The sequence below is a fragment of the Teleopsis dalmanni genome, chromosome 2 (genome assembly GCF_002237135.1).
Source record: "Teleopsis dalmanni isolate 2A chromosome 2, ASM223713v2, whole genome shotgun sequence".
Taxonomy (NCBI): Eukaryota; Metazoa; Arthropoda; class Insecta; order Diptera; family Diopsidae; genus Teleopsis; species Teleopsis dalmanni.
The window spans coordinates 142343886-142408124 of NC_051847.1; the positions used below are offsets into that span (position 1 = coordinate 142343886).

The 64239-nt window shown below is 26.0% G+C and overlaps 4 protein-coding genes across 6 annotated transcripts; 2 read left to right on the forward strand and 2 right to left on the reverse strand.

Annotated features, from left to right (window-relative positions):
• Window positions 1-13890: 13890 nt before the first annotated feature.
• On the reverse strand, window positions 13891-51295 carry LOC119677354 (cyclin G). 3 transcript variants are annotated; one of them, XM_038088659.1, is made up of 6 exons: window positions 51161-51295; window positions 18736-19520; window positions 18433-18672; window positions 17275-17649; window positions 16864-17078; window positions 13891-14793 (listed from the first exon to the last, which is right to left on the reverse strand). In XM_038088659.1, exons 2-6 carry the CDS (start codon window positions 19498-19500, stop codon window positions 14718-14720), a joined length of 1671 nt encoding a protein of 556 aa, XP_037944587.1. In that variant the 5' UTR covers window positions 19501-19520; window positions 51161-51295; the 3' UTR covers window positions 13891-14717. The 3 variants fall into 3 exon arrangements, with proteins under 3 accessions (XP_037944587.1, XP_037944586.1, XP_037944588.1); XM_038088658.1 differs by lacking the exon at window positions 51161-51295 and adding an exon at window positions 46865-47345; XM_038088660.1 differs by lacking the exon at window positions 51161-51295 and adding an exon at window positions 35757-35826.
• A 3202-nt stretch (window positions 51296-54497) lies between these two features.
• On the reverse strand, window positions 54498-56091 carry LOC119677357 (transcription factor Ouib-like). The gene is made up of 5 exons (XM_038088664.1): window positions 55844-56091; window positions 55212-55786; window positions 55015-55149; window positions 54841-54951; window positions 54498-54770 (listed from the first exon to the last, which is right to left on the reverse strand). The coding sequence occupies exons 1-5, from the start codon at window positions 55991-55993 to the stop codon at window positions 54566-54568; spliced, it is 1176 nt and encodes a 391-aa protein (XP_037944592.1). The 5' UTR covers window positions 55994-56091; the 3' UTR covers window positions 54498-54565.
• Window positions 56092-57500: 1409 nt separating this feature from the next.
• LOC119677356 (zinc finger protein 91-like) lies at window positions 57501-60010 on the forward strand. Its single transcript, XM_038088663.1, has 6 exons — window positions 57501-57690; window positions 57758-58078; window positions 58130-58536; window positions 58592-58726; window positions 58807-58917; window positions 58974-60010. Exons 1-6 carry the CDS (start codon window positions 57568-57570, stop codon window positions 59077-59079), a joined length of 1203 nt encoding a protein of 400 aa, XP_037944591.1. The 5' UTR covers window positions 57501-57567; the 3' UTR covers window positions 59080-60010.
• A 2453-nt stretch (window positions 60011-62463) lies between these two features.
• On the forward strand, window positions 62464-63639 carry LOC119677360. The gene is made up of 3 exons (XM_038088668.1): window positions 62464-62760; window positions 62830-63186; window positions 63259-63639. Exons 1-3 carry the CDS (start codon window positions 62623-62625, stop codon window positions 63637-63639), a joined length of 876 nt encoding a protein of 291 aa, XP_037944596.1. The 5' UTR covers window positions 62464-62622.
• Window positions 63640-64239: the final 600 nt, after the last annotated feature.

Sequence of the window (64239 nt, forward strand, 5' to 3'; positions counted from 1 at the left end):
GAGAAAATACAAATTCATTGAAAACGAAACAACAGTTTCATTAACAAATTATTTATTTGATTTGTATTTGTAAGTCTTTGATCTGTTATAATTGAATACATAATAATTTAAATAATTTTCATTGATTATATATTATAAAAAACTTGAAAATTTTTTAACAACTATTTTAGCAATCCTATATAAAAACTAGGTCAGTCATTCGCCTCGGTGTGCCACTGACACGAAAAAAAAGTGTTAATTAAATTAAATATTACACAATATTTTGTTAGTAAAAATTTATGACTTTTTGTAAGAAAAAGTAAACTAAACTTACCAAAAATCGTAAAGTGCATAGTTAAACGCATTTTTTGATTGTTACTACTACTTTTAGTGGCGGCAATTAAATTTTGCAGATTTTAAAATTCCAAATAAATCAATTTCTTAATAAATACATCGGCGCTGTGCGTCACAAATTTACATGCAAAGTTAATTCATAAATTTGCAGTTGCTTTTTAATAAATATTTTTATTTCTATGTATATAAGAGTATGTAGACGTACACATACACATATGTTTGTGTTTTCTTTTTTAAATATATGCAATAAAAAAATTTTTTTATCCTATGTTTTGCATACAAATTAACACTTCAAACCGCACAAAACTTAATTTTAGTCATTAAATGGATTATTTAACAAAACACAGCATTACCACAGCACAGCACAGCACGGCAGTGTACGAAACGAAGAAGAAGAAGCGTAGACGTAGCAGAAAAAGTCATGCCAAACTTAGCAACAACACAACACAATGAAAAACTGCAAACTGACGTTGACGGCGACGCAGCAGTTAGTGAAAATGAAAGTGTTAAAATACGCTATTGCTACGTTAAAGTTGCGCTGTTTTTGTTGTTGTTAAGCTATGTTACTGCTGCTCAACTCTGCTCCTGTTGTTGTACAATTATTAGCCAATACTTTGCTGACTGGTTGTTATTATGTTTTCTATGTTTTTTTTTGTTTTTTGAACTTATTTTCACTGTTGTTGCTGCCGCTGTCGTTGCTGCTGCGACTGCGCGTAATTAATTTTTGTTTTATTTAAAATATTTATAATTTTTTTTTTATTTTTAACAAAATTCAATTTTCCAAAATTAAAAGCCTTAAATATTTATTGTCTTTTTTTATATAAATAGTAAATTATTATCACAAAATATAAGAAGAAAAAAAATTTAAGCAAAAGAAAAATTGTTGAATTTATGTTGCGAAATCAATTAATTTAAATTTCACTTTTCTTGTTAAAATACTTTATTTATTTAAAGAAATACAAATTTATTTCAATTTTTCTTAATAAATTTGATTTTATCTTTAATTCGAATTTTGTGTGTTCAATTTCACTAGTGATTTAATTTCGCAAACATTTTTTTTATTTTGTCAATAATTTAATATTGCAAGAAATATCGATACATTTTTATAAGTATTTTTTTAAACTTTTTGATTTTTTATAACGAATTTTTTCGTTCAAATTTCTTTAACAAGTCACACTTGATAGAAATAAATAAATTTCATTTGTTCAACTTTTACTTATAAGCGCTGCTCCTGCCGTTGCCGTGCACTGTCTGTCGCGAACTGAAACTGCAATGCTGTGGCGGGCTTAGCATCAGCTGCGTTTATTATATTTAAATTTTCGTGTCTCTTTTTAAGTAAATGAAACCACAAAAAAAAATGTAACAGAGACAAACCATGAACCAAAAATTTAACAGTCAAGCACAGGCACAGACAATGTTATTACCAGTGTGCAAACTTGCTTTCAATAGCTCGGAGTCTTCGAATAATGTAGGGTAAATTGTAAACTGGCACGACTTTTTGTTAACAAATAGAAGCAGCGTGTAATGTTAAGTGCTAATATATTGGAGTTTTAGTCCGCCACTGTTAATTTTTGAATGTAAAAGGTTTCGTTATTATTTGTTACGTAGTTGCAACATCACAAAATTTTGATAAACTATCCAAAGAAAGCATTGTCACAATTAGTAGTTCAGAGTATCTCAATTAATACATATTTGCAATTAAGGCCGTGTGCGAGTTCGAGTAAATTGAGGTAAAGTAAATTGAAATTTCCTAGGGATTTTTTGCGCTGCACTTTTGTAAATATTTATTTATTTATTTGTAAAGTTTTCAAATTTATTTATTAAACATCTTTTAAAATTTTCAAAATGGTAATACCTAATTTACCTAATATTTATCTAATTGCCCTACTCGAAATTCTGGTAAATATAAACATTCGCTGCCATACCGAGATATTTCTCTCAATTTACCATTAATTTACTCGCACAACAGTTTTTGAGGTAATAGAATCAGAATTATTCAATAATTAACTTCAACAAAGAAAATATACTTAAGTAAAAATAATAAATAAATTGCATGAAAAAAGAAATTTGAATAAAAGCAAATTTATTAAATTTATACCAATTTTAATTAAAAATAAAACTAATATTTTACTAGATTTGATTTTTTAAATAGGTTTTTCGAGCAATAGTGAACTACAACAACAAAAAATCCTTTTATATTAATTGAATTTTTGGCTGAGCATACAGCTGTCATCAGTGGTTTTGGAAGTAATTCTTGTATTTAATTATTCGTAAATAATTTTTTGAAACTGCAAGTACTAGGAATCCAACTCGTGTTCTGCCAAATTTGAAGCTCAGAGTCAGCGCACCTTAACTAACTGACCAATATTTTTTGTAATATTTAACTTCTAACACTTTTTTAAAAACTTTTTTTAATTGAATTTGATACTTTCTTTTAAATTTAATTTGTTTTTTTGCTAATCGTTTTCTCTTTTGTTGTGGATTCTGACGGAGTTGCCACTTGTGCTATTGTCGCTCATTCAGTTACGTTAATTATGAAGTTAGATAGATCGGGAACTTACTGCTTAAGATGGTTATATCAAATATGAAATAATAATACAATTTTTACCGTGCAAAAATATGAATTCACTGAAAATAAAACAAATTATAATATCTTAATTTGAACAATTTATTAATTAAAGTTCTAAAAAAGTATAAAACGCGATTAGTCATCGTCTCCAATTTGTCTATAATGAGTTCTAAACCTGGCACTTGTAGTCAAACAAATTACCTATATATTCAGTTACGTTAATTATGAAGTGTAAACACGTGCAAACTATATTCAGAAGTAATAGTCATGATATACTGATTAAAAACTACGAAAAGTTTTCGTTTACTGTAAAATTTTCGTTTTTTTACTTTACTGTAAATTTAATGTTATGTATATTTATATATACTATATATTATATATATATATAGATATATATATATATATATATCAAGACTTTGATCTATAATATTTTAGTTTGAATAAAGTTTAGTTATATACATATTTTGTGTGGATTAATAGTTGTCAGTAATACCTCCTTAAGATTATTAATTTTTCTTTTCTAACAATATAGTTACTATCTATATTTGTTGTTAGAGTTAAAAAAATAGTATATAGTCTACATATTTTGTTTTTCCCATAGAAATCAGACTCTGCGGATTGTAATACATGGACAGTTGTAAGATAAAAGATTTTGCTATAGTCAAAGTGTAGATGATAATGTTGGCGACACAGTTAAAATTTATATCATTAACTCTTATTGCAATAGTAATAAAATTACAATACATATAATAATGATTTTACAAATTGATAGTTTACTGATCTTTAAGTCTAAAATGTTTATATCTTTAAACAAATCTATACAATCTCATCAAGTTGCATCAAGTCAGAATCGATAAGAGCTGCAAATATTTACTGAAAAATTATTAATAAACTATACATACCTTAACCTATATTTCTTCAAATTGACCTTTCAATTAAATTTATATCCAAAACCACTTATAGAAAAACCTAGTACATAATAATATACGTTGTGTATTTAAAAATAATATTTTACTTTATTTGAAAAGATTCCTCTTCCACTGCATTTTTCTACAGGTCTTAATAACACTCGTAGCTATGTCAGACCACGAAAAACTTGATTATAAAAAATTGAAAAGCTTGCAAAGGAAAGTACGCTAACTCACCTAATAAGACCTGCAAATTTATTAGATTGCATCAGTACTTATATAGATGTATAAGCTCTTTGAAAAGGCTTGAACTAATGCAATATGCTTCAGGCAATCCGACCACCTAATTCGGTCAAAAACAAAAATATTAAGAAATTTCTCCGTGTACATGGTCGTGAACTCTATTTGATTACACGTTTCGGATAATGTAAGATATGCTAAAAACTATCACATTTTAAAGAATGGATCAAGGATGCTAACATTTCCAAATTTTGTAAAATACTTAGATATGGTGAAACATCTGCGTCTATTATCCGCTCGTGCCCTAAAATTTATCAAATGAAAAGTTGTCTAGTATCCGCATAGAACCAAATGAGGTTCAATAACCTGAAATTATACAATTTTCAGTGAAATGATTTCTTTTTGAATAATAAATTCTCTGGTGTGATTTTTTCAAACTTATTTATCTGCGAGTAAAGAAATATTTTTTCATACAATGTATTTAAGCTAAATTGTTATTTAGTAAACTAAATAGTTATTATTTTTTTCGAATCGCCATTGGTTTCATTTCTATAATTATTTTCTTTTTAATATAGCTACTTTTTATATTACGATTGCTTCTATTTGTGTGCCATTATTTTTTATAGATATTTTTACTGAAAATTTTTTTTCAATTGACGCTTCAAGTAATTATACAAATTATTGTCAACATTTACAATATACATTATTTATTTTTTTTTTAATAATTTTCAAGTAATTAAATATGTTGGTCACATGCTACACGTTTAATATCTCATGGTCGGCAATGACGTTTAGTTCAAATTAGAAAATTAAAACAAATAGAAATTTTATGGAACCAGAGTAGGAAACCAGTATTTAACCTTTTTGAAAAGTACAAGTACTTAAACCTTTTAAGCGAAATAAAGTAGCTGATTTATGTATTCTTATGTTGGGAATAATTTATGTTAAATTTTTCACAAGTAGAAAGTTTGTTGCTTAAGTCTTTTGTTTTGCGACTGCATACATAATAACAATTCTACAGACGAGACATGTGTACATGTTGGAGTTTCCCATGGCAAGGACAGGACAGTTTTTTTCGGAATCATTGCATAACTATACATATAGGTATACGCATTGGTGTTGTGGTTTTGGTTTTTCAGCATAAAAATATAAATATTTTGTATGTTAACAACAAATAACAATTTATCTTGAACAAACCCAAAAATTGTATGTTTTATTTTCTACTTATTCATTTATCTTCCATTTTAGTGAAACATAAAATATTTAATTAACATTTCAAGTAGGCCATGAAAGTCAATTTGTAGTCACATAATGGGAAACCACGACGATGATTCACATACAAAATTTTACGACGTCTGCGCTGAAGTTGTTTCGGTTACCCAAATTTAGTTTAAATAAATAATAAAAAGATTAAAAAATAAATAAATAAATAAAAAAAATTGTTGTTGCGTAAAGGCTTTAGGTACTTCAAAAAAAACATAGTAAACATATCGTTGTTCCTATACAGACATGTATTATACATCTATAGTTCAATGCAGTTTAAATTTGTTGAAGGCGTTATGTTAATTATAAGGTCGAAACAAATAAATAATGAATATTTATTTATTATTATTGATTGTATACAAAAATATGCGACAATTTCTGGAAAAAGTTAATATAGTAAAACTATTGTTATAGAAAAATTATACGATAAAATTGTAATACTCAATTCAAATTAATCTTATTTTCTTCTCCTTATAAACAGACTAAATTTTTAATATTACTAGGACTATTGTTACTAGAAGTATGCATTGGAGACAAATTTTAGTCACTAACAAGTGAGATGCAAGTCTAATATCAATGTAAGAACCATTGCAGATATTATCAAATGCCTACCGTGATATTTTTATAAACCTTAGGATACATTTTATTTTTAACTACGAATTTTATTATATATGACTACAACTTTACACATCATCATTCACGTTTAATAATTTTTCCCATTTATGAATATACAGTATTCCAGTTATAAATCAATTATTATATACGTTTCAGTTGCTCTTAAACTAGTGGGGTAACCGTAACTTCGCGAATGTTCATTATTGTAAGCAAGATTCCTACTACTACTATGACTAAAGTATTGGGTATCGTACCAGATGAAGTCCTTACTTTTTCCGTACTTGCCACTGCAGTGTGCAGAAAGTTTGACCTTTAATAACGTGCTTGCCAGTTGCTCTTAGGTTAACACAAAAGAAAACTACCGAACAAACAAAAAAGCAATGAAGCGAACCTATTATAACCTGTACAATTTAAGGAAGAACCTACAAAATCTGCGAGAGGTACTAAAATAAAGCAATATATGCATTCAAACGTGTTTCTTATAAAAAAATCCAAATCAGCGGGTATCCAAAAAATTTCTTCTTTTGTACCAGTCATGGTCATCTAAATGACGCCAAAGTTAGCAGAACCCTGCGTCCTTGTTGCATGCATCGATCCCTCATATGAGTAATATATCGATCACTCGCACAAAAAAAAATAATATCAATCCGTTGCTATATAAGAAAATTCCCAACAAAATTTCGTCTCAAATTTTTGCAAATGAAATACATCTGCTACATTTAATAAGAACTGTTCTGCCAAAAATGATCACTGAATAATTCAACGTAATAAACAGTTGTATTCAATATATCGCCCATCTGTTCGTCTAACCCAATACACACACATACACACACACACACACACACAATTTCAAGCCCTATTGATTTCTTGTGAGTAGATCAAACATCTGAAATGTGCTATGGAGACTATGGTTGAAACCCAAATATACGTGGGTAGAGTGACTTTATTGTTTTACATTGTGATGTGTTAGGTAAAACTTCGGAGGTGTTAGTTATACCTCGCTAGCCAGCAAAGAGGATGTTATATTTAAACATATTTTTGAGGTCTTCATTTTTGATACCGAATGCAATTACGCGGATTTACAAATAAGAAATAAATAATATAGAAAATGCGAAAAATGTTCAAATTTGTGTTTAGACACAAATTTAGCTGGTTGATTAGTTGGCAACAGTAGCTAATCAGCAGTAGATAATTCCAGATTCTCATAACTAGCGACTATTCGGCGTTTTCATACCATGTTCGGCGCAAAGAAGTGGTGCAAACAAATTAGATCCATCCTTTGAGTTGATCTAATTTAACCGATTTAGCCTTTACTGTTGAGCAGTCCAATAAAGTGTCAATAAAGTACCTTCCCGTTTCTTCTTTTAGCTTAAACTCACCAATGACAGAGAAAATGCGTAATTATTTCTTTCTGGTCTAAGTTGCCATAATATCTAAAATAAATTTAGAATGGAATATACAGTATCTTCCATACATCACTGGACCGACAGAACTGCTCATTCCACTGTATTTCCACAACCTGATCTATTAAGACTATTAAGACCAAGACTAGATCGATCGGTATATTAAACATCTTGTGGAATACTTCCATCTAATATTAACTAGTTGAAGTAAATGGAAATACTCCTCGTAGTGGTATCATTTGTAACATAATCTGATACCTCAAGAGAGGCAAAATAAATATTGTTTTTGACCACAATTGTTTTTTACATAATTTTTTAAAACAAAAATATAGTTTTTCGATTATTTAATCATCTTGATAATCTTTGGAACATTATTATTCAAATTAACGAGAATATGAAGTATAGAACTATTTATTCGCATTTTTCCCAAGTTTAATATAAATGATGTTTGTATATCTTTTTAAATATTGATCTACAAAGATAAAGAATGAAATGAGAATAACCAGTAATTGATTGTTTTTAACAAGTATGTTTAATATGGTTCTTTAAAATAAAACTATTCAAGATAAAAAAAATTTTTTTTTGTTTTTTCATCGATTTATTTATTGAATATTTCTAAATAAAAATGGAAAATGATTGTGCTAATCTAAAAACCTAGCATATATGCTATTGAGCTAGGGTGTTCATGTTTATCTATGATTTTCTTTTAAGATGGTTTAGTGTAGTTGCAGAATATAAATATCGAGCATGGGGAGCTGACAGCGACTTAAATCTCTATCTAAGAATTTAAGTATATATTAACAAATAACTTCTTCAACAGTTGGTAGATTTAGGTCTTTGTGTAGGTTTTTGTTTTTGACATACCTCAGAGCGCACGTAGCTTGACGGAGAATTTTGTTTTGTACTCTCTGAATTTTTTTTATATTTTTATTACACGCTAAACACCATAGTTCTATACCATAGGTCCAAATTGACTTTAATATTGATTTGTAAATTAACAATTTATTATCGAGACTGAGTTTAGAGTTGCAATTTAGTAGCCAATACAATTCTTTATATTTAGGATATAATTTGCATTATTTGGCTTCACTATGACTTGTGTACGTGAGCCTTCTATCTAGATGTATTCCCAGATATTACACGGAATTATTCATTTTAACTATAGACCATATTTCTCTCCTTAAAAGATAAAAAAGTGACAATAAAATTATTTATATCTAGAGGAAAGTACATGTACCTTATTTGATTATGTTGTAAATAATTTGGTGTTTTTGGTATGTAGGTATATGAAGAGCGTCCATTTTTTGCAAACCCAGAATAATAAAAGCAATTTTTCCTAAAGTATAAGTAGTTGGCATACCCTAGATCGTAATAAAATCAATATAAATTAAAATTATATATAATAAAAGTAGTGAAACACATTGAGTTTGTCTTCAATAATACTCTTGTTTATTAGTTGTTTTCATCAGTAGAATTTAAAAAATTCTTCGTCAATTACAATAACCTTTTTGTTCTCTTTTGTATGTAAAATAAATATTATGTTCAAATTATATTTGTAATTAATTCAAATAATAATATATAAGATATTAATTTAAAATCTCAATAATAAACTCTCGCACGCTCATACATTTTTTGCTCTTATAATAAAAACATTATAGTTTAATATATCTTTTTAATATATAATTTATAATTTAATTAAAAATAATTATCCACAATTGACACACGACACTTTCAGAATTTTCATTAAAGTCAATTTGACAGATATTTTCATAATAAAATATGATTTTATTCTATAAAATTTTTTTTCATATATGCTATGAAATGAAATTTTATTGTTTATCTTAGATACATTTTGTTTAACGTACAAATTCATTTCAAATATTCATTTTTCAAAAACTAAAACTAATGAGATTTTTTTTTTTAATTTTAACTTAATTAAATTTGTTAAAACATAAAAAATTCCTTAAATACATAAAAACTTAAATGTATATTTTTTAAATTAATACTTTTTAATGGTAATTTAATTATTAATAATTATATAGATTTATAATTGTTTCTCATTAAATAACAAATTGTTAAATATTAAATATTTTAGCAAAAATTTCCAATTGGTAAAAAGTTTATTAAAATTTTTTAGAATATATTTAAATTTTGATAATTTGATCACAGCATTTAAAAACAAAAACATGACGGGTTAATTGAAAAACATTAATATGTAAAAGTTTATACATTAATATGTAGAAGAAACCACTTATACTTTATATATTAAGCTTAAAGCTCATTTATACTTCATTGCCAATAGAATTACATGGGCTATTGTTCAATGTTTGTGGGTATGAATTCGCAAGTATGAATGTGTATATGTAATTAAATTAATGAAGCCTTATATTTTTCAATATAAAGAAATTTATTATTTTTTCTTGCATTATAATTCGTTAAGTAATTCAAACACAAACGAAGAATAAGTCCACTTTATATAACGCGCATATTTTCTATATCTATTTTTAATAAAATTAATAATTTAATTTAAGTGAAGATATGTTTTAACGAAATATTTTGAAAAATATGTTTAATGATTCGATGTATGAATCTAACGAAACGAAAGCTTTTTTATGTAACACTTATTTTTAAGCTTTTAAATTAAGTTTAGAAGCTTAGTTTCGCATATGAGCTTTCGTAAATGCTTTCAAAAATATCTAATAAATTGTTAAGTTAAAAACATATAGTAGTGGGAAAAGTTCGTTGGCAAATAGGAATCTTGCCAAAATTAATAATTCGAATTTAGTTAAATAAGTATCTATTTGAATATAATTGATTCAATCATAAGTTCCTATGGTACATTGATTTGAATAAATAACAAATTTTATATTACGACAATAGCATTCTTTATCATTTAATTAGGATATATTTATGTGTACAGGGTTATCAAAATGTCGTTTCAGAAATGTTTTGTTAAATTTCTTAAATGTTTAAATACTGTGTAAACTTAAATGCTTATACTGTGTTTTTTTAATATTGAAACTGGATTGTGTTCTAGAAATGTTTAAGCACAAAGGCGTTTTATTCACCTATTGTTGCTGCTGGCCTCTTCATTGCTACACTGTTAACTGTATTTCTATTATATTATTGTTCTTTTATGTACTTCGTAATAATTTTAAGAAGAGTTAGGGCTAGTGTTTTTTTGGAACAAAAGAAGCAACAATGCAAATGCAAAAACTATGTGTAAAATAGTGTTATATATTATATGTTATATATAATTTTGTATTAGGAGATGGCGATCAGTATTTGCTCGTACGAAAAAATGAATATTCTGGAATATTCCGTACTTGAATATATCAATATTTACACATTTTTTCATGATTATATCAGCCGACAGTTAACAGTTGGTAATGTAGCGTAATTGAAAAAAATTCGCTACTTTATCGCCTTAAGAAAAGACTGACATAATCCCGGCTGCTACTGATATATTTAGTATCTAAATTATAATGGCATTCACACAACATTTCTACTGTTTATAATCGCAATGAGCAGTTTAAGAGAGTGACAATAATAAATCGCATAATTTTATTAGAATAATGTGGTAAAAAATTTTGAAATTGCTACCTAATCGCGAAGTAACATGAAGTTAAAAAAATAATGAAAATCAGTTTCTAACATCTAAATTTAAAAATTAATTGGTTCACCAAATAGACACCAGCTAAAATCAATTCGTACCAGGTTTTGAAGAAAAAATAACACATCTACAAAAAACATGAAATAAAATTTGAAATATATGATTTAGAAATAATAGTGATTTAAAATTCTAGACATTTAAATAACCCTATACATGTTATATTAAGAAATACTTTATAAGGCAAACTTGAAGATATATAACATAACTTTAGTTTATGCATAAAATGTATTCGAAATTTATTTACGTGTGTAAGTGTTGTTACTTTCATATAAAACAATTTGGTGCGTATTAAGTATGTGTGTTTATATTAAATAATATAAAATAAAATTGCAATAAAACAATAATGGGATCGGAAATCATAATTAAAAAAAGCACAAAAAAATTTTTTTAATTTTATTTTGTATTTCTTGAAAAATAATTTTTATTTAATAAAAATTTAGTACTCACTTGAAGGTTGAGTATTTTAAACTGGCACACATACAAACACAATTGACATCTGTAAATTTGGTGCAGCCTAGCCGCTGCAGTTAAGTTTTTTTTAAATTTGGTGAATTTGCCGATTTAAGCTAAAATCTCAAAATAATTTAAGCCAAAAAAAAGCCAACGCTTACACCCGTAAATAAAAAGACATACATTTTAAGTTTAATTCCATTCTTAGAGAACTTTTATCATTGATGCATTTGGAACACACAAAAGAGACATGCTCCAAAGCAAACTTTATTTATTTAAACCTTTTTGTTGTTGTTTTTGTTTTAAATAATAGTTTAAAGAGAATTTACAGTTTTGTTTTTGTTGTTGTTACAATTGGAATTATTAAAATTATATGAAAGATTTTATAGTATAGAATTTTTACAATTATAACAAAAATTAATTGAAAGATTTGATTGCCAGAAAAAAACTTAAAAATAAAATAAAATTTAAATGTAATTATTTCAATTTGTTTTTTTTTTGTTTGTTGTTTTTTTTTGAATTAATATTTTTTAAATTAAAATTATTGGTTTTCAAGTATGTATCATTATATATATTTTTTTGAAAAGTTTTTTATTTCATTTTATAGGCTTATTATTTTAAAAACGTATATGTTCAAAAAAAAAATTAAATTTATTTCTATTTTTTTAATTAAACAAATATAATGATGAGCGCCTATACTTATTACTTTCTTCTTATAACATTGGGTGTATATTTTCTCAATTTATGCATCATAATTATTAATTAATATTTAGTATTAAGCTGCACAATTTGTGTAATTTCATAACAAATTTAAAATTTTTTTTTGTAAATTAATTTTTTAAATTTTTACCAAGTTAAACTTAAATTTTATTGCTATAATTATTTAGTTTTAAACTTGTAAATTATATATTTATTGTATAAAAGAAATTAGTAGTTTTAATAACTTTAAACTTAAATGAATTTTTGAAATATTCTTTGTAAATGTTTTATTTAAAACAGAAAAACAATAAAATTTAAATAAATAATATAAAAATAATACAACTAAAATTGTAAAAAAATGTGTATAAACGTTGAAGATCACCAAGTAGCACTAAATGTGCTCTTTAACTTTTCAGTTGAAGTATTTGTATTTGAAATAAAAATCTAAAAAAAGTAGCTAAAAAGTTAAATTTTTGTTTGTTGTTAGAAATCAAATTAATATAAACATTAAATTTGAATTTAGTTATAAATATGTTAAGCATTTACAAAGAAAGCACAAAATGCTAATTACAACTAAAGAAAATTACATTTAAAATTTTGTATCACAACAATAAATTTAACTTTAGCTAAAACGGCAAGCACTATTAAATACTTGCAAATTATTTCGATATAAATATATATCAAAATATATCAAAAAAGCCGAAAATAAATTTATTTTATTTAAAAAAAAAAAATTTTAATTCGGCTGGTTTTATTTTTAATTATTTCATTTAACAATGATATAATAAGTAAAGAAGTTTTTGAAGTGCATATAAGGAATTTAAATTTACTTGAAAAATACACTGATCACTAAAACAAAAATTTAATCTATGATTTTTTTTCCATTTCCTTAAATACACGCACTGTACTTGTTTACAATTGAGTCTTTTAACAAATATAATTTTAAAAAATAAAAACAATATATTGAAAGGTTTCTCTTGCTTTAATTTTTTAATCGAATTTTTTATAATTTTGAAAGAAATATATAAACATATTTTAATACAAAGAAATCATTAATAAATATTATAATAATTTTACAATTTCTTACAGAAAGTATAAAGCAACATAGATGTATTGAGTTTTGTGTTTAATGTTTGTTTTATATAAGATATGAATAGTAATATGCATATTTTTAAACTCAGACAAAAGTAAATGAATTTGAAAACATTGAATATTTTTAGTTATTGTAATTTAATATTTTGTTAAATATTATTGTTACAAGTTTATTTTTTGAACATTTAAAATCATAAACTACACAAATACTACACGAAATTACGAATTTGAAAGATTTTTAATATATATAAATTTTTTAAGTTTGCTATAGTAAAGTTGAAGTTACAAATTTATATATTTATGGATTTTTTTTAATTATATAATTTTTTTTTTTACTATTTTCATATAAAATTTTTTGTACTTTTTTTTAAAGAATCTTTTATATTTTTAATTTTATTTCTAATACTTTTTCAATTCAAAATTAATCAAAATTTTTACTACAGTTTAGTTTATTTATTTTGGAATAGAGATGTATTAATTTTTAAACTGTATTTTGAAACTTTGTATTAAATTAATTTTTTTTTTTTAATTAATAATTAAGCTTTGTTTATTGTAACAAAAAATAAAAAAAACAAACATTGAAACACGAAACTATTATTTAAGATAAATTTTGTATACAAATTTTAATTTTTGGTTTTTTTTTTGTTTTTAATTAAATTATTTAATTTTTTTACTGAGCGAACCTTAAACTGCACTCTTTGCAGCACACGCTCTCCTGGTAAACATGCCAAAATTTATATTTTGGTATATGGTTGTTCTAGTTATTAAGAAGATTTTTAAGACTTAAAATGGTCCAGAACAACATCAATCCTTTTTATGATGGTCCGCAGCATTTTTTTTCTTAAAAATTTTTTTAATTTTTTTGTTTTTTTTTTTCTTTTTTTGGTTTTTAGTAATTTTTGTTTTTCTTAAAGCATAAGTTCTCATTTTGATATGAAAACTTAACGCACTTTTCGAACTTATTTTTAACACAATTATTTTTTTCTTTTTTCTGTTATTTAAAGTAATTTATAATTGTTTCTGTTTAATTATGATGCATAACAAAATATACACACTTCGCGCGCGCAGAGTATATTAAAATAAAAAATTTTCTATTTTTCTTCTTTTAAAATTTGCTCTTTCTGAAGGATATGTTTTTCATAATTGTTGTTTGTTTATTTGTTTGTTGTTGTTGGTCATGATTAATCTGCTGCTTTTTTAGTACTGAATTTTCTTTCTTTTGATCAGTTTAAAGCTACTACTTTTTCTGATTGCACTTTTTCTTTATTGTACTCACATCACATTACGAGATATAATCTTACTTTTCGATGTCCGATTTATAGAAAATCAGCTTATTGTACAATCCTCTCTCCTTGTTGTTGACTTACAATTGAATTCAGCAGTACATATCACATTGATGGTTAATAGTTTATATTTTAAACTATTTTAAAAGTATATCCTGTTGTATATATTGTATATAAATATTGGCGCTACTAACACTGTTCAAAAATTGGAATTATTGGTGAAGTTGGCCAGTCCTCCTCTTCTTCCGAACTAATGCTCTCAGTTCTGAAACATTAAAAAATACATTAATTTATATATTTGAAGAGAAAAAAATAAACAAAGTAGTATGGAAAAGATTGGTAGGTAGGTATACAGATCTGTGCTAATTATAAATATTTTGGGAGAGATTTTGATTTCCCGAAAATGCCGATTTTCCTTTGTTTATTACATCTGCCTTTATTCTAGTCAGTTAAAGCTTTTTCATATTCTTAGTTTGTTTGTGTTCGAACATTGCGATCTCTGAGCAGATCAATTATACTCGATTTGAAAGAATTTAAACTTTAAAAAATAACTTTTTTGCACAAGTCGAAGAGCAGATTTACTTTAGCTTTCATTCTTCTTTAATTTTGTTTCATCTAAATGCACGAGATCATGTCAAATCGGATTGACAACGAGACATCAATTTATTAACATTAGCTATTTTGAGAAACTTTTTCCAATACGCTATATGTCTATATAGCTTAATTTTTCAGATGTTAAATTTTAATATCGAATTTTCTACTTTAAGTTGAATTTTCAACTTTAAAATCGAATATCACGTTGACTATACTTTAACATATAATGTAGGTTCATAAATTATTCAAAATAACTGTCTTTACTGAAATCCGTTGCCAAAGGAAAATCCCGGGAAATCAAAATCTTGCTATTTTCTAAATAATCGTGTGTGTTTTATATTTAAGATTACAACAAATATAAAAAATTATTTAAATATATACGATTTTTATATATATCATACATGTAAAATATATAATAAAATAGATTTTAAAGATTATATATAATACATATTTTGCATATGTCATATTAGGAGTAAAAATAATATATATATATAAAGTAAACAAAAAAAGGTAATAAATATTTTAAATTTAGGCAATAAATATATAGTAAATTTTAATTTTAGTGTGGTTGTAGCCTTAGCAATTTGGAATGACTGGTGTAATTGCCAATAAGTTGAGCGTATACTCACACAAATGCTACTCACACCTGCCATAAAAAAGGTCACCTATCTAGACATGACAGTTGACCTGATAACATATAATTTGCACCGACCTAACTAATTGAAAGTATAGTTGCAATGAATCTCTTATGGTAATATAGTTCAAGATATAAACTATACGTGAGTCTAATGAATACATTCAGTGCAAATTTATGAATGAAAAAATCTTATCTCTATTCCTCTAAATGCATTATAAAATGAAAACAAATTATTCTGCATTACACTGAAATGATGAATGTATTTCAACTTAATTAAAAAGAATTAAAATCTTAGTGAATCGTATTTCAAAGAAAAGGGGGCGCGTGATAATTTTGTTATTTAAGATCAATGAACTTTATATATTTCGACAAAAAAATTCTAATCATATTTGTTTTTCTAGAAAGTGTCAGCAACGTCAAAACACAATCGCGCCTCATACATTGAAGAAATTGCTGTATATATTGTAAGCGAATATAATTAGAAATTTAATTTCTTATTTCGATAAGATAGTGAAAGTGAAATTAAGAAATTGTTTTATTTTACTAAAGAAAAGAAAAAGTTTTTCATTGACATTGAAATAACAAAGCAATATAAAAACCATGTCTTTGCAAATTATTTTTTCAGGCATAAAACAAAGTTAAAAATAAAAATATTTTTTTAAACAAATTTTATATTCTAAAAGAATGAAAAACAATTTTTATACAAACATCATATATTTCAATAAGTATATAAACTAATGAGATTGTGTTTTGACGATAAGTGACGTTAGCGATAAAAAATTTAGTGCTTAATGCGCATATGATTAAGAGACTTGTTTACGCCAATACCTATCAAAACAAAAAAATATATAATATACACAGAAAAAATATTTCAAATCTTAATGAATGTTTACATAATTATATTTAGGCATATGGTAACTTAATTGCATAATAATTAGAATAATTTTTGTTTTAAATATCGAAATCTTTTAAACTTATTAATAAAAATTACTCTAAGTAATTGTTATAAATATGTATTTAGTTCCACTCTATATATATACAATATTATTTGTTTAATTTAATTCTATCCAATCTTTTTTATATTTTTGTTATTTGTACACTTACCTCGATCGGCAGCTATCGTCAATTGCGTTCGATATGCCCTCTTCAATTGTGGGTAAATCAGACGAAAAACGATTAGTTGGGCGCAGAACACGCAAAGTACGACTCGACAGCTTCCATACCAAACGCTGCTTATAAGGCTGTTTATTCTGGCCATTGTAGTGCGATAAAATGCCAGAGACAATGCTAAAACCGCAGGTAAACACTCGATCGGGTATCTAAAATAAAAATTAAATTATTTTTATAAATTTTATATTACACATAAATATAATACTTATATAATATATATACCTATATAATATATATACTTATATAATATATATACTTATATAATATATATACTTATATAATATATATACTTATATAATATATATACTTATATAATATATATACTTATATAATATATATACTTACACGCATAAATTGTTGCAAATAGAGAATATATTCGAAGACATGCTTCAGTTCTGGGCTGCCGCGTGTGTATGACTCCTTGATATGGAAATCCAAGTGCAGACAAATCAAAACTAATGCCAAAGTTGATGGTGATATAACAGTGGTTTTAACATCACACAACAGAATTTCCAAACGATTCTCTAATTCTTCAAGTTTTATGTAATTTTGATAGAACTCAAAGAATGGACCCTCGATGTCTTTAGCCAAATTACGGAATAAGGCATAGTAAATGCGTAGGTAGCTGACCGATGTAATAGGTGTTGTACCCATTTGTACGCCCAACTTATTGGCAATAACACCAGTCATTCTTTCCAAATCGCCAGCGGTACAACCACACTAAAATAAAAATTTATTAAATACTATATGTTAAATTATAAAGCTTAAATTTTAATTTATTAATCTTCTTTTCTTTATTTATATAAATATTATTTTTATAATTAATGTAATTTATAACATTAAAACATTAAATATAATTTTAAATATATAATATTTTACACATATAATTCTTATTTTATATATATTTTATTATTTATTTTACATATTATAGACTACATATTATGTTATTATAGTTATGTTTCATTTATTCTATTTTAATAATTTACTATTTTTATTATTTCATTTTTGCGTTTAAAATTTATTAATGATTCCAGAAGAAACATTTACGGTTTTGAGATCTAATACATTGCCATTATACATTTTCAATTTATTTTTATATTTACATATATTTTATTTTAATATTGAAATAATAAAATTCGTTTAGATTTTAAAAATTATATTATATTATTACGTTTTATATTTCATTGTTATATTAAAATATTTCGTAATAAAATTATATTCTTATTACTTTCATAAATTATATCAAAATTTTAAGACTATATTTTATATTTCACTATTAAATTTTATTTCTTTATACGTTTGAAAATTTGTTTTTTATTTATACATTTAATTATTTATTATTTATATATTTAAATTTATATAAATATTCATTTTTTTATTTATATATATACATATTAATTAATTTATTTTACTTATATTTTATATTTATTTCATTATTTAAATATTTTCTATATGTTAATTTAAATTAACATATTTTATTATTTATATGTATATTTTATTTACCTGAGATATTGTAACCAGATCGTCCGCGGGTATTGGTTTAAGCTCCAATTGCTTAATGGCCAAATGGAATGATGCTATACTCATGCATGCCATATGCTTCGGCTTGACAGTCATACGATCCAAAAAGCGATCTACTAAGCTCATGGCAGAGAATAACACATCGGAGGGCAGCTCATACCACATTTTAAGACAACGTAAAACATACGCCGAGCCGTCACGTCCACCGGCTGTCACTTCACGCTACATAATATATATATATATTATTTTCCTATTCATTTATCTTATATATAATTATTAACTTACTCTTGACTCCTTTGGTAATAACAGAACAGTGTGGTATTTATCTTGTAATGCATCATACTCTTTCAACAAATTATAAAGTTCATCAGATGTTAGTGCGTTAAGTTTATTTTCAACATCCTTGCTGTTGTTATTCATAGTACTCTCATTGTCCAATAACGAAGGCTCCATTGGGTGGTCATTGTTGTTCACAGGTGTTTGTTGTTGTTGTTGTTCCAGCTCATATTTTTGATATTCTAAGCCAGCAGCACCCGGTGTTCCATACCGGCCCTCGTCAGACATCCTCATCCACTCAGTTCGCATCTCTGCATTATCAGTACTGCCATTAATAGCCGCTGCCTCCACCGACACTGCCATTGCTGATGTCGTAGGTTTCATGTCATCCTCCAACATATTCATCATATGTGAGGATGATTGTTGTGATGATGATAATGATGGTATTGTTTTTATTGATGTCGAAGATGATTGATCCATAATATTGTTGATGTTGGTGGTATTAATGACAGTGTTCGGTATATTGGTGGGCAATGCTATTGCTGGCGAAACCGACGACGACATCGATGACCGCTGCTGCATCAACTGCTGCTGCACTTCCAAATCGTTAAAGTTGTAGCTATTGCTGTTGTTGTTGTTGCTATTATACAAATTACAAAACAGCTGTTGCTGCTGTTGTAGGTGGTATTGCTCTTCTTGTTGTAGAGTATTTATCAAACCACTATCAACGACGGCGTAATTGGCGGCAGCAGAGTAGCGTACAGGGACAGACATTGTGAGGGCTGGCCTAGTACCTATATTATGCAAAAATTTGTTTTCGGTGGTTTAGGATTAGGATTTAAAAGATTTTTTTTTAATATTTTGTATTTTGTATTTTGTTTTTGAAAATTTCGCTTTTTGTACTTGTAAGGATGATGTAGATGTAGAGATAAAAGAAAGGTATTAGGCACAAATTTTGTTTGATTTTATTTTCAGCAAGATTTTAAAATAATAAATTGCAAAAAATATTCAAGCTTTTAAATTCGATATCAATGAGAAATTAAAACAAATTTTATTATTTTAAATTCTCTCAATCTTTGCTTATAATTTTTTAGGTGCAATTTTTTTTTTTTTTTTGGTTTGAATTTTATTCAAAGAAACTAAATTGTGCTTTAAAACTATGATTATTTTAGTTACACTTGCAATATTCCCAATATATGCAAGGTGCTCAACCTAGTTATTCTTTTTATTTAATTTACCGAAAATAAAATTTATTGTTTGCTACTTGTGTTGTACACACTGGTCGCTGAAAAGAATTAAGTTTAACACAAAACCCTTGTTAACTTCAGAAACCTTCGTACTATTCTTTTTTCTTGGCAGAAAAAAAACAATTTGCAAACAACAAACAAACCCTCAACTTAAAAGATATTTTTCCAAGATTACTGCTCAGTGTACGCAAATAAAAGTCCTTTGTCCCTTTATTATGCTATACGCTCGCTTATCCAAAATTACACTTCAAAAAGATACAATTACTTGGTTTATTATGTGAGCTCTTAGCTTTTTACGATAATAAACACTTGCGTCTTTTTTACAATGTAAATATATAGAATTTATACCAAAAGCAATAAAATTTCAGTTTCCAGTTGAATTGTAAACTTGATTTATTTTTATATAATATTCATATATATTATATTTTTATGATAATTATAATAAAACAACACTTGCAATGCAATATTTGTTGTTTTTTATTTACTATGTATAGCAGTTTACACAACGAGAAATGCTTTTGTTTAATATTTCGCTATTTTTTTAATCAAAGTTTTTAAAAGTCCAGATAAAATTGCTATAAACTTACAGTTCTGTGAAAAATTAAAAATTAATTAATATATGTATAAAAAAATATATAATTAATGAATTTAATGTATATAAATAAATTATTTTATTTTTTTTTATTGGTGCTGCAGTGAATTATTTAAACAAAGAAATGATAAAATTAATTAAAGGTAGTTAATCTTTACACTTTAAAGATTATTTATGAGTCAGTCAGAGGTGATAAACTTAAATTTTTTTTGTTATATTTTGAAATATAAATAAATATTTTAATACATATATACATATGATGAGCTGTTTGCATATAAATTTATATTTAAACATTAAATATTTATTTGAATGCATATAATTTAAATAATTCAACTTGAAGCCAATTAAACTGTTAGAAATTTATTAATATTAACTATAATGTCTATATTGGAATGTAAAATTAGCATGAAAATTTTAATAACTATATTATATATAAAGAAATATATATGATTAATTTAGTAAAGAAATAATAAAAAAAGTTTTTCAATAATAACAATAACAATATAATAAGTTAATATAGGTATAAATATAGTACGTAAAATAATGAAAAAAAAAAATAGCTATAAACAAAATGTAATTAATATACAGTGCTAAATTATTTTTTGATAACAATAATATCTATATTATATTTCTAAATATTTTATTAAAATAAACAAAAAATGACAAAAATGTTTCTTGCTGTGAATTGAACGAATTGAATTAAATTTCCAAATTTGCAGCTGCCAAAATTTTAATAAAGAATGTGAAGTGCGATATAGTTTTGAGAAAAAAAAGAATATAAAAATGATTAATATTATAATAAACTGATATTGGCCTTAAAAATTAGATTTCTCACTAGAACATAGAGTTCATGACCTGTGCAGAACATATTAAAAGGAATAAGAAATCAAAACGATCTCAGTTAATTTAATTGAACTTTCGTAATTGGAGAACCTCAACCAAACTGTGTAATGTGTAATAACCTCAATGAGTTGCAGTTAGTGGCTTTATTTTGCGCGGGGCATTACCTTTAAAAACAATTCAAAAACTAAAAACCACATATTATGATAAAACTTTATTACAGTGTATATATGTTATAAATACAAAGCAGTTGGAGCTACAAGGATTGCAAAAAAAAACAGTGAATAATGAAACCTACGATTTATAGATAAACTAGAACACAAGCTTTTAAGGCAATTTTCATAACAAATCTAAGAAAAATCTGAAAGAATAAAATTGAGCATTTTATAAGAATGCCCAGTTTTGTTTCAGATAGAAGAACCAATAGTGCTGATGACCCTTCCAAAATGTTTTTTTAAAGCTCACATATTTTACAAATTTTTCCAATCTTTTAAGAATAGTACGTGATTTAACTTTAATTGCGTAAATTAAAAAATAATACAATTAAAATAAAATTAAGTATGAATTTTACTTGCAACAATTTGCAGTAAAATTCATAAATAAGAAAGAATATATAAAATATAATTGAATTTATTTACAGATATATAAAATTGCATAACTGCACATGTAAGTAATAACAGCACAAAACTATTTTATCTGTTAAATTATGAATATAAAAAATATTTCTATACTTTACAACTGCACAGGCAGTAAAATAAATACGCTTCAAATCTCGTAAAGTGTGGAAAAGCGTAGATACTTTTATATTCCAAGCATATAGATGCATATATGCAATTTAAAGCTATTACAATTGAAAGTCATAAATGGGTGAAATGACGCGTTTAGTTTTAATTTAAAGAGAAATAAAAATATTTCATTGTTCAAATCTGCTTTCTACTATTCTATTCAGTTTGTAAAATTATATCAATTTTGTTGAACCACCCTAAAATAAAAATTCTCCTAACGTGACTGACTGACTATATGTCGCAATAGACTTAAATTGGAAAATGCAAATGTTGAGAGGTTTAGTTTAATTTACTTTGTAGTTTTGACTTTGAAAAAAAAGAAAATAATAATTATTATAATATACATTTTATATTATTTTTAATTATTTCCAGAAGTCATTTACTTTTTATAATTTTAAATTACAATTAAAAAAATAATGAGAATAGAATTAGTTATGCTTTTCTTAATATGTATGAATCACACTGCGAACTACGATATTTAATTTAAAATTTAATTTTATAACAATTAGATAATAGCTAAGTTGAGAAAATATATTTATAATATACTTAATTATATATTATTTATAATTTATATGAAACAATCGAAAACACACTTCTACATATTTTTGTGATCAAAACTGTATGAAATGAGAAATCTTGAACGAAGCTCTTGGCTTAATTCGACAAACAGTATAAAATTATCATAATCAAGTAAATTTTTAAGCTGACAAAGTTTTTTCAGATATCTCCATTATTGGACATTCATCATTGAGAACCATCTACTGTTTTTATGTTTGAAAATCTTCATTGTATAATGGTTCTTTTGATTCTTTCATAGAAAGTGATTACCGGAAAGTCAATTTCTTTAATTCTTCTTCTTCTGTCATCCTCATCTCCCAATGGAGCAGAGGGCCTTTACAACTATTTAGAATTTATATATAATCTATAATCAATTTCTCTTATTGCACCAAAATTTTGTTATTGATAAACACTAGTTGATGTTCAATGGTTGCATTCCATATTTTACATATATTACAATACTACTTTATCAATCAATACTTTAATTTTAAGATAGTTATACGGAAGTATAATATACTGAATATATATATAATGAATATGTAATGCATAAATGAAATAATAATACTTGGTTAAAACAAAAAAAAAAGAAAATACTAAATAATGCAAAACAAAAAAATAGACATTTGAAATTTTGCCCGTCATTTACACAGATTCCCAAGCAACGCATTAAGCAAATAGCATAAGCGCTACGCATTAAGAGCTCACAACAGTGCTAAGTGCGTATCGAGTGTATGCGAGTGGTCTAGTGGTCTATAGTCTATTTGGGTCGCGACAGACGCATTTTTAGCTTCTTCATTTAAAGTTTTTTGTATAGTTTTTATATGCAATGAATTTGAATTTTTTCATTTTTTTAGTTCAATACAATTTTATTTTTTCAATTAATTTTTTTTTTCTTTTTTTCGTTTAGATAGACGCATTTTATAACTGTGGAAATTCAATAACAACAGCATAAAATGGAAAATTGATGTACATTTGGAATATGCTTAGAGTTAGTAGTTTATGTATATATTTTACAATAATAAAAACAATTTAAAAACAACTAACAAATTATACGTACGAGTACGAGTATCTTAAAAATGAAAATATGTTGAAAGCAATTTGAAATACTCGTTTTGCTGTTATTTGATTGTGCAATGTAAATAAAAGCACGTAAGGCTTGCAATGAACAGCAGTGGTTATGGAGCTGTATGATTACGCAGGGTAATGCTGAAGTGTGAAAAAAGTAATATAGAAATTACTCAAAGTATCTATCAGTACGCTTTTCAGCTTTACGATGGTGCATACTCAATAGACAGACGTGCTACTTATAGTTTTACAGTATACACAACAAAAAAAATTTAAATTTGTATAAACAAATTTTGTGTAAATGAACTGAGGGTTTTTCATTAAAAAAGCACACAAAAGTTAATTGATTTATTGAGGAAGAAATCAGAAGAAAGCATTATACAGATATGCTCTTAAAAAATAAAAAAAAACAATGAATTACTTTTAAGTTGATTGCGACTTATTTTATATTGATTTTGTATGAGTACCGCGGAGATAATATTGCATATAGCTTTATTGTTAATACAAATTATTTAAAATAAATATATATACAGTGTTGTGCATAACAAAAGCAACCAAAATTTGCCCATCAAATAAATAAGATTTTTGTCTACTTTTTACTTTTCATTCAAAAACTTAAATACAGAGTTTTATTTGTTATTGTATTAGCTATTATAAAAAAACAACAAAATCTACAATTCTTCATAACGGGTTAAATAATTCACAAAAATAATGAGATATTGCGAAATGCGGCTGTGCAGAACAATAGCAACTTTATTTATTATATTAAATTTTTGTATTATTTTTCTAAATTTAGTATAAAGCCCTTTGCTTTTTATTACTTGGGCACTTCTACGGGTCATAGGTACTATTAAATTGTTAATAAAACTATTTGGAATTTTATACCATTCATATTTCATGACCTCAAACATTTGGAAACTTTTCGACCCCAAAAGCGACGTTTGAGAATAGCAAAATATTCTCAATTGAATATAAATCAAGTGTTTGGGCTGGCTAATCTAAAATTGGAATTCCATTTTTTAAAATCCATTCTCTTATCAGCTTTAAGGTGTGTTTTGGGTCGTTATCGCACTGATATACCCGTTGGAGTGACATTTCTCATCCGCCATGGGGTACCACATGGCTTTCTAAAATTTTTTTGTACACATGTTGGGCTATTATTTGATGAATTTCATGAAAAGATCCAAGTCTAAATTCTGAGAAGCACGCCCAAATCATTACTGACCCATCCCCATGCTTCACCGTCGCATGCCAGTTACGCGGATACAAACGTTTTTTTTTTCGCGACGTACTGTGCACATCCTATCAGATTTAGAGATATTTAAATTCGATTTATTGCTGAGAAAAACTGTTTTCCATTTAACAAGTATTCAATTTTAGTGATATCGTTCAAAATTAATATTAATATTATTTCATATTAATATTAATTAGAGCAAAACAAAAAATCTAGTTCTTTTGCAAATGCTATTTAGTTAACCTTGGTTTTTTGACTGATCTGTATTATTTGGAGCTTCACCCAAATAAACCGTTTTAACGGTATTTTGTCAAATTATATTTTTTTATAAGTTGCGAAACAATAAATTAATCAATTTTAAATATTTTGGCTATTTCATTTGAGCACTGCCATTTAAATATTTTTCAATTCTTGCTTCTTTAAACTTCAAAGTATACGTGTCACGAGCCATGATAAAAACGTACTTCCATTACCTGATTTAATATTGAACTATTCTGTGTTTATGTTCTAATTTGCTTAAAAACATAAATCACACCATAAAAATGCAAAAAATCAAAAAAATATCTTGCTAGAATGCACTTTGGTCATAGATCTATCATTGATCTTGTCTCAGTTGCTATTGTTTTGCACAGCCGCATTTCGCAATATTTTATTATTTGTGTGAATTTATTAATCCGATATGAAGAATTGTAAATTTTGTTGTTTTTTTATAATAGCTAATACAATAACAAATAAAACTCTGTATTTAAGTTTTTGAATGAAAAGTAAAAAGTAGACAAAAAACTTATTTATTTGATGGGCAAATTTTGGTTGCTTTTGTTATGCACAACACTGTAAGTATATATATATAAAAGCACGTACGTATAATTTAATGTGAAATTATATTTATCTTTAATTAAATATTAATTCAAATGAGTAAGAATGCAAATAAAAAAAATCAAATTAAAGATTAAATTTGATATCAAATGTGACAATAATCTTTACAGAGAAATTTATAGTAATATTAACACGAAATTAAATAAATTTGGTAAAATTAAAGCAAGGGCATATATATCAGTAATTATTTTATTATATTGCTATTTGTGTGTTATTTCATAAATTTCTTTACTATTATTTATTATTTTGGTTTCTAAAAAATTTTTAAGTCTTATAGTGGTTTATATTTCATTTTCTTTTTTTTTTTATAATTCTAGCATTAAGCGAAGTAAGAGTATGTAATGAAAATTGTAATTTGATAAGAGCTAATGAAAAAGAAGTACAATAGATCTTAATGATCGCAGAGTACCATTGTTCCTTCTTAATAAAATGTATTACGAAAAATGACATCCATTGTTACGAAGTTTTTACATTCACTATTAGAGATTAGTCTTAAACTATAGTCCAAAGAAAATACTATAAAATAATTTCACTATATTTAAGAAATAATTATTTATTTATGTAAGGGAATAATTTATGTTAGTACATTTAAGGAAGGAAGCAGTGCGAAACTTATATATTGAAATAAACTAAAAGTGCCAACAAACAGCACTAAAAATCGAAGCCTATAAGTGCTAATGAACAACACTAAAAACTTAACAAATAAATAGAAAGTAGAAAAACAGGTTACAAATATTTTATTGATTTTAACATATAATCATATAAAGATATTTTTATATTAATGATTTTTGTATTTTCATTGACTAACATTTTCAGTTTCCTCTCCTCTTCCTCTTTCAACAATAAATTTGTAGACTATATGGGAATTTTCACAAAATAATTTGAAATTAGTACTAGAACATTCTAGTATTAATTTGACCAATATGTTATATTGTTATATTATATTTAAATGAACAAATTGTTGCAAAAATAAAGAACAATAGAAGGAGGCTTTATACGAAATACTAATTTTATATATTATATATTACTTATATATTACCAATTTCGTTTGTTTTTAAGTACTGGCGTATATTTGATAGAATAACAATCATTTTCATAATGTATTGTTTTAACATTTTAAACAGTTTAAATTATTTTATTAAATGTATTCACAAACTGTTTTTATTTCAAAACTTGCAATAAACAAACTACAACTAACAATTATTTCAATTTTTCAATGAAGTAATAGATTAATTTCAAAGACTTCTAATATTCAGGGTTTAAACGAAGTGTTATAACCGTTTTCAAAGTCGAATCTTGCAAGGTCTTTAAATGTTTTAACAAACAATTAACTTTTCAAAATTACAGGCACAAACGACGACTCAGCCAACACAAGCCAGTCAGTCAATAATAACAAAGACTTATTATTAAAAACAACAAGTACGAATACGAGAATAAATGTTATTGCCACTGTGCTTACTTACATTCAGTAATAACAGTGATTCGTAAAAATTAAATAAAAAATTAAAACTCAAATCAGTTATTAACATAAAAAAGTTAAACAAAGGTAATACTGGTATTATAATTAATAAAAGTGTACGCACAGCTTAGCTTTGCAAATGTCAAAAAACTGTATTGTAAAGGTTAAATTAAATTGTTAAGACATGCAAATAATTGCAATCACATTTTATACAATCGTTTCATAAACAAACTTAAAGAATAAATAAATAAATATATATATCAAATAGTAAAAAGTAGTCACTATGTAGTCATATTCGGAAGCGATTCATTGACGACTATGGGAAGTAAACTACATTGTTTTAATTTCCGCCATTTTGTTTAAATAAAACTTGTAAAAAAAACAATGAATTTGTATAAAATAATAAAAACAATAGACAAATAGAGTCAAAACAAAAGTAAAAAATTAAGTTAACGTCAAGGTCAGACACCCACCGAACCAGTCACTTCTTAAAAAAAAAAAATATGAATATATATATATATTTGTCTATATCTCTCAAAGATTACAGTATTTTATACAATATATATAAACATATATATTAAAATGAAAAAAATTGATTAAGCAGACGCTGCTAATACGCAGTATCATATCATTTACATGTTTAACTATCATTTGTTGTTTTTGTAGTTGTTGGTGTTAAATTTGTGGCTTCGTTATATGCTTCAGTGTGAACTGAAGTCAAATGCAGTCATGCTAAGCTTTTGTAATGAGACCATGTAAGTTTTAACAACCCTGAACTAAAAACATGCAATACTATTGTAAAACATATATTGGCAGAGCTGCATTTAATAGGAAAGTAAATAAGTATACGATACATAAATTCTTTTTTTAAATAAAAGAATTAAAAGTAAGTATGTACTAAGAAAGTTTCATTTAAGATATTTATAAGTATATGGATAATTATAAATAAATTTTTTGTAATTTTTTTTTATAAAAATAAATCACTGCTTTTATTTAAAATTAAAGGAAACTTATTTTTAAATAAAACAGCTTTGAATATTATTAACATCTCTAATTTAAAACGGTAATATTCGAAACTAACGATGCTTACGTCAGTAGTTTTCTACTGTGACGCATTAACCACTTTATCAGTTGGACGATTATATTTGTATATGAAAATGAAACTAGCTTTAATCAGCAATATATTTGAAATATGATCAAGTTTTCAAACGAATTAAATTAAAATATAAAAAAACACCATATAAAAAAACACTTCATGGTTCATTCAAAAATATCGAATCCACAAAATTTACCACTTTTAAATGACTAACTTAAGTAGAAAATAAAACAAAAAAGAAGGATGGTCAAATTCAAATGACTCATAATACCAAAGGTTGAATAGTAAAAAATTATATATCGATTGAAATAAAAATTACTATATAAGAACTATATCTTTTCTTCTCTAAACTACTAATAGAATATACTATATTATATCAAACAATTATGTAATATAATTTGATCTTGTATATTAATTTTCAAATATGTAAATCAATTTTTATTATCCTACTGCTAAATAAGGTGAATTTCTAATTTTTTAAAATCAGTATCTTTAATACTCTAAATTACTATATTTCAACATTCAACTTTAGTATAATATTATTTAATGCATTATATTATATTAAATCAAAATAAAAGTTCAATTTATTAATAAAATTAACACATAAAAGTGCTGAAAACACTGAACCCATTTCATACCTGGAAGTACTTTTTAATTTATTCAAGAAAATAACAATACAAGAACTTTGAAACATAAGAAACATTCAGACAAAAAAAATACAAATATTTTCACAAAGCGCTAGTATTTATTTTTGTAAATTAAAATAGTAATTATAAACAATATAAAAAATTTCAAAACATAAAAATGTCTCTTAATTATATATAAAAATGATCAACTAAAAACTGAAATTTTAGTTTTATATCTTCAAAATATATTCATATCAAATTCAGATTAAAACTAAACAATAAAATAAGATACAATGAAATAGAGTTATAATTAATGTGAATATAATTGTAGGTCAATAACTTCAACAAATTTAAGAACTATAAAAAAAAGCAAAAGCTATAAAGCAAGAACCCAAAGGGCAATAACACTTTTGGTACAATCGTTCAGCTTTATAGTTTTATGAATTAAAAAAAATGTTAACACTATAACTCAAAAATAAATATCACACACACCATTTAATAGTTATACTGTCAACAAGCAGCATATATTTTATATTATAATGAATCATATATTTTAATAGAATTGTCACACAACACAACAGCAGACACGATATACGATTTCAACATAATATCTCTCTAACCAAAAGCACATCAAATATAAGCTAAATCTATAAAACTAGAAAAAGCACTTAAAATTTTGTATGTTATTTATAGAATCTATTATCGTATAAAAACGACAGCCTACACAAATTTTCAGCACAGTAACTTATAAGCAAGAGTCACGCCACAGTAACAATAACTTCAAATATGAACAAAGAATTTTAAAAATAGAAATGATCACTTATAGTTCAAGTAAACGAGATAAAGAGGTAAAATTTGAGCATAGCAACTCAAAAACAAACAAAATTTCAGTCAAATAACTCAAAAACAAAAAACAAACCACTTAAAATTTATAACTTCAAATTCAAAAAGCGTATTTCAACATAGAAATGATGTCATTTCATGGTCTAATATCAGAAAAAGTATTGTCAGCAGACGCAAAATTTCAGCACAATAATTCAAAAACAAAATGAGGTGAAAGAGAAACATTAGATGTGAAGAAATTATCAGTAAATTGATAATCGTATAATGTTAGTGGAAAGTTTTTTACAAAAATTTAGCACAATAACTCTTTGTCTGTATGGATTACAAAAATATTAATATTTCTATGTTGTTTTATATTATTAAATAATATAAAGTGTAAAAAAACTAAATTTAGTTGAATTTTACTTGAGATAAACAAATCATATTTTACAGTTAAGACATATGAATTTTAGAAAACAACCTTTAGTATTTTCTGAGCAACCAATATGGGTTGAATATACTATATACTATAACTAAGGTATTTAATTAAGGTATTCAATTATCGACATTGTTTATGTCAACAATAATCGGTATCATTATCAAATTTGAGTATCTAATAAAAATATAAAATTAACAATAAAATATAATAAATGAAAATAAATATAAAAACAGAAAAATAAAATTAAGTATATAATATTAAACCACAATTAATGTTCTTAAATTTTGTCATAGATGTTATGTTGTTGTAAGACTTGTCGATCTACGTACCGTTCATGGAGAAACTTGATACCGTCCGTTTTTGGACTGACATAGATATATACTAGCCATCATTGATAGCTTAAATATTCTATTTTGATCAATTATTTTCAAGGGGCTTATTGGAAATATTTTGCTGAACCTCACAGACTTCGGTCAGGCCGCCAGAACTAATTGCTTTATTTATTTCTTACATAGCAATAGCTTTTTAGTAGACCTAATCAACTAAATTATTAGTTTCAAAACAACCTTACGAATAACTGAGCTCCGACTGTGTAGCTAATCTATAGGCGTCATATAACAAAACAGATACATTCATATTATCTCTAGATCGTGCTAATAATTTTACTGGAAATTTTATCATAATTTAGCATAATATCTCTAAACATGCTAAAAATAAATTATTATTTGTTTAGTCTAGAGAAATACGAAAAAAAAAAAATGCAAAATAAATGAAAAAATTAAATAATTTGCATAATTAAAAAAAAAAACTAGAGTTTCCTTTTGTTTAAAGTGATCTCAATAATAATATTTATATTAAGCGAAAAACAACAACAAAACTCTGTATATCTGTTCGTATGTAACGGTTTTTGATTAGGGTTACACAACAACAACAAACACAAATATAAAATAACGTCTTTTTTATAAAAAAAAAACCATAGATGAACAAAACAAAATAAAAATAAACTAATACGAAAAACAACAAAAACACACTAAACAAAGAACTCGCTACTTCTGGCACTGTTTGAGCTGTCAATTTGCAAGTTTTTTATTAGACACGTTTAGGTTTTGTTGTTGTTTTACTTTGCGTTAATATTTACGAACATGATTCGAGGTTTTATGTGCTGCTAATTCTATACACATATCTTTCTATATACATAACATTATTTATCATGTGAACATATATTTTATATAAAGCTGCAGCTGCTGCTGAGCTTAATTTAAAAAGCTTGAAATTAATACAAGAAAAAAAATTAAGTAAGGGGGAACAGTAATAGGTGCTACACTATGTGCTAAAACTACACATTTTAGGCCGTGTGCGAGTTCGAGTAAATTGAGGTAAATTAAATTGAAATTTCCTAGGAATTTTTTGCACTGCACTTATGTAGATATTTATTTATTATTTTTGGTTAAAAGTTTACAAATTTATTTATTAAACATATTTTAAAATTTTCACAACGGTAATAACTAATTTACATAATTTTTATCTAATTTACCCTACTCGAAATTTTGGTAAATGCCAACATTCACTGCCATACCGACATAATTTACTGTTTCCCTCAATTTACCATCAATTTACTCGAACTCGCACAGGGCCTTACTCTTGTTTAGAATAAATTTAAAAAACTCAGTATAAATTTTTAAGTAAAAAACCTTATGTAGCGTACATTTTGTTTAAAAAATACACTCCCTCCTCCAAATGTTATGTCTGTATGTTTGTTTGACTATGAATTTAGATTGCAATAAGCTGAGCAAATATACAGAAAAGTTTTGTAGAAACTAAAACAGTTTCTATTGGTGACCAATTTTGTTATTTTGGCAACTAAAAAAAAATTGTTTTTATTTTTTACTTTTTTTTCCAGCAATATTTTTATATTAGCAAAAAAAATTTCTCTTTTTTACCTTTTTTGCATAAAAATATATGACAAAAATATGCACGCAATAAAAACAAACATTAACAAACTATGGAACGTGCAATATTTATGTTGACAAATTTAAAATTGTTTATTGTACAAATTTTTTGTTTGTAAATTTTTAAAAACAACAACAACAAACAAACAACACACGCCTCAACGTTTTACTACTTTTTGTTTTTTGTTTTTTAAATAAAATGTATGTATGTTGTAAGGTTGTGAATATTTTTTAAATGAGGTTAAACAATACAAGAGTATATATGGAAATTCATATAACCAAAATCTTAAACGAAGTACACAAAACACTTGCAACAAAAGAGAAAACGTCGTAATTGAAGAAGCGCTTTTTTTTAATAATTTAGTTTGTAAATATTATTTATTAAAAATAAAAAATGAAAGTAAATTTTTAAGTTGCATGTTTTTTTTTTAAAAAGTAAATAAAAATACAAGAAAGTCTCTTCTTTGTTATTATTGAAATAAGTTAAGTACATATTTCATGTTATTTATTTTAAAAGCACTTTACCGCCTTAAAAATTCTATATACAGTTTGTCAAGAAAGTGTTTTGACAAAGCAAAAAATTTGTATTTTTTGTTTTTATTTCCGAAAATATTAGTTATTATTTTTTATTTCGATCTTTTTTTTACACATTATGCTTACGCAACATATTTAATCTTAAAATAAGACAAAAAACTTATTCATTTAATGTTACAACAACAATAAAAATAACGAAAATAAAAAAAACTTAAAAATACTAGTGTCAAGAAAGTGTTTTTACAAATGAAATAAACGGTTGTTTTCACTTTACAGTGATATTAAATAAGTATATTTATATAAATTAATATTTTGTTGGACCTCCTTTTGAGTCTATTACGGCTTGCAGTCTTCTATTCATTGAATTTATCAGCTTGGGCACATCATAATTAATGGGTATTTTAGACCACTCCTGTAAAATAGCTGCCTTTAGCTGTGATAGAGTTTTTGGGTGTTGTTTAGCTACTTTTTTTTTTAAATAAGCCCACAAATTTTCAATGGGGTTTAGATCTGGGCTCTGAGCAGGCGTATCGATGACTTTGTTGCAGTTAAATAGTAGCCACATCTTCACCATATGCGCCTTATGTTTGGGATCATTGTCTTGATAAAATTTAAACTTTGGCTTATTGCCTTGAATGAAGCCAAATTTATTTGCGCTGCTGATTAAATGATTGCGCAATATATTTAAATATCCTTTTGCATCCATTGTATTTTCAATAAATACAAGATCTCCAACGCCCTTGGTGGAAATACATCCCCAAATCATAATTGAAAGTTTGCCAAATTTTACAGTAGGAACTATATTTCTGTTTTCCAGCGCTTTTAATGGCTTTCTCCATACTCTACTAGGTCCATCATTATAATATAGCATCATTTTAGTTTCGTCACAAAATATGACGTCATCCCAATAATCATTTGGCTTACTTATATGCAATATTGAGAAAGACAAGCGTTTTTTAATATTTTCTGTCGATAGCAGTGGTTTTTTACGTGCAACTCTTGATGTATAATCATTTTTTTTCAGAACTTGCCGCATTGTTTCATGAGAAACAGTAACACCACTTTCTTCCTTAAGTTCATGCGCAAGGGTTCTGATCGAAATTCGTGGATTTTCATCTACTTTTCTTAATAAAGATCGAATATTTCGATCTGATAACTTTCGAGGACGGCCAGTTACTTCATTTGGTTGCAATCTTCCTTCATCTTCTGCACGTTTTATGATATTATAAATGGTTTGTCGACTTAAACAAAACATTTCGGATAGCTCACTGATGGTTTTTCCATCATAATAGTTGTAATAGACCATCTGTACTATATTAAACGAAACTCTTTTACCTGGCATCTTAATAATTTCAATAAGCACAATTTACCTACCACCCACGAAGATTAAACGCAACTAAATTACTATTTTTAATTGCTATTTGAACAAACAAATGCATTAAACATACGTCAGCATCATTTGAATAACGGTAAATGCATTTCTTAGTTCGAATTAGGAATAAATAAATAATGTAAAAACACTTTCTTGACACTAGTATTTTTAAGTTTTTTTTATTTTCGTTATTTTTATTGTTGTTGTAACATTAAATGAATAAGTTTTTTGTCTTATTTTAAGATTAAATATATTGCGTAAGCATAATGTGTAAAAAAAAGATCGAAATAAAAAATAATAACTTATATTTTCGGAAATAAAAACAAAAAATACAAATTTTTTGCTTTGTCAAAACACTTTCTTGACAAACTGTATCTATACGATATATCTCTTCGATAAAGTATAAGATAATATTAATATTGACATAATTTAGTTTGATAATATTTTTATCAATTAAGGAGAGCGAGTAAAGGAATTAATATTTTGCGTTTTAAAAATTTTTCATTTAATTTAAATAAGAAATCATGCTTTCTTAACATTTTGTTGTTGTTGTTGTTGTTTCTTTCCGTTAAGTTCTTTGCTTGTATTTATAGATAATATTGTGAATGTGTTTGTGCTAAAAATTATTAAGCTTTCTTTTGAGACAATTTGGCACTCGTTAATGATTTTGTTTTTCAATATACAATTTTTTTTTATATTGCGTTAGTTGTTTTTGTTGTTGTTGCTTAATCGTCGTGGAGTAGACGTTCAAATAAAGTGTGTAAGAGCCATACAAACTACAAAAACGTATGTTCATGACTTTGATATTTAATTTTTTTTCTTTACTGGTTATTTTGCCAGAAACCAATTATTGATTGTTTTTCATATTCTTCTTTCATATAATTGATTTGAAGGTCAGCTATGACGATTCATTTATTTTAAAACTTTATTTCTCTACTGGTAATTACTGCTAGTCTGAAGTATTCAAAGATATCTTTAAAAAGGCTTCTTTGCATGCATTATTAGACTATACACACATATCCGGCTATTGTATTTAGTTCAAGTGTAAAAAAAAAAAAGAATTAAAAAAACAAACTATTAAAAAAAACAAACTATTTAATAAAAAAACGATTTACAAACAAAAAAAAATTATTTAAAAAAAAAATCTATTTAAAAAAATCTATTTAAAGAAAAAAATAGTTTAAAAAAACGATATGAAAAACGTTTAAAAAAAAACGATTAAAATAAAACCATTTAGAAAAAAAACACTAAAAAATCAGTTATGTATTTAAAAACAAAAAATTTTTAATTTGATATTAGTTATAAACATATAATAAACTATAACATTAAATATGTCTTAATAAAATTATTATAAAAATTAATTGTTTATTTATAGTTATTAAACTAGGCTTTTTTTTTGTTAAGCCTTTTTTGATAATAGATTTTAATATATATGAAAAAAAAATTAAAGCTAAAATCTAAAAGATTTTACAAAATCTTAATATTAAACGTTTATGAATTTAACAAAATTATTAAAAAAAAAAAAAATAACGTCACCTCCTTTTATATTTGAAATGATTTTTTTTGTCTTTACTTCCTTCTTGTCAATGTTCTTCAGTTAATATGTAAAAGAAAAAAACTACTGATTCACGCTTATTTTTAAGTAATTTACGCAGCCACATTATAATTTAGCTACCGTAAGCAAAGCTCCGCCATTTTATACACAAAAACAAAAGAAAGCTCTTCTCAATGTTAAAGCAACAACAACAACAACAACAACAACAACAACAACAACACTATAAACACTAATGGCTATGATAAAGCAGAAGAAGCAGCAACAACAATCCCATCTCATCAAAACTGCCAAAAACAAATCAAAAACAAAATACTATAAGTTTTACTTTAGCTTAAAGGCTAACCCAAAAGCTCATCTGTCTGTTTATCGTTTTTTGTTTTGGTTTTTGAATTTCTTTGCAAATGAAAAACTAGGTCAAATGTATTTAATGCATTAAGGCAAAATAACATTGTAGCTGGGCTGGCTGCATAAAATTGTAGACTTATTGTCTTTACATATATTATTAATATGAGAAGAAAAAAAATGAAAAAAAAAAAATAATAAAAAAAGATTTTCATAATAAATTAAAAACAAAAAAATCAATATGAACGCTTGAAGAGGCAATAACTCTTACACTTGAATTAATTAATTTTTCATATATGAAATTGAGTTGACATTTACTCAATGGCAATAATCAATATAGGTACCATATATTAAAAAGGTGTAAAAACCTAACCATGTTCCTATATACAACCCTTTCAATATTTCATATACATAAATAAGTTGTATATGACTTTGTATATGTTGTAAATATGTAGATTTAAAATTATATTTAAAAAAAATGTTAAAAAATCCAATTTTTTCAGTCAATTAAGGATTTATCTTGGCTTATTTGAATATATGAAGTGCTCTTTATGCCTGGATTTTGAATTAACTTCACAACAGGAAGTAAAGATAATGACCGACGACAACGACGACTGTGCGCCGTGTCTATAAATATAGCACCCCTAATAACGGCAACGACGATGACAAACTCCAAAACGAAGAATATGAAATTTTAGTGAATATGAAAAAAAAAAAATTCCAGCTGGAGGAATAGCCCTCAATTGAAATGCGTAAGCGCATGCCAAGGCTGTTCTGTGGACGAGGGTTGGTTTTTCACTTCAAACGTAGCTATTTTTATGGAATATACGCCGCATATGTATATTTAATATATAAAGTCACACGTGTGGATGGAGTGGCATATCAAATTATTTAGGTATTGTGCAAGGATATTGTGGCTCAGCTCAATTTATTATTTTACGCAGTAGTTTTAAGATTTTACGACTCTAAGGAAAATAAAGATTTTATACATCTGTAAAAGTATAATTCATTTGTAGTAACATAGGTCAAGCATACATGATTTCTTTAGGCTTCAAAAAAATTGGCAAGAATACTGTATATTAACTTCGCAAAGATATGTGACATTTGAAAGGAAAGTGGGTACAAATAAAAATTGATCTCCTATGTATGTTGTGTATATTTATACACTCTAATATAATTTCTAAAAACTTTTTCAAGATTCAAAATGGATTTTAAACCTTCGGTTATGGACTAATAGAGACATAACGCTAGCTAACTTAAGCTAAAGTTTTAAATTAAGCTTAAGAAATACATACAAAATTTATTAAATTATATACTATTTAATAAACACAAAATTATTTATTTTGAAACAGTGTGATATTTTTATGTAATTATTAATAATAACTTTGAATGGTTTTAGCTTATAATGGTGATTTTTTGGATCCACTGGTCCGTTGTTGGATTGCCTTAACTATATAATCTTCAGGCTTTGAATAAATGAAAGCTTGATTTTGATGTATTATTTTAATTGAATATAAAAAAATAGTTTTTAAAAAGTTTAAGAAAAAATGATCAATAAGTAATACAAACACCCAATGTAAAAGACTATTGCAGTTTTAAAATTAAAATAATTAAATTTTATTCTTTGAAAATTCTAAAATATTAATTTATTCTTTATTTTTTTTTTTAAAGTTATTTTAAAATTATTTGAGAAGTTTCTAAAATACTTTATGAAAACATTTTCATGAACCCGGAATTTTAGCCAAAAGAGTTATATACGCTCTTGTTACGCGTAATATTAAAATAGTCTGTAATGGTCTAGTCATGCATTAACATTTTGGACAATTGTTTCAATTGTTCGACAATTAACTTTTAGTTATAAAAGTTTTGACTTTCTCCCTATCCTTTTTTTTCGATCCTTTGATCCCCCTCCCTTTATTCATTTAGAAGATAAAAAATTAATTGTATTATATAGGTATATAATACAGTATAATATAGTTTATATTATATAGACATGTTTTTTAACTTCAAATATTGTATTCTGAACTGCATAACTTAAGAACAAGAAAACGAATACACTCAAAAAAATCAAAAATATTAAAGGTTCTAGAAAATCTCGAGTTGTGATATATAGATTTTGTTTTCAGAAAGGACTTACGTGAGCAAGGGACTTTATTAAAAGAACAAAAATGTCAGCACACATAAGAAAAATATTTTGATATATGATATATCGTCAAAATAATTGAAAGTTCTCAAAAATCATGAGTTTTAATACTGACACTCTATGGACCTAAATAAAATTGAGATATCATTAGCTTTACTTATGATATCTTAATTTCAATTTCTGCTTTTTTATTGATAATTCTATTTCTCTTTTATAAAAAACTTTTTAACATCTTTTTTTCATATAAAACAAATTTATAGTTTTTAAAAACTATTATAAATTAAAGTTTCTGTTCTGTTCTGAATGTGTTGTTAACATCCGTTATTTTATTCAAAAAATAAAATAAAATAAAAAAAACAAAGAAGTACTTCCCCTCTTTAAATGCAAATATTTCTCTGAAAATTTAATATTTGTGAAGAAAATGTTTTACTTTATGCGCACAGGTTTAACAACCTAATAATGACAACCGTGAAGTTTTTGTTGTTAAATATTTATATTTATGTACATAAATAAAAAAAAAATAAATACACATATACGAGTATGTAAATATACATGTACAATACTGAAATAAAGTTCATAGCTCCTTTGAAATTTTAAAACAAAACGGTCGGTCGGTCAATGTACCACATTTTGGAGTGCATGAATTGTTTTTAAAATTACGAATTTCAAATAAATGGATCTACACTATCTTAGACCTGCATTAATTAATAACAAATACTAATAAAAAAAAAGTTATAATAAAAACAATAAATTATTTAAGAACTAGTGTCATAGTATTATTAATTCAATTATTTGCAAATAAGCTGAACTGATTATTTGAATGCATTAAACTAAATTTTGTTTTGTGCAGATATCAGCGTCAATCTTATCGCTTCCTAAACAAAACAAAGCACTTTACGTACATTTCAGTGGTGACTTGCTGAATTTGGGCACGTCAGTCACTAATTTAATGAAAAACTATAATGCTCTGTTTCATATTTTATTTGTCTAAATGATAAGAAAACTGCAAAACTAGCAAATTTAAATACGCCTTCTTCCTATTTCTAGAGATACTATACGAAATATAAATAAAAAAAATGGAACAAAATTGATATGAGTTCAGAGACAAACAAAAAGTAAACGTACGATTATTATAAAATTTTTAGTGCAATTGATAAGGTCTAGAGTCCATTCAAAATTATATGCAATAATATGTTAACTCGAACATTACTATATTCGGTATAAATACATTTTTTGATATAGTATTTATAGATAAAAACATTTATAGTCTATAATATTTATAGATAAAAACATTTGTATATAGAAAATATTTTATTATTGCAGTATTAAGATGTGAAATAATTGAAAAAAAATAATTAAACCATAACTATATCTTAATTTGTTGAACTATTAGCTTAAAATGGTATTAAAAGACAAAAATATGAATAATAAAAGACTGTAGAAGTCTTCAAAATGTTTTTAAAAAGTAATTAAATTAGAAAAAAAAAATTTAGACATTATATCACAAATTTTCATATTTTTCTTATGTTTTATGAAATACAATTTAAATAAAATCACAAATAACACAGCACAAATAAAAATAAAAAGTAAGTACTCAACGTAGTTAAATATAATGTAAGCAGCCAAAGTGCCAGTTCACTGCATCAAAAAACGTATAAAAAACACAATACTCTAAGATTGAGAGAAGAGCAACACAATATTACAAAAAGCCTTTATAGAAAGTATTTAAGTAAATATTTTTAATGTTATAAGATATAAATAGATACTGAAGATAAGTAATGACTTATTAAGATAAGCGAAAAGAACTAAAAATAAATTATTTAAATTATTTTTAAATATTTCTTTTAAAGAAAACAGTCACACCATAACTGTAAAAATCATCTAATATTGCACACGTAGCGCGTTGACGTTGAACGCTCTAGAACAATGTCGCCAAGGACTATAAAAAAGGTTACCATTGTTGTGTATTGAAATAAACTATTTTATTCATACCAGCGTTATAAAACTACACTATCACCAATTTACGTACAATAGTCCTTGAGTTTAAAGAGGACATTCTATTGAAACTACATATCACCTGTTTACTTTGAACGTTTTTTTAACCTTTAACACCCTAGTAACCACGACAATACATAACAACAAGTTTGTTTGTTGATTGAGTCAGATAAAATCAAATTTACTGATTTAAAAAGAAAAAAAAACCATAATTATAGTTAAAATTATTTATTAATAGTTTTTAAGAATTGAAATTTATTAAATAAAGTGTCTGTCTTTGGGTATCGCAACACTTTAAACAGTATAAAGATTAATTATAATTAATTTTATTTAATAAAAATCGCATCATTATAACATAAGTACTTAAAAGCTAAGAAAATTTTTTATAGTATAAAATAATAAAAGTCATATCAGAAGCATAAAAAAATATAAATATATGGGTTCAATTATAATATACAGTATGCAAATGTATGAAGAAGGGAATACTGAAATCATCTTAATACAAATTAAGATTAAGAAAGATTTCAAGATAGATTAATGATGAACTTTAGAATCAGATTGCTGATAAATTATAATATAATATTATAATAAGACCAATATACGTATTGAACTATAGTGTAAGATTCCTGATCACAACAAAGTAAATATCATAATTATAATCATTTCTTAATATAAAATTATCATAATTACTTATATTCAATTCGAAACACGTTAAGGAAGGTCTCTATTTTAAACTGTTAATCTTAACAATAATTTCAATTATTTCACTTAGACAAAAAATAAATAATAATAAAATAAATAATAGTAAAATAAGTAATAATAAAATAAATAATTAAATAAATAGTATTAAAATCAATAATGAAATAAATAATAATAATATAAGTAATAATAAAATAAATAATAAAAAAAAATAAAATAAATAAACCAATAAATAATGTTACCTAATGTTACCCTGAATGTTCACGAATAGCCTTGATTGACTGAATATTGGCCCTGATCTTAAACGCCCACCTTGTTGTTTATGTTTATATATGTTTATATATAATACAATTTATTAATGCAAAAATGTTTATCTAAAAATTGTATTTGGCACTCATTAGAATAGAAAACATAAACTACTAAAATAATTATATGTGGTGATATTCGCTTCATTGAATAATTATAGATATTAGCTCACACTTGTCAACTAATTAATTTACAAAATTATGAAAAAATATGTAAAAATTATAAACAAAAGAAAAACGGAAAATAAAAAATATTTATAAGTTATAGTTATGAAATATATGTAAAACTAGAAGATAATTAAATGTGTCAATAGTTTTAGAAAAGTGTCAATTGAGGTTGATATAGTGCACCTGGTCTTAGTCTTATAGAATTGCTTTGACGTTCTTAAAACAACTGTCGCTATTTGACGTACTGAAATTTTATATCAGAGATTTTTTTATTTTTAGTAATTTAACTTCTATAAAGTAATATTTCCTCCCTGAAGTTGATCACTGGTTGACAGCACAAAGCCGTCACCACCACCATGGAATATAAACCATTCGTTTTCTATATATACATACATAGGAGTATACATTACGGCAACTGCTGTTAATCATTTTATTATATCCACAGTATGGCACGAGGAAGGTAACATCGTTTAGCTTTTGTAAGGCATCTATCCACACACGTATCTATTGTTTCAATTGGTTTCATTAAGCAAAGGTGCGCAAATAAAAGCTACTCACTCATAGAACTCATATGTTCTATTAAATAAATAAAAAGTTGAGGGTTGAATTAATTTACTGTGACGTTATTTAAATATAAGCAAAGCGAGTTATGAGATTTATAATGCATCAAAGCCAAAATGTGCGCATTTACTTTAAAATGTTTATATATATATACAAGTATATTTCAGTCTACATACTTTGAAGTAATAAATAAGCAAAAGGTGACAAATTTCGGTTGGGAAATTACCAAACTTGCGATTACCAGCAAGAAACTTAAAACTAACATATTGCAAGTACAGGAATTACGAAAAAAAAGAAAAAGAAAAAACAATCTGTGAAATACTAAAACAGCTGACATGAGCAGGTAGGACGGTAGGACAGACAACAGATAGTATCTTTGCGACGCTCAAATTACACTTGAAATATAATTTTATAAGGTTTACGTAAATTATGCTTCACATAAAAAGTAAAACGACCAGGAAATCGTGATTAAAAATAAATTAGTACATACATTATATTAACAGTAATAACAAAAATCTAAATAGAAATCAAATATAAAACAGGCATTATACATTACATTATATATCACAGTACAAATACATAATCATAAACAATTTTTATGTAAGTAAAAAAGAAAATCTACAAAAATAAATCTCTGTATTTTAGTACCTACTGCGCGAATTTATTTTGGTATCTATCTTTCGGGTTTTGTAAACAATGAAAGGTTCTTGAAGCGAATCTCAAACTTCTAAATTGATTTTTTCTTATCAAAGAAAAAATAAATAGAAATATTTATGTTTAAATTGAAGTTCGTTATTTATTTAGAAATAATTATATTCTCAAAATAGACACGAGCAGTATTGTTTGTAAACAATACAACTTAGCAACGAAATGCATTATAAGCAATAAATTATACACAAATTTTTATATATAGACACATAAGGGTAAATATATTAACGTTTCCTTTAGTTTAAAGTTGGAAAAAAAATAACTTTAATAAAAAAAAAACTGATTCTCAAGATTAAAGTTAATAGTGAGAGATCACGTTTTATACATAAATTATAGGTAAATTATCGAAACAAAGGATATATTAAGGTCATAGTGTTTTTGTTCAAGAATTCTGCACTTATTATTTATAATAAATATCTATTATCAAACAGAACAACGATAATAAAATCAAAACGATTACATTAAAAGCAATATATTGAAATTTAGACATTTTATAATCATATTATAGCATAATTAAATTAAATTTTATAATCATATTATATCATAATTATATTATATAATAATTATGAAATTAAAACAATTATACGAAAAGTAATATAATAGAATAAATTATAAAAAAATTTTGCTCTGCCAGTCAAGCAATAAAATGTTATATTTTGTCCTAAAAATCGCAATTTGTTCCTAACTTCTTCATATCAACTTAACAAGACTTAAGTGATCGTTCAAAAAAACTGCAACTTAAAAAATATTTGCACTTAATTATAAGCGCTTAATTATTTTATTTTATTTGAAAAGATCGGTTATTGTCTGTTATCTAGACATATTGTTCAGACGGACATTAATATATCCCTCTGTCTGGTCATGCTGATTAAGGTTACTCGTATGTATGGTATATGTGGTCTTCAATGCATTGAAAAAATAGAAACAAACCCAATTGACCTTTTATTTATAGCAATTTAAAGGCTAGGATTAAACTACAATGTGTTTCACAAGAAATTATCTTTAATTTCGGGACATTTTTTTTTGCATCTAATCATTATGCAGTGGCCTGTGTTGAGTTAAAAGATCAGTGAATAGATTTCGTAACTTTGCAAACAAAATAGATGAATACTTGTGTAGAGAAATAGAAAGATTACACAAAAGAAAAGAAAAGTAAAGAAAATAAAAAAAAAACGAAATAAACAATTAACACAAAAAATAAAAAGCGCGCCAACGCCTTTTCATCTTAAAAAAAAATCAAAATGACCTCTAAGGTGTTACATTTTTGTATATAAATTATTTAAAAGGTTATTGTCATCATTTTAAAAATATTTTCAAATGAGTTGTATAGAAAAACATTTTAATTTTGCTAAATAACAAACATCTTAGAATGTAGATAAAGATACATATTTGTATAAATATATATAAACAAAATAAAGGTGAAAAAATTATTAATGAAGGTTAATATAAAAAAACAAAATATATTAAAAATATATAATAAATAAATAAAAATAATAATAAATTAATTGAATAGAAAAAAGTAAATAAATAATTAAAAAAATAAATAAATAATTAAAAAAATAAATAAATAATTAAAAAATAAATAAACAATTAAAAAAATAAATAAATATAAAATTAAATTTAAAACAATGTTATAAAGAAAATATTTAAAAAAATTTTATAAAGACTTGCAGCCTCAAAAAATTATTTACGAATAATTAAATACAAGAATTATTTCCAAGACCACTGATCATGGGTATTTGGTAATACTCGAAACAGCTGTATGGTCAGCCAAAAATTCAATTAATTTAAATAATATAAAATAAATTTTTGTTGTTGTCGTTCACTACTGTTCGAAAAATCTCTATATAATTATTACTACATTTATTATAAAAGAAATGTAAAAATTATATTATATTATTATATAAAAATTGGAATGCAGAGAATAAATAAGTAAATACCGCTTTTTACTAATAGCTAAAATTTAAAATAAAATTTAAATATTTAAAATGAGAAGAAAATAAAAATTATTTAAAACGGTTTTTATTCAAACATTTTCTTTAAACAATTGATATTACGTAAATTATTTTGCACAAAATTAGAAAAAAAAACATCTAAATTAATTCGGAAGTAGACAAAAGCAAACTCAAAACAAAATGTTTAAATATTTATATTTGTAAATGTTTGTGTTTTTATGAAAATGTATATTATTTATTTATATTTTTGTTTGTGTTGTGCTGCTGCATACATAGTTTGAATTGTCAATTAGTTTATAACCCTCAAAAATTTTAAAATAGTAGAAAAAAAAAAAAGAGTAGGTTATGTTGACATTTTTGACCTACAAAAGTTTAAACAATAATTTTAGTATGTAAACAATAATCGAATATAAAATAATGTAATACATAAAAAAACAAATATTTGAAAAGTAAATAGAAACAAAGATTTTTAATTTTAAACAAAGATTTTAATGAAATATATACATTACTAGACACTAGATTAAACACTAGAAAATATATTTCCTTCCAATTGTTATAAATTGAAAATAAATGGAGAATGAAGTTTTCGATAGCGAAATTAGGCTATTTATATATTCCTTGCGTTAAAATTTGATCCATCATATGTAATTAAAATTTATTAAAAAATATATTTTTTAATACCATCTCTCCTGATTTTTTAATTTTTTTTAAATAAGATAACTATTATAAGATGGGACTACTCTTAAGAGGGATATATATATTTTTATTTTTATTAAAAAAATGTTCATATGAAGCTTGCTTTCTTTTTACAATGAATTCTATAGAAAATGTACTATGGATCCTCGACCAAGCCATATAATTCAAACATTGCTTTCTCATAGTTGCTAAACTTTTAAAAAATATTTGTTTAAAAAGCCCACATACTTTTTTTTAAAGTTTTGAATTCTTATGTGCTCGATTATTATGTACAACATTATATTGTCTTATCATATAAATTGATGTAGTGGTACTTATTTATAACAAATTCAAATACAAATGGAGAGGTACAGTACAACTTTAGGGCGCTAAACAGACTGTACCCTAACTGAGGCAGGCAAAGAGACCAAAACAATTTTTCTAATGGCATTTATTATAAAAAAGCTTCGGACAAAATAAAAAAAAATCCGATACACTATAAAATACTTTGTTGCTGTAATTAAATATTTTAAATTGTTTATTTCAAAACTTTGTTTAACCAATTGAAAACAGAACATAAAACTGATTAAAAATTTAAATTTATTTATAAATAATAAAAATAGAAGTCTCCAAAATGTTAGTTGATTTTCTAAAAGACACTACAATTTCAGTTCGACTATAACCCTTTGCAATAAGATTAAGTAAACAAGTTTTATAATGAATTACTAAACTTTTAACATAAAAAATAAATTTAATATATAATTTTATTTTCTTAAATAAATATTTTTAAATTACTTTAAAATACAATAATAATTGTCTGACGCAATTCTCTAAAAACCTGATTAAAAAATAAACTGTTATTGTATGCGTACGTACGTATACGACTCTGTGCATTATTTGTATTTGTCAAACAAGAATACAAAAGCATAAGAACAACTTGGAAACGAAACAATAAAAAGAGTAATACTTTATTTATTGTTTATTATGCTTTATATAAATAAATAAAACTGTATTGAAAAAATATTTTATTTCTTCTGATTATTGTGTATTTTAGTTAAAAGATATATATTTATTACATTTCCAGATTATTTAAATTAATGCACTTTGTACTCAGAATATAAGGATAGAGGTGTAAAGAAGCAACATAAAAATCAGCAGTTTCATACACGTACACAAATTTATACTGTTAGATATATGTATGAATGTATGTATGAAAGCATAGATGGTAAAAATTTCAATTTGAAGGCAAAAAAAAGCCTAACATTAACACCTACATTTAACATTAAAACAAAAATTTATATTATTTCCATAAAAATGAAAATAAACTTTAGTTTTAATAAAACCCACTGTTATTTCATTAATTTTTGTAATATTACATTTTTTGAGATATTTTTAGTTTATCAACATTTTAGAGCTCAGAAAAATTTCTCTACGTTTTTTATTTGTTAAACGTACAAAGCAGCAAAATTTTCGAAAAACAAATTTAATTTATTAAAAATAAAAACAAATAAAATTACAAAAAAAAAAGTTGTGCTTACATTTTGACAGCCATTTTTGTATTGCGCAGGAATGTTTACTTTCAGCAGATTTTATTGTATTGCACGAATGGTGATTTAAATTTATTAAAATGATTTATACTATAAATTATTGGCCATTAAGTCTAATTTTTAACTAATTTGTACTTTTTAAAGTTATCACAAAATTGAGAATAAAAAGAAATGCAGTTTAAAATTCCATTTGTTTTGTTTGTTTTTGGAAATTATTTTCCACTTTCAGTTTGCTTTTTTAGCGTTTATTTTTTTTCAAGTGAACATTTTTTAATCGATTTTCTTATTCCATTTTATTTACTTTTTATTAATTTATTAAAACATTTTAATGCTTTATTAAAAATATATTATGATTCTTATATTTTATTTAAAAAAACTTGAATTGCAAATATTTCTTTTTTTTTTTACTTTACTACTTTAAGCAGCGACTTCTATATAAAACGTACTACTTGTATTCTGAATTGTCAAATGTAAACTGAATACATTTCTACCCCGATCTTGTTCATGAAGTATAGCGAAACAAGTATAAAAGAGCAAAACAAAGTGAAAATCTGAAAATCCAACAACAACAAAGCTACAAACACTAATTTCACTACAGGTATATTTTGAATTTGAAACAAATATGGCTGCCACTTACATACAATGGCAAAATTTCAGTTTGTTTTCGTTTCATTTTTAATATGGAACAAGTTGTTTTTATTTCTGTAGGTATATTTATGTTGTTGCTACGCTTTTAACACTGTAACCAATTCAAAGCCACAGGAGTGAATTTTACAGTTGAAAATAATGTCGCCCTAACCAATATATAATTATTCGCATTTTAATGTTTTTTTCCTCCTGTATGTAAAATCAAAATTACATGCAATTTTCTCCTTATAAATACTTTACAAAAAATTTTGTATTGAGTTATAATTTTTAGTTGGGTTTTTATTAAAGAAATGTAATCGATAATACAGTCTCAGGTTGATGAATTCATTATATATTAAGGAGTTTTTTAAATAAAATTTATTAATATAATATATAAACAAACAGCACGAATGAAGTCCCTCTAAGGGATGAACTTTTTTTTATATCAAGAGTAGTATAAATTTCAACCATTCTACTTGCTTAATAAACAGATTTATATATTTCTCAACCTTCTGAGAGACTTAAATCTATTTATTAAATATAGAAATAAGTATGTTAATCATTCACTATCAATGATTCAATTTGTATATATATATTTTGTACCATATTTAAAAAGCGAAGTACATTCAGAGTAGCTCGAAGTATCATTTTGCATAGGATAATTTGCACTCTAAACCCTGTTGCACTATATTTAGTTTGAATTATAGAAAATTCGAGTTATGGAAGTTTGACTGTACTTCCATGACCTTCACAATATCAGCCATGCAATTACCAATTTTTGTGATGAAATCATGTATATTGATTTATTTCAAAGCCATGCAAGGATAGCTTCTGCAAGTTAGTACGTATTCACAGCAAAGAAGAGAAAATAAATCAGTTTTGTGATAAAACTAAATAAACTGAATTTTTTTGCAAAACCAAAATCTGTCAGCGAATTTGTAATCGCAAATGGAATTTTGTCATCGCGCCAAGTAGCACGTAGAATTCAGTTACATACGCAACAGCTGTTCTGCAGTGTGAAATTTTTTATTACAAAAAGTAAAAGAAAGTAAAGAACACAAAAAAAATGTATAATGAAAGCATATTATATAATAATTTTATTATTCAATTATATATGCTGTATATGCAATAAACCCGAATATAGTAGAGATCGATCACATGACTATAGCTATAGACATTAATTGTTAAATTTACAAAATTTAATTATTAAAAAAATGTTAGTAATGAGTTCTAAATCGAAAAATTTTAATTATATTTAAAAGTTAGTTTTAGTTAAATTTAATTTAATTTAAATTTAGTAATAAAAGTATAGTAATGAACTTTAAATTAAAAGTTTACAAATATAAAAACTGTTAAATTGGTTAAATATTGTATTGGGTTAAAGATAAAACTGCTATAATAACTGATATAATGTACATATTTCAATCGATAAAATCTAAACAATTTTTATAACTTATTTGTTCTATGAATTATAATCTATCTTAATTCAATTTTAGAAAAATATATTAATAAGTGAAAATAATTATTTTTCACGAACTTAAGCCTAAACTTTCAAATTTAAATCTGAGCTAATATTATTTTAACTTGACAGATATAATCTACATATATCCTTTAAATGATTTAATTATTCTCTGAATGTAAACACCAACTTTTGATTGCATATTAACATCTTATATTATTTATCGAACTAAAATAATATTGCAATTCATTTTATTAAATATAAACCATAGACATAAGATGACTTATTTAGTTTTATTTGAAGAATTATCCCTTGGCACAGTTATTGTGATGACATAACTCATATATGTTATGATTCATATGCAATACTATGAAATATTTAGATCTGAATTTTGACAATAAATTCATTTGGAAATACCATATGAAGAAGGTAATTTTTACACAAACTTTAAAACAATTTTGCCCACTATTCAAAAGCAAAAAACCTGATATATAGAATGTTCACATATAATCATATTAACAGATCAGCTTTGGTGTATAATTTTTTCGCCTTTAGTAAAACAGTTAAAATGTAAAAATTCGAACAAAGTACACTAAAAAATATACTGAACATTTCCTGGTATGTCAAAAACTCTGATATGCGTATTAACATCATTACTAAGTACATAAAAGTTTAAGCTATTCAGAAAATATAGATAGTCATTAAAACAATTCTTAAACTCCGTCATCACATAGGAACTCAAATGATGGAAGAGAGATTTGCTAACATACGTACTATTATACTTTAAACAAGAAAAAGAGGTTTTAACAATTAAATTGAAGAATTAGATAGCCAGGTTCATTCACTGTTGATCAAATAAGTCAAATTGAGAAGTATAAATAAATACTAGACCTATCTTATATCTATTACTTACGAAAATGAATATGGTAAGTACCTTAACTTGTTTGCTTGAATATTAGCCATTTAATACACCTACACTTGCTTTCATGGTTCCATTAAATGGTTGAAACTAAATACCGGAACCATATGTCTTCACAAAAATTAGTTAGTACAAGACAAGCATTACTTTGACTATAGACTGGAATACGCAGTCTATAGGCTTCTAGAACTGGAAAATCATGGGAAGAAGTGAAAGCAGTTGCATCCAACAGAACAGAATGAAAGAATCTAATTGTTGCCCTTTTCTTTTCATAGGATCTACGGGAACTAATATAAACTTTAATAACAATGCTCAAATATCGTTCACCACTCCTGTCGGAGATATTTTGAGATACAGAAATTGAGTTTCAACAATTCAATTACATTGACTCCCCCACAACACCTATATCTTGAGTCCCATCCAATCATTCAATCAATTATAAACCATTTAATAGAAACACTGTAGCAACAATTTTAAATATAATAAAGTCACTAAGACATCAGCCAACATATTTCAACAGTACTCTACACCCAAAGTAGATGTACTTTACGAAAACCAATTAATATAATCTGATAATGCAATAGAATAGTGTATATTTTTTTGATTTATTATAATTGTATAAAATTCGCTAATTCGCTAATGTATTAGTCGATTAAATTAATTCTAATAATTAAACCTCTATTAACTATGGACTGTATTATATAAACAATTAAATTCAAGTTCAGGCCCATGAAGACCAATTAAAAATAGTTTATTTAAATTTTATTTATACATACATTTTTATATATAAGTATATATAAATTTGTATAAACATGAATGGGACGTATGGGCAGATCGTAAGAGACTCATACTTTGGATGGTATGAAACGATCGGACAGACACACACATACACAAAAATATGGTACTTCTCACATGCGTATTGAATTTACGCAATTGTGAGATATCTTATCTTTAGACTATTTCACAATATCCTAATTATTATAATTCCTGACATATATTACAAGGTTCAACTGCAAGTATTCATCTATCTATGCAATTTTATCTAATTAACACTTGTTGTCAAGTGAAATATTGATACTCTTCACCTCTTCATTAGCGTAAATGACGCACTGAAGTGCGGTACGCTTTTGACATTCTGCTCTATTCAATTCGGTTTCAATCTCGTTCAACCACAGCACCAACTTCACTAAATTAATTATTTATACTAATTCTGATATTTAAAATACTTTCACTTTTAATTTTGTAATTTCTACTAGTTAGTATTGAAATATATCTCACTTACCCGGATGCTTCTGTGTTTAGATTCAGATTTTTGTCTTTTTTTGATGTGTAGAACGAAAAGAAATATTCTCAACACGAATTGAACAAAAACTATGACATGGAAACTTTTGCTGCTTCTTGAAGTTTCTGACAGCACTTAAGTTAGTTGCGATTCCCTGTAAATATTAGAAAGTTTTCAATTTGACAATCATGCTGAATAAGTATTGTTTTTAAATATCCAACCATAAACTGTTTTTAACGTATATAAGTTACTAATACATAATTATTGTCTATTGTATAAATGTTTTTTGTGTTAATATAATTTATATTGTATTTTTGTTTTTATTTAAGTAAATATTAAATTTAAAATCGAAAGCTTTAAGACGGTTACATGAAAAATGCTTTAGGCCGCGTGCGAGTTAAGTAAATTGAAAATTATGTCGGTATGTCAGCGAATGTTGGTATTTACCAGAAATTCGAGTAGGGTAAATTAGGTAAAAATTAGATAAATTAGATATGAAAATTGTGACAATTTTATAAGATGTTTAAATAAATGAATAAATTTGGCAAAAAAAAACAGAAAAAAAATAAATAAGTGTAATACGGCATTTACACTGGCCGCAAATGGCTCATTTTGGTCAAAAATCGAAAATGAGAAGAGAATGGCTCATTCTTGCATATCAAAAAATTTTATTTTTAATTCATTTTAGAGATTTTAAACTTTTTAAACAAATCAAAGTAAGCATGAATAAATTTTAAATTTTTAATATAAATGTATATGGATACCAAAAAATAAAAAATTAATTAAAAAGACATTATCCAGTGGGCCAAATTGTGAATCCAAACCTTCCTTGAGTCCACTTGAACACACACAAAAAACTTCATCAAAATCGGTTCAGCCGTTTAGGAGGAGTTCACTGTCAACACACGTACAGAAGAATTATATATATAAGATATATATATATATTGTAATATATATGTATATATATAACATAAAATATGTGTTTTATAATGCGATAATATTGTATAATGGAATATATACAAAATATGGTCAAAAATAAATTGATTTTTATTGCTATTCAAAATTTTAATTAATAACAAAAAGTGCACTTTCTAATGTTTAATTTTACTATTGATTAATTAATTGTTTTTATTTCAGTTATATTTTTTATATGATTATATTCTTAAAACTATTTTCTATTGAGAAGTTAATTTTATTAAAAATTCATGAGAAATTTTATTTTATGTTTGAAATTAAAACAGTATTTCATAAATCAATTTTTAAGCTAAAAAAATTTTTAGTAATTAATCCCAAAGCCAAAAAAATTATCTCATATTTCCAAAGGTTGATGATGGATATATGTATGTAGAAAATGATGTGGAAGTAAGTAATGGTGTGGAGGGGCGATTTAAAGCTAACCCGATGAAAAGTAAATGAATCTTGTCACCTCGCTGGAAAAGAGCAATAGATGTGAAGTGCCCCATGGTGACGTTAAAAATTATATACATATATATTTACATAAAAGTTTTTAGAGTTGAAATTAAGTTTGGTTTTGGAAAATAGAAAATAAATAATTATAGTTACAACATAAATTACTATGTTGTTGTTGTTGTGGTAACCTGTGGAGATCTAAGCAGATAACATGAAAGACATCATAAATAAGTATCGACGGGTTAGAATACGATTAGGTAAAGGAAGTGTGAACGATGAGGTGTATGTGTGAGAAGAAGTTTGGATTGAAGATAGGTGGCACTATACCAGCAGGTACGTTTGTTTATGACTTTATTACTATAGATATAGACAGCAATATTGTGCTATGTTAAACAGTTGTACGAGAGAATCAGGTGTAGGGCAGTAGTTGGGACCCAGACATCGATTGGAGCGATTTATTCGTTATAAGTAACTATTTAGCATGTGCTAATATTTTGACTTTTATTTAACCAACACAAATTCTTAATGGGTTTGAAACTCTTGTTTCTTCCAAAGAGATATAATGCGAACCTTGCTGCAATGCCAACATAGCCTTAATATGGAGAGCATTTAATAGCAATGCCTTTATATTACTTCAATCACAAAATCTGTATATTTGTGTGACGTTGAAAATTATCGACAGATGCAAAAAAAAGAAAGGTTCTACGTTTGGATGTGCCTCTATGCAGCATGCGAGGACATGTTGCTTTAATAGTGGTTGATTATGCTCTTTGATCAGGAGCATTTTGGACTCAGTATGAATATTATGCAATAAATAATAATAAATACTAATTATATTAATAAGTATAAATAGTAAAAATGAATAACTGAATATATACTAATTCCATTAGAAGCCATGTTCACATACCACATAGTATGTGCATAAATGTTATAACAATTTTTGATGCCAGTAATGGATAATTAAATATGTTTTCTTAAACAAACAATTATTTTTCACCAAGAAAACTTACAAAGAGAAACATCCTCCCTTTCCACCTTTTCTCTCTATCCTTACCCCAAACACCACCCATCCACATCTCAATCCATGTATTCGTTTTGTAACCCTTACTTGTTATGTGCATTTTAGATCCCAGCGGCCTAGAACAACAACACCAACAGCAAAGCGAAACAAGGAACACATAATGTATATACTCGTACATCATTGAATACCAAAAGTGTTATAAAAAGAATAGATGATACTCTATGATACTGACCCACTTCCTTCGTCCATGCTGCAGTGGTTGATTTCTTTTTCGTGTCTAACGTCGAGATCTATTACAACGTAGTTAACATCAGTGAGGTCAAATACAAACAACGTTTAAGAACTCTCATGCAGAATTAAAGTCCTCTTCGAAATCACGGATGCATATCAACAAAATTCTCTATAGATATTTCTCGATGTCTACTAGAAGGCGATAAAGATGCTTTCCAATCCTAATTGAGGTCAGAATATAGCCTCTTGTTAAAGATATTTGTCACGTAAAATTATTTTCGTGTTAGTTGGTTGCAGTGGCCATTAGATAACTTCCATGTATCTCAATTAGCGATTTTTCGCCGTTTTGCAACCACATTCCTCGCAAGAACCCTAGTATAGAAGAGTAGAGACTAAATCAATCCCACCAAATTTAGGTAATGATAAAATCCATCCCATCGATGAACAGTTTGATAAAGTATCAAAAAATATATCTATATCTTCTGGACGCCAAATCAGGGCATTCACAGAGAAATGTATTATGGTTTCTCTTGCGGGTTTCCACAACTTCTGCAGTGAGGAGCTTCGTGTATTTTTCTCAAAAATATTAACAATATACTAAAGCTTAGATATCACAGTGACATGTTAAATAAACAAATGCATGTGTAAAAAACATATAGACTACATGTATTAAGAAATTATTATAGTTTTAAAAACAATTTCTGTATATATAATGTGTTTCTCTCACTTATAGAAAATATTTCTTAGTTATTCTCTTCTCCGATAGAACTGGAACGTTTAGGAATTGGTCTGAAATAATAATCGTCTTGCACACCCTTATCTAAGTCCTCTTCTCTTTTAATTTGCTTTAATAGTACACTTGACCTGGGATCATTTTGATGAAGTAAAGTCTCCAGATGTGCACGTAAGTGATGAGCGCGTGCAAATCTTTTGTTGCATATTCCACAACTGTAAAAGATATGATATTTATATGAATTAATATAAATGTTTTTTTTTTCGTTTCAATTAAGTTACTTACGTAAAAGGTTTTTCTCCCGTATGCGTTAACATATGCACTTTTAATACACTGGAATACGTAAAACTTTTTCCGCATGTTTCACATGTGTAGGGACGTTCATTCCGGTGAATTCTAAAATACATCAAAGTCATTAAATAAGCTAATATTCATTATTTATAGCATTAGCAGTTTTACCGTTCATGCTTTATCATTGTTGAACGATCTGCAAACGAACGTTGACAGTACTGACACTTGTAAGGCCGTGCTCCAGTGTGCTTTTGTATGTGACGTGTAAGTTGGAAGTTTAAGTGAAAGGATTGATGACAAATTCTACAATTCAAATATATTTTGTTTAAACTTTGTTCAAAAAATAAATACTATTTTTTACATACTCGCATTCAAACGGTCGTTCGTTGCGATGACGTCGCATATGTGCATCGAAAGCATATTTTCGTGGATATGAATTTCCGCATATATCACAAATATGTGCTGTTTTTTCCTTAATCATTTGCGGTTTTAGCTGTTTTTGTGGCTTCACACGTATCACTGCGGCACCATCTGACGATATATCTAATGTTTTTGCAGGAGTTGGTGATGTGTTGGGTGTTGATATCATTGCGGAATCTGCACCATGTTCTTCCACTATTATGTTGTTTTCAAAAGCCTCCTCGTTAAGCCACATTTCGTTTATGTCATCAACTTCCTCATAAGCAATTGGTGAAGCTACGTTATCTATTATTTGACAATCTTGCACTAGAACTTCCTTTTCTCGTATAAATTCTTCAGGTGCATACTCCATAAGATATTCCACTCCATCCTCATCACATTCCAGTTTTGTACCTTCGCAAGCAAACTCACGCAAATATTCGTCAGAATCTTTGCATATTATTTGAAATTTCATCGCTATATCTAAAAAAATATTGCACTGTTTACAGATATGTGAAGGCAGCCCAGGTTCTTTTATTATCTACAGAAGAAATTAATTATAATAACTATGATATATGTTTACTCCACGTATGTTTACCTTGATTCCACCATATTTCTCAATTCTTTGATAGACGCAGAGGGCAGAGTTGTCGTTTCTTTCATAAATTGATATCATAGCATCTTCACTGGTTTGCAAGCAAATACGACATACCATTAGCTCCTCATATTCTAATTTAATTCCATTCATTTTGGTTTTAGTTTTATAAAAATAAATATTTTATTTAAATTGAGCTACAATCTTAAGCGTCGCTCTTAGTTCTATTGTGACATATGACGTATGAACGTTTGACAGTTTGACAGTTGTTATGTTGGTGTAGTGAATTAAAACTGTAAATGATTACAGTACGTAATGATTATTTAATTACTCTTACGTTAATATATAGAAATTATATTCTAATACCTCTATATATTTATTACTAAATGATTAAATAGAATAATTTTAGACGGATTCGAATAGCAAAGAAAAGACAAGGATAAATTTATTTAATTTATTGAAATTTGGCTGACCATACAACGCTATGTCGAATATTGCCAAGTACTAAACATCAGTGGTCTTAGGAAATATATTCAAATTTTTTAATTAGTTTATAGTCCGTATGAAATTTTTTTGGACTCTGCATATATATAATATATATATATATAATGTCAGCTTTTCAACCAATAATGATCTTTTTTGATCTGATCTTTTTTGATACGTAGAAACGGTACGTATCACAAATTAAAGTACTTGGCAACGCATCATCTTTGTCAGCTGTTTTTTTGTTTACAAATATGTTGCTTGCGATTTCATGTTCTTATTTTTGATTATTTTTTAATCTTACTGTACTTTAACACATGAAATAATCGTATTGTCAATTACTTTTCTCATTAATTGTTTCATTTTTATTTTGCACATCAGTTAATAATGATAAGTTCAGTGATAGCTTTGAATTTTGACAAAGAAACCAGTACATGAAGCACATTTTCAGACCCAGTTGCTTGCGTTTCGTAAAGGTGAGATGGCGATTAAGATGAACACCCAGATACTTCGCGTGTTCGGATTGTGATAGCACGTTATCATCAGCAAACGTTGTTTCATAGGAATTTTTTTTATTTAATTCAAATTCTGATACATAACATTGCGACATTTTACAATTTTTTTATAAATACTATTTAAGTCATGATAATATAAATTTCTAGGAGGTAGTTCTCCTTGTAGAGCGCAACTCTTCTTTTTAAATTAAGATTTTATTATAATATAAATCAATAAAAACGCTTCACGACGTTTTCCTTTTCAATTTCATAAAAATCTTTGAGGTGGACATCAAGAGTGCAAGAGTGTTGGGATGAATTTGTATTCGTTCATGGTATTTTCTAGGTATCTTTTTTACTTCGTCTTTTAACGGGATTATCTTGAGGCCCCAATGAATTTGAATGTTAGTTACATACCATGGAGGGTTTACCATTTCTTGTAGAGTTTTAGACTGAAATATTTGAAGAATTTCAATGTTGGCTGTTGAGATTGTTCCCCATAGTTGAATGCCGTGAATGAATTTATTTTTATTAGATATATGAAGAGGGGATATATAAATCATTTGTTTCATACAATAAATTTATTTTGTATGAAAAACACAACTCTGTTACCGAAAACTCTCCACGAAATGTCATTGGAAATGCCAACCAGTTTTATTTATTGACATCTGTCAAGTCAGCGTTTTCGGATATCAAAATAATATTTCTAAAAAATTATTGCCAATCATTTGAAGTATAATTTTAAATGCAATGGAAAAATGGATAATTTGTCGTATATGTTTAAAACCTTCTGCAAATATGACAGAAATATTTCGAAAGAATAACAATGAAGAAAATATAGTTGAGGACATAAAGGAATGTGGTGGAATAGTGGTATGAAGAAACGTATAATATATAAAACAGAATGAAAACAGTTTTCTTTACTATATTTAATCTCTAGTTAAATAACGAAGATGATCTGCCAAAGAAAATTTGCAGCAAATGCTTAAAATTGTTAAAAATATCACAAAAATTTCGGAAGCTATGCCAAATATCGGAACAAAAGTTGGGTGTACAACAGCAGGAACTACAAAATATAACAGATATAAAAAATGTAAGCAGTAAACCGAATGAGGCGGAAAGTGAGGATGAGCCTATTATTGTATCTGCAAAAATAAAAGAGGAACCTAATGCAGATGACACGGTCAAGGAAACATATGAGATCATAGTATCTGATTATATGACCGAAATGTATGTTGGGGAGACGGATGTTGGTTGTGAGGTAAATGTAAACTGTAATTGTGTGTTGTGATAATTTTTTTTTTAATTTTAGTTGGATAATATGCCAAGTGAAGATGATGAATTTTTACAAGAAGAAACAAACTACACCACAGAAGCATCATATTTAGCATCTAATAGCAATGACTATGAACCGTATGATGAGAGTCAAAGTAGTGATTATGGATTGGAACAAAATAGCGACATTATTAACAGAACTGTAAGCGAAACTGAATTGCAAATAACATCTGTACAAGTTATGCCCACTACGTTTAAGAAAAAAATAAGTAAAGAAAATAAATCGGAAACAGGAAGTACACAAAAGACACCAGCCAAACGCAAACAGGCACTGAAATCGTATCCAGCGCACATTTGTTGCCATTGTGGAAACATTTATAATGAGAAATCTAAATTGACAGCTCACATGAAATATCACAGAAAAGACAAACCACATGAATGCGAGTACGTTATTCATTGAAATTATTAATATAACATTCTAATTTCGTATTTTTTTTAGAATTTGTCACAAACGTTTTACTCACACACCTCAATTGGCGCGCCATATGAACTCTCATACCGGCAATCGCCCTTTTAAATGCAAATATTGCAGTGCTGCTTTTACAGATCCCTCAACAAAAATTAAACATGAACGGTAGTAATTTATTAAATTATACAACATATGATTTACTGAAAATGTGTAAAAATTAATTTTATAATTCTTAAATTTTTCAGTATACACACTAATGAACGACCTTACAGTTGTACAATCTGCAATAAGAGCTTTGCCTACTCAAATGTCTTGAAAGTGCACATGATGATGCATAGTGGTGAAAAACCTTTCAGGTTGAAATAATTGACTATTATTTGGTTTTTTAATTAACAATTTCGTATAATTTTAGTTGCGAAACTTGTGGCAAAAAATTTGCTCAAGTTCATCACAAAAAAGCACATGAACGTACACACAAGAAGGGAATCCTTTTTATATGCCCCGATGATATGGATTGATGCAGATCATTGTGTAAGTTTTCTATGAACAGTCATCGCCTATGTATCAATTTCTATAAATTAGTTTATTTATTATTTTGCATGCTTCTAGCTCAGGTCACTTATTTATAGATAATAACAATGCCATACAAAACAAATCCCCATTAAAATTTTTTAATTTGATCGTACAATGGCGATTTAGTCTACAGCTAACCTCGAGTTAAAGAATTGTATTAATTTGCTCTCTAAACCCTGTTGCAGTCTATTTAATTTGAGTTATAGAAAATTCGAGTTATAGAAGTCGAGTTATGGAAGTTTCACTGTATATAAAATACAATGCCAACAAATACTTTGTCTTCAGAGAACACATGACATAACTTGAATATTTTAAATAAATTACGATTCAAAGTGTTATAAGCACTTCTCATTACACTAACTAATGTTCGTTTTTAGTTCCAAATTCAATTACAATCTGCTAGCGAAGAAACGCAAAAAATGCTGCTTATGCTTTTGCCGAATATTTTCTTTTGTTTTTTGTCTAGTAAAATTGCAAAAATTTTCTAGCATTATCACACAATTTACTATAGCTGCCTTCCTTCCTTTTTTCTCGCAATTTTTCAGTTAAATTTCTGATAGCAGCTGTTCTATATAATGTGAGTGCATTTTTTAAAGTCCTCCTTCCGTAAGGAATCGAAAACTTTTAAAACAAATGTGGAGTGTGTTTAAACACTTTAGGTTCATTTCGTAAATTATCTTAAGCTTGTAGTGTGAACGGCATATTAGTATTACGAATTTTGGCTAAAAACGTTAGACATCTATACATAAGTTGTCCGTGCTTCTAGTGTGCAGAAATGAATGAGAAATATAGTTAAGTATAATTTCATAAGATATATGAATAATAAAAAAATTAGATTTGTGTGTCAAATAGAATAAAATACATAAATTTAATGAAAATTGCTAATTTGTTTTATTTTTAATTTCTTTTTGAAATAAAAATACGATTTTTATAAACAAAAAAGTTTAAAAACACATATATGATATCTTCTATGTCTATACTATTGTACTGTCTTTAAATGTTCTTAATGTAATGAAATAATGATAGTGTGACTGTTTATAATTATTACTGTCTTTATAAGAATTAAAATTGACAAAAGATGCAGTATGTTTAATGATCTATATATAAATAATAAAGCATATATATTTTGAGTATCAATAACGTCGAATTTCGATGAAGGATTTCTAACCACCGTACCGAAAAACCATATTCTTCGACACTTCAATTATATAACAACAAAGATCTTAAAGGTCCTTCATCTAAAATACATCACTCATGTGCTGCAAAAACTGTTCTCATTAAATTAAGGTCTGGATATAACAACGTCTTAAAGAGTCACTCTTCACGCTTAAATAACTGCTGGCGATACAAATACGCACACTTCAACTTTATTGATTTACAGTTCCCTCTTATTAAATTAAAAAGATTGCTTTCTTTCTTCTACCATACCCCTGTTCACTCTTCTCATTCTATCAGAATCAAATTCAAAGTTGAGCATCCTTGCATGACTCTGCTTTCTAGGTCAATTTAAGTTACAACAACTAACTAGCCAGAAGTTAAAACTTTAATTCCTGTCTAGGAAATGCTGTTCGTTGTTAGCAAACAAATAATTGAGTATATATATAAGAAGTAATAATTTAGAACCCTGGACAATACTTTGGAACATTAAACCAAATCAAACTAAAATTTATATATGTTATAAAAAAAAATCATTTCCATACAAGTAAATACTCTCTAGTTTTATTCGAGATTTTTTTATAACACTCGAGATATATTTATAACACTCCAGATTTATTTATAACACTCGAGATTTATTTATAACACTAGATATTTTGCCAAACTAGCAACATTACAATGAAATTAATAGCTGTGATTTGATTCGACTGAAAAAATGTTAGATTATAGTACATTCACAGTGTCTTATTTAGGCTCTTGCTCATTTATTTTAATAACGAAACATTAACATTATAATGATCTCAATTATGCAGATAATAGAGCTTTTATAAACTTCACTTAATATATCACAAAAAAAAATTAATTATATAATTTATTTATTAAATCATCTATATACATTTTATTTTATTTTATATATGTATCAATTACATATTCAATTAATAAAAACACAGATTTTATTAAATATTTACTTCCTCAGTGCCTTTGTTTATAACTCAGCTTTTGTTAGTCTACATTTTACATATAAAAAATATGAGGCATTTCTAATTTTGATAATTTTCCTTGTGAGAAATTTATTTTTATTTTAATGCTTTTTCATCTTAAATGAGCTGATTTATTGATAATGAGCACATTAAAGATTTTTGTGAGGTAAATTATCATGATTAGTGACTATAATGAGCAAAACCGTCTAAATGAAACACTGTGAATGTGTTATTACTCTAAGCGTATTCGATTGGACAATAAAATTTGACAGACCGCGAGTAAATCTAGATTAAATACAGATTCACCAATTGAAAACAACATAATGTTCTTTTGACATTTATGAATTCTGTACAGCTTTTTAGCTATTAATTGCAATTTTAGACCACAACACAATAGAATTATTCTATATAACTACAATAAAATAATTTTGTAGCACGTTCACACTGTCTCATTTAGGCGGCTTTGCCCATTATAACCACTAATGAGAATGATTTACCATACAAAAACTTTTCGTAAAAATAAGCTAATTATCAATAAACTAGCTAATTTAAGGCAGGAATGCAACCCTTAAAAATAAATTTCCCATAAGGGAAAAAGAAAATGGTGTATTTTTCATATATTTCATAAGTAAAATGTAACAAATGCACTGAGGAAGTAAATATTTAAGAACATTTTTGCTTTTATGAGTTGAATATGTAATTGATAAATAAAATGTATATACATGATTTAATATATCAGTTACATAGTTATATATTTCATTTTTTTATGAGATATATATTTAAGTGAAGTTTATTAAAGCTCTACTATCTGCATAATTGAGCTCATTATAATGTGAATGTTTCCTCATTAATATAAATGAGCAAGTGCTAAAAAGAAACAGTATGAATGTACTATTATATTTTATATACGTCAATAGAAGTGTATTAATGTTTAATACTAATATACTTTGTACTAGATATCAAATAATATGATGTTATAAATTTTAATAACAATTCTTTCACGTCAAAGTGCATCAAACTATTCGTATTTAAATATTTATATTTTAAATATGAGTATATCATTGATATGTGCTTTATTTAAGATTATAAAAAAATTTATGAATATACCATGTAATTTATATATTTATGGATATGTATCATATATTTATTTATGCCAAATTTTTTAATATATTTTTCAGTTACAACTATACAGTCTAATGCAACACTGCGTTTTTAAAAACTATTGTGAATGGTCACTTAAAAAAGAACGCCAGATTGTTCAGAACAAAAGCAGCCACCTTGTTTCGTCAATCGTGTAAAATTTATTGAAAACAAATATTTGGAATTACAAATTGTGCACAACATATTGTAAAAATGAAATCAAACTTGACAGAGAAATGGATAGTCTGTCGAGTCTGTTTAAAACAACCAAAAGAGACGATGAACACTATTTTTGACACCAACGACAACAATGATTTAACACAAATGATACTTGAATGTGGCGGTGTACCAGTAAGTTTTTTGAATATTCAATTAGATATTTACAAACATATATTATATTTTCGTGCACAAATAATATAGATAAAAAAGTTTGATCATTATCCGGATAAGATATGTGGCAGATGTCTACGTTATTTACGTGTAGCATATAAATTCCGTGTAATGTGCCAACGTTCCCACAAACATTTAAGTCGTTTCATCGCGCCAGTTGTTGTGGAGCGGATACCAATCGACACAAATGATTTAATAGCTGAAGAGTCAGACGCAATGGAATTGAAAATGGAACCAGATGCTATAATCAATATAAAAGAAGAACAAAATGAACTTATAGATGAAGAAGATATTATGGATATGTATGAACCGCTTGAAATTGATAATGTCGAAGAGTTCGATGAAATAGACAATGTTGATGAATTTATTGATTGTGAAGAAATCAATGTGAGTGTTCATTGTTATTTACTTAAAAGATTTTTTTTTTTAAATACATTTTTTTTTTATTTTAATGTATAGATTGTTGAAGCTGTCATCACAGAAGAAACAGAGTACTTAGATGATATTGTAAAAGCAGAAACAGAAGGCGAGGGACAAATAGAATATGCGGGTAACACATCAGATGCAGATTATGTACCAAATGAAAAAGTTAAACCAGAAAAACGCGGTAGGAAACCAATCAATAGAAATGACGAAAATTCATTGAAGGCAAGCACCAGTCGAGGTGTACAAAAAACAAAGACCACTAAATCACCAAAAAGAGAACCAAAACGTAAATACAAATCAAAAGAATGTATACAATACATATGTGATATATGCGGTAATATATATCCTTCACAAGGACGACTTACAGAGCATATCAAATTGCATAAAGGAATAAAACCTCATGATTGCGAGTAAGTATACTAATATACATTGAGATATCGATTGTACTGTAAAGATGCCAGCGTTGTAGAAATCGCATAGAAAGCCATATTAGCAGATTGAATATATTTCAATGACTGTTGCAGCTGTGAAAAAATATTGCTTCATATCTGCTTTGTTCATTTTATGAGTAACGTAGATTAACACTGGTACGGTGTTACTTACTAGACAATTTTTTTCAATTCTATTATTTGAATTGTATAAGATTTTGACATAATTTGATTTAATTATTTGAATCCTAATTATTCAATTATGGGAGCTGTTGTCCCATTGAATAGCCTAATTGCTATTATACATTGTACATATATTTTGGTTACATTAAAACTTTGAAATAGTTTCAAGCCCTCAGAGGTTTATATCCAACGCAGATGATAACTACATTCAGTAAATGGATATGTAAATGGATTGATCGAACTTTGTGCAATTGTGAATGTTGTTGCGGTTCCTGTTTTGCGGTCATCATCTTTGCGGGGCGATTGACGACAACAGAATGGAGTGAAAGATCTTAGTGGTTTCTATATTCATTAACCTTACTCAATACTAAAACTAAAATGTAACCTATAATATTTTATTTTT

Coding starts and splice junctions, on each gene's coding strand:
- LOC119677356 (XM_038088663.1), top strand. CDS start 57,568: ATGGAAAAATGGATAATTTGTCGTATATGTTTAAAACCTTCTGCAAAT. Junction 58,079..58,129: donor AGACGGATGTTGGTTGTGAG/GTAAATGTAAAC, acceptor TTTTAATTTTAG/TTGGATAATATGCCAAGTGA. Junction 58,918..58,973: donor AGTGGTGAAAAACCTTTCAG/GTTGAAATAATT, acceptor GTATAATTTTAG/TTGCGAAACTTGTGGCAAAA.
- LOC119677357 (XM_038088664.1), bottom strand. CDS start 55,993: ATGAATGGAATTAAATTAGAATATGAGGAGCTAATGGTATGTCGTATT. Junction 55,787..55,843: donor AGAAATATGGTGGAATCAAG/GTAAACATACGT, acceptor TTTCTTCTGTAG/ATAATAAAAGAACCTGGGCT. Junction 54,952..55,014: donor ACAATGATAAAGCATGAACG/GTAAAACTGCTA, acceptor GATGTATTTTAG/AATTCACCGGAATGAACGTC.
- LOC119677360 (XM_038088668.1), top strand. CDS start 62,623: ATGAAATCAAACTTGACAGAGAAATGGATAGTCTGTCGAGTCTGTTTA. Junction 62,761..62,829: donor TTGAATGTGGCGGTGTACCA/GTAAGTTTTTTG, acceptor CAAATAATATAG/ATAAAAAAGTTTGATCATTA. Junction 63,187..63,258: donor TTGATTGTGAAGAAATCAAT/GTGAGTGTTCAT, acceptor TTTAATGTATAG/ATTGTTGAAGCTGTCATCAC.
- LOC119677354 (XM_038088659.1), bottom strand. CDS start 19,500: ATGTCTGTCCCTGTACGCTACTCTGCTGCCGCCAATTACGCCGTCGTT. Junction 18,673..18,735: donor TATTACCAAAGGAGTCAAGA/GTAAGTTAATAA, acceptor TATATTATGTAG/CGTGAAGTGACAGCCGGTGG. Junction 14,794..16,863: donor GACGATAGCTGCCGATCGAG/GTAAGTGTACAA, acceptor TTAATGTTTCAG/AACTGAGAGCATTAGTTCGG.